Source organism: Halichoerus grypus, chromosome 3 (assembly GCF_964656455.1).
Source record: "Halichoerus grypus chromosome 3, mHalGry1.hap1.1, whole genome shotgun sequence".
Taxonomy (NCBI): domain Eukaryota; kingdom Metazoa; phylum Chordata; class Mammalia; order Carnivora; family Phocidae; genus Halichoerus; species Halichoerus grypus.
Window position 1 is genome coordinate 54,989,463 of NC_135714.1, and position 72,089 is coordinate 55,061,551.

Here is a 72,089-nt window from a genome sequence, read left to right on the forward strand (position 1 = left end):
GTTTTGATATCTGGTGAATGGATTCCCTTGAAGTTCAGGAGGGAAGTCTTCTTGTAGTCAATGAGGTGAGTTTATGAAGGAGTCAACACTGCTACCTCATGGCTTCTCTCTGTGAGTTTGTCCAGAATGATCTTTACATTAAGCCAGTGTCTCATGTCACAAGACCACCACCAGAATCTTCCCACAGAATTCACAACCAGAGCAGAAGAACTGCAGCAGCAGAGTTGCCATGGCCCACTTCTCAGACATCATGACAGCAGCGCCCTCACACACTGCTCTGCACTGGTCACAGTGTGTTGCTGCTGAATGCAGAGATAAAATGGCAGTTCAGACACAGAACAAGTTAAAAATTAATTTTAAAGGAAAAAGTTTATTCATTGCGTGCAAGTTTTATGTTTATTGAGAGAATAAAACAGGCAAAAATACCTGGGAAAAATTATTCCAAACTTTTAGAACTTAAAATACATGAAATAGAGATACATTTATTCTCTGGATTGGCAATGAGAGAAACAACAAATAAGGACACCCTAAAATTAATATTTCACACATAGAAACACACACACACTAACACCCATTCCAGACTATGTTCAAAGGTGCCAGGTGGTTTAGGCAAATATATTCCACATTTTTCTCCCAATGTGGAATTGCAACTAGTTTGCTTAAATATGTTTGGATACCTAGGGAAATATTTTGATAAGAGTCATATAAATAGTTCAGAGTATTCAGAATTCCAGAGGAAGAACACAGTTATTCCTATTTGGAACAATTAGGAATAACTTTAGTAAGGCAGATAGCACATGGGGTGAGATGAAAGCTCTGGTAGGATGTAGGCAGAGTGCGGCAAAAAGGCAGATCTCACAATAAATAGAAAGATGGGAGCAGTTCACCGATATCGGAAAGTATTCCAGTGGATTTGGAGCTCAGACAAAGCCATGGGCAGTAGGTTATAGAAGAAAATTGGATTGAAATAGGAGACATTTAGTCTCGAATGATATACAATGACTTTAGATTTTAACTTATAGGCAAAAATTATTTACTCAGGTTTTAAAGAAAATCAGTCACAAGATCAAATTTTTCCTTTAGCAAACAGTTCTGGCAGCTAAACATAAATTGGCATACAAAGATAAGAGTTTAAAAGAAGAGAAATGATTAAAAATGTGGATTAATAACTTAAACATAGAATCATAATAGCCTGAAACATGGGCAGATAATGGTAAATGTTAGAAACACAGTTGAAATTTATATGTATTGATTAGATCTGTGGCTAGAAAAAATGTATTAGAGCAAAGATAATATGGTTTTGTAAAAATATGTGAAGAAATGTGATTTCTGCCTCAATAACCAAAAGGCTGATAATATAATTATGTAAAGTATAATACACAAAACTCACAGCAGGTCTAAGAATTATGATCTATTTGAGATTTTTTTCTTACGGTGATTGATTTAATAAGACAACTCTATGGAAATGTTCATATGCCCCTTAGATATTCAGATTTAGGTAGATGATAATTTTCCAAGATATGAAGTGAGTAATCTTTCATCTACTCATCTATCTATCCCTTTATGTTAATAACTAATGTACATTAATGTAAATTCTTTTTCCTTAACACACTCAATAGACAATTTCTACCCCTACTAAATGAAAGCTTTTCCAGAAGTTATGATGGGTACTCAAACTGCACAAGCTTTCATATTAATAGATGAATTTGGGAAAAGGGGAAGAGTATAATTTTTCCCATCTTGCATCATTGAGATGGCTTTGTGAAGAATCATGAATCATAGTGTGGTATGTGCATGTGCATGTGAATGTCTGTGTATTTATGTGTGAAAAATGGAGGTAGAAGGAAAAATATAATATTATAGAATGGGAGATTATTTAGAGAGCCATGAAAAATGTCATATCTCATTTTTTATGTCTAATAAATATTGATTCATTATTCCTACAATAGCAAATCTCAGTAGAGGTTGGACTGAAATTATAACTTGACCGGGTGGGGGAAAAGAAGATATTCAGAATCTTGAAATAAAATTTCAAATATCAATACACATTTTGCCATTAACAAAAATCAAGAGCCCTCCTTGGAACACTATTTACCTTGCAATCTTCTCAAAGAGATTTTACTCATATTCTACAACCCAAGCAAAAGATAGCCCCTCTCCATGGTCCCTATTATTAGCTGAATACAGTATTGTTACCCTATTTCATTACTATCTTTTCTTTCTCAATACTGTTTCTTTCCAAAATCCCTAACACTCCACATATCTCTTTTGAAGACTTGGAATGTGTTGTACAATTTTCTTTTTTACTTAAAAAAAAAAATCTACCATCTCACTGATAAAGAACCAACCAATGTTTAGGTCTCTCATTTCTATAAAGTCTCCTTTATGCTGTAACCCCCAACCTATTTCTTTTGCTATTTTCTGAGGTTGAGACCTTGTGTTATCCAAATGACTTCTAAGAATCTCTACCTAAATATCACTTTGGCTCTTTAAAATGAATAAATTCAAAAGAGAACACAGCATATTAATCTCAAAGAAGTTGTTCCTCCCAGTTGTTTATTATTTCTGTAAAAGCCAACTCTGTTCAAATACACTCACAAGGTAGAAATCCCAGAATCCACCTTAATTCCTTCTCTTCGCTGGACACATTCCTTTCACTGAACTTTCTCTATGAAAACAAAATCTGGTAGGAGCTCTTAAAAGGCATATATTCTAATTTCTGTTGTTGATAAATGAACAAAAATAGCCATGTTAATAGTAGACAAATACAGAAAGACATAATGGTCATAAACTTCTCAATATTATTTTCATACCCATGTTTGTAATTCCTTTGTTTGGATCATTACTCATTTTTCATAGAGAAAAGTACAGTGTTTAACTTATTAACTATCATATCCTCTGTAATAACACAATGATTCTCCAAAATTCTTCCATGTTTTCTCTAAAAATATTTGTTGAATGAGTGAAAGAAATGAGTATTGAATTAAGTTTCATATTTCTAGTCATTGTTCATTAGCACATATAATTAATACAAATGTAATTACACTTATATAAGTGTAATTATATGTATATGTAAACATTTGTTTTTCACTTATGATATTATATGTCCCCACAAAATAACCTTCAGTGCATATAGTTTTCTTACTCATTCTACTAAGATGAACATGTCTGCATCATGGAGTTGTTTTAAGTACTAGAGAAATGTATAAATCACCTAACAAAATACCTGGCAATAGTTTATATTCAGTAAGTTCAAGCACTCATAGAATTTTCAGTATCTGCTCATTTTATTTAGCTGCTATTAATTCTTATAATTATTCAATTAAATAAGTTTAGATTTTCAGGTAAACAATTGTATCTGTACAGATACAATCTCCTCAGTGATAATTCATGTGCATTTTAAAAGTTAATGTGTTGTAGAAGGTTCCTTGGTTTTACATCACTTATCAATGAGAATACTTAAATAATTTCACAATTATTCTTTCTCTCTTTCTTGAAACACCATCTTCTCCTGGTTTCCCTAACAGTATAATCCATTTTACTCCTAATACCTAGTTTCTCTTATTCTCACTTTATATCTTCTATTTCTCTGTCTCTGTTCCCAATGGTGGCCCTGGAATGCTGTGATTATTCTTCATTTATCTTCCCAGATCTATTATCCTCAACTTTCTTTTCTAGTTTTGGGTCTCAGGAGGCTCAGCTCTGTGAACTATATCATGTGAATTCCTCTGCCATGTGGCTTCTGGTTGGATTCAGATAGTGGTTGAAGAGAGCAATTATATATATATATATATATATATATATATATATATATATATATATATATATATATATATTTTTTTTTTTTTTTTTGTGGTTCCCTTCCTGGCTTGGGACCTTGTCTTAGGCAACCACTTTGTCCTTCCATTACTACATCTCTTGCCATTGATTTCTTCTTCCACAGTTCCTATTTTCACCAGTCTCTGAGAACATTACTGCTTTCCTTTACATCTTAGCCTAATGTGTTGGTAATGGCCTACACTGTTGTTGTCTGTGGGCTTCACCATTCGTTTTAGTTCCCTTCATATTGTCCAGATATTTGTTAAGTATTCTTTTCATTAAAATGTACTTGTTTGCAATGAGATACCACCTCACACCAGTCAGAATGGCTACAATTAACAAATCAAGGAACAACAGATGTTGGCGCGGATGTGGAGAAAGGATAACCCTCCTACACTGTTGGTGGGAATGCAAGCTGGTGCAGCCACTCTGGAAAACAGTATAGAGATTCCTCAAAAAGTTGAAAATAGAGCTATGCTATGACCCAGCAATTGTACTACTGGGTATTTAGCCCAAAGATACAAATGTAGTGATTCAAAGAGGCAACTGCACCCTAATGTTTATAGCAGCAATGTCCACAATAGCCAAACTATGGAAAAAGCCCAGATCTCCAAAGACAGATGAATAGATAAAGATGTGGTGTGTGTATATATATATAGTCCATTAAATATGGGCTATTATGCAGCCATCAAAAAATGAAATCTTGCCACTTGCAATGATGTGGATGGAACTAGAGGGTATTATGCTAAGCGAAATAAGTCAATCAGAGAAAGACAATTATCATACGATCTCACTGATATGTGGAATTTAAGAAACAAGGCAGAGGATCATAGGAGAAGAGAGGAAAAAAACGAAACAAGACGAAGTCAGAGGGGGAGACAAACCATAAGAGACTCTTAATCATAGGAAACAAACTGAGGGTTGCTGGAGGGGAGCGGGGTGGAGGGATGGGGTAACTGGATGATGGACATTGGGGAGGGTATGTGTTGTAATGAGCACTGGGTTATATAAGACTGATGAATCATAGACATGTACCCCTGAAACAAGTAATACATTATATGTTAATTAATTGAATTTAAATTTAAAAAAATTTAAAAAAAATGTCCCTGTTTGACACACCTTAGGTGACTTTTGTTATCTGTATGGAAACTGAGTGATTGAATCTGATTAAAAAATGGGCAGAAGATCTGAATAAACATTTCTCCAAAGAAGACATTCAGATGGCCAACATGTATACGAAAAGATTCTCAGCATAACTAATCATCAGGGAAATTCAAATCAAAACCACAATGAGACATCACCTCACACTTGTTAGAGTGGCCATTATAAAAAAAAAAAAAAAGACGAAGAAGCATTGGCAAGGATGTGGAGACATTGGAATCCTTGTGCACTGTTGTAAAGTAAATGTATGTAATGTAATACATAGGAAAAGGAAAATGGTGCATCCACTATTGAATATAGTATAGAGATTCCTCAAAAAATTAAAAATTGATTTTTTGATATAATATAGCAATTCCTTTTCTGGATGTTTATCCAAAAGAATTGAAATCACTATCTCAAAGAGATATCTGTATTCCCATGTTCATCGTAGCATTGCTCACAATAGCCCAGATATGGAAGCAACCTAAATGTCTATCCATAGATGAATGGATAAAGAAAATGTGCTATATGCATAAAATGGAATATTATTCAGCATTAAAAAAGACAGAAATCCTGTCATATGCTACAACATGGAAGAAACTTAAGGACATTATGCTAAGTGAAATAAGTCATACATAGAAGGAAAAATACTGCATGATTCCACTTATAATGAGATGTCTAGAGTAATCAAACTCATTGAAGGAGAAGGCAGATGGTAGATGCCAGAGTCAATGGGAGTTTTTGTTCAAGAAGTATAACATTTCAGTTATGCAAGATGAACAAGTTCTAGAGATCTGTTGTACAACACTGTGCTTATAGTTAGTAACACTGTACTGTATATTTAAAATTTTGTTAAGAGGGTCGATCTCATGTGTTGTTTTTGTTTATCACAAAAAAAAAAAAAAAGAAAATCCAAGGGTATCTGCCATGCCTGTAGCCGATAGCAATGTTAAATAAACTTTTGACAAACTCCAAAAAGAGAATCCTAGGATTTTGAAGCAAAACTATGACCTATTTTCTTGGTATCTCTCCTTCCTAGAAAAAACAGCCCCTGGCTTGTTACTGAGTTCTGGCTAAGACTGAATACCTAACCATAGGCACCAAGTGACTATGCTACTTGTGATGGTCTATGCTGTGGTAACAACAAAAATATGACTGAACATTAGCAGCAACATTCTACAGTTAAATAGATATAGTATATATGAGAACAGGTCAGAGCAATTCCAGAAATACAGATAAATTGTCTCTGCAGATGGCTTAGACTCCTATGGAACCTACCAATGTTTTTAAATAAATCTGTCAATCCCCTTCAGACTCACAAGGGGATTCCCAAATGAAAATAGGGAAAACATTCTCATACATCCCAATTTATGTATGAGTACACAGGATATTCTCATAGCATCAGGGAGTAGCCACTGTCACAGCTCCACTCAAGGGTGTCTCTGAATGGTAGTGGTGGAGTAAAATCTTTCCAATGGGTAAAATATCAAGCAATACATCTAGGTGACTCCATTTTTACGGAGAAAAAAAGTGGTCTCCTTTCAGATCTATAGATTCATAGGCCAAGGCTAATGGATTGACTGGTTTGTCAAAGATTTGGGAATAATTAGAGGGAAGTTTAAAGGTAGGAACGTTTGAGGTAGAAGTATGTGAATAAACCTCTTGGAGCTTGCATGGATTATGAAGATACTCATATTCTGTGGAAATTCCCTCTATAGTGCTACAGACAACTGTCTCAATAATAAGGTGGTTTGGGGGCGCTTGGGTGGCTCAGTCAGTTAAGCACCTGCTTTCTGCTTGGGTCATGGTGTCAGGGTCCTGGGATGTAGTCCCCTGTCAGGCTTCCTGCTCAGTGGGGGGTCTGCTCCTCCCTCTCCCTCTACCCCTCCCACTGCTTGTGCTCTCTCTCTCTCTCAAATAAATAAATACAATCTTAAAAAAAAAATAATAAGGTGGTTTGGATGAGCAGTCCTGCAAATGTTGATGTCTTTTTCCAGACCCTCCAGAATTTGATCTTAAAGCTCATGCACAGGGGCGCCTGGGTGGCTCAGTTGTTAAGCATCTGCCTTCGGCTGGGGTCATGATCCCAGGATCCTGGGATGGAGCCCTACATCGGGCTCCCTGCTCAGCGGGAAGCCTGCTTCTCCCTCTCCCACTCCCCCTGCTTGTGTTCCCTCTCTTGCTGTGTCTCTGTCAAATAAATAAATAAAATCTTTAAAAAAAAAAAAAGCTCATTCACAAAGGAGCAATGGAGACTCGGGGGGAAACTATATATGAATGCACAGCACGGACTTCACCTCACCAAGCCTCATTTGGCTACTCCAGCTGTTACGTGCTCAACTTGTTAACAGCAGGGATCCCCCCCACCTCCTTCCCAATATGGTAAACTCCCAAGGGTTCTAGCTAGCCAAAAAGTAGAAAAATTGCATTGGTCACCTTCATCCTAGAGGATACACCATTTTTTCTTCAGAGAAGTAGTTATAATTTCCAAATAACAGGTTTTCCCCTCACTTTTCTGTAGTATTTCTGCCAGATCACAAACTGTGCACATGAAACCTTAGTAAAAATGTTGGTGTTGATATCAACATTGTGCATGGCCAGGAAACATATTTACCATGAAGGAAATGCAACAGTCTAATATTCATGGAATTTGCTGATTTTTACCAAATTCCCCCTTAGCTAATGAGAACTTCTCAGGGTTTTAGCTGGGTGACAATATCCTATATATTTTAGGTGCTGTTTTAAAGGATGCAGTGTATGCTTCAAATCATAACCTCATATATATGCTTTTGTATTTTAGTTTGAATACATGGGTTCAGATCTCAAGGGGCTGAAAGTGGGAATGAGTCCCCTAACAAGTATGCCTCACTATTTCCCTTAGACAAGTTTGTTTTTCATTATTACAACTTGGAGTCTGGTAAGGTTTGGAGGTTGCATTTCTCAAGGGAGGAATGATTCCACCCGGGGATATAGCCATGATTTACTTAGATTATTAACTGTGAATTATTTTGAGCTTGGTTATTTTGAGCTCCTCTGCTTCAGAATTCAGTCAGAGAAGGCATTACTCTCTTGGCTGTGGTCATGGATTCAAAATACCAAATATAAACTTGGCTGGTGACATTTATTTGGAGTGCATGAAGTTTTGGATCATTCTATCAGGTAAAGAATCCTAACCAGGGGAGTTGCTGCCAGAAGATGAGGGGAACATGGAATGTTTATGAACAAAATAAATAAAAGTATTAAGTGCAGCCTCCCGAATAGCTCCAGGGTCTGAGAATGTAAGAGCTATGTAACAGTGCTTTGGTTAATGGGACTTGGTTTCTGCTTACTAAGGATGAGAGTTTCTTCATCTGAACAGTTTTGCAAAAGACAGCTAAGGAAAGTCCATTCTCTCCGTGTATATATGTATGTGTGTGTTATTTTTATTTGTTTATTTGTTTGTTTATTACCCAAATATATGCTGCAGTTAGACTGACTAATGCAGTTGGTATCACCGAGGAATTTTTGCCAGCTGCCTTCTGGTGTTATTCAGGCAAAGGAAGAAACCTGCAGATAATCAGCAGGAGGGGAGAAAACCGGTGAGCAGGGACTATCTCTGTGCAGAAACAAATCTCTGTGTTGTGGGCAGCCAGTCTCAGAAACCAAATGGGTGCCTGAACTTGGTGGTGCTCAACACCATGAATCGCTAGCCCACCTCTCATTGGATCTTAAGCCATTTGCTGTATTCCAATAGCAGAAAATAAAGTAGGCACAGAGCAAACATAAACAGCTTTTCTCAGGCCATGATCAAATTGTAAAAGTCAAAATATATCAACATGAATCACCTTTTAAAAATGTTAACATTTAACAAATAAATTTTTAGCCTTCACAAAAAAATTTAAGAATTTATTTGCATTTTTGGTAATGTACACATTAAAAAAAGAAATACATATTCTTATATATCATGCAGTTATTTTTAAATTGGAGGTAGTTTTCAATATGCCATGTTAAAATGAATATGAATTTCAAAATTTTCAGTAAGCCAAAGGATGTCATTCATCAACTCAATTATATATGAAATACTGAAATTAAAACTTTAATTAGAATATATCATTAAGTTTATAAGGGGTAAAGAAAGTGCAGTCTTTACTTGTTAAATTAATGCAGAGCTGATTCATTATGAATTTTAATTAGTGCTTTCCATGATAAATATTTACTAAAACATACCCTTAGTCAAGCAGATCTACTAATATCTTACTTATATCCTTGGCATAATACTTAATTGATAAATTTAAATTTGTAAAAGATACAGACCGAAAAATAATACAATGATCTTACATTCCAAGTAAATATCTGTTTTTGCTAGAAAACTAAACCTTTGATTATAAAGAAAGATTACAGATTATGGGCATTACTGATTTTTCAATATAATAAATTGACATTTAACTTTAATGTTACCAATATACTGTTAATTAAAAATGTCATAAAATTTTTTCTATATTTCTTAATTATTTTCTCTATAAATGATCTGGCCACCTTTAACATATTGCTGACATTCTCTGTCCCTGAGAAAAAATAATGACTCAATTAATATCTTTTGTTTGAAGGCAGTCCCCAGACCCTTGCATTAAAAGGCACACAAGAGGGCTAGTTGATTGCAGGCAGGAACACAGGCCATAATTACCTATAGATTGAATGGGAATTTGTAGACCTTCCCTAGTATGATACACTATAACCATTGTTATCAATTTAGGCTCTGACCCCAATAACTTTGGACAAGCAGAAGGGCTTATTTTTCATGAAAAAAGAAATCATTATGCTTCTTACAGCATACTAATCTTCTATGGTGATTCCTTGATTTGTATATTCTAGGGGAACTTGTGAATTTTATTCTTCTATATTCCCTACATCCATCACATTCAACTCACATGTTGTGTGCTCCTCAGGATTCAGCATATTGTTAGTCAGCATATTCTTAAGGTTAAGCATAATGAAAAATAATGATATTTTGAATAGAAGATACATAAAATCATTAGTGTCCCTGTCACAGGAAAATGAGAAGAAGAGGGTAAAGGCACCTGGGAAAAGACAAAGGAAGACTGGGACATGTTCACTAATTAATGATCATGTTGAATTCTAGGCTTTATCTCTAGGCTAAGGTAGAGGAATGGGAATTTTGAAAACAGGATGGAGATAATCTGTTTTCATTAAGGTCACTGTGGCTAGAATGAACAGGATTGCCCATTAAGGCCTTTGCCAAACTTAGATCTATTCCCTCTTTTTCTTCTTTCCTGTTTTACCAAATTTTCGACAAGAGAACAAACAACATTTTGTGACCAAGAATATAGCAGTTGCCACACAGGCCAGCAGGAACCCAATCACATCCAAAGAGTGGTACTGGAACCAGGTGAGGTTGTGGGCAGCTGGCCTCAGGTGCTTGGCTCCTTTGTGGCGCATGACAAACTCGATCCAGAAGACTGCTCGATCCAGGGGCTTCACAGGTTGATCATGGTGAATCTTTGATAACCTCATAGCATTCTCTTTATAACTGGTAGGCAAAAATTTAGAAATTAGAGAATTTTTGTTTTCATTACTGGTAAGATGTGATACATGCTATATGTTATGTAAGCCAAAGGCCATAGGTACATTGAGTCTTGCTGAGACGTGAACTTTGTTGGTTGCATAGCATCTTAAGAATTGTGAAGGGAGGATGTAGAAGAAATATGTTCTTAACAGAATGTGGTGAAATGCAGACATAAAAAAAATGGAATGTTTGTTGCAGATGTATGACCTAATTTTTCCAAGGAGGAATTATGATATTGTGTATAGTTTCCACAATTGTTCAAAAACCAAGACAGCAAATAACCCAAGCATGGTCTTTAATCTCTGGCTACTTCATGATTACAGACAAGAAGCTGATAATTGACATTAGTAAACCATTTCTGCAGTGTCTAAGATCTTGGCACTGTGATAACTTCTCCATTGCACACACTGTGTCTTTGTGATGCAAGGGACAGTGTCTATATTGGCAATATCAAGATTGGTAAAGATACTAGGGTAATTTTGGAAATGGCAAGGATATAGACTTTGAATTTTTAAGATAAATGGAAATATCTTGCTAGAACTAGAGCTCCCAATCAATAAGCATCAAAGTAGCAATGGTTATATGGAGTTAACTCTAATGTCTCAAACAGTAATGGGTATAGGTATGTATTTGAAAGGCAGGTTTTATCTTCACTTGACATTTCTTAGTTGACGAGCCAGAATTAGTATATTTCCTTTTGGTTTTGTGTTATAAATAATAGTTGCAACTTGGAAACATGAAGATATTGGAAGGTAAGTGATTTGTGAAGAGATGCCCTGGTGTGAGTTAGACATTTCTGGGATTGGAGAAGAAGAAATGTGATCATCATTCACCAGTGAACATGGTATGCTAGATCCAGTAGGAGGGGATAATTTACTTGTGTTCTTTTTTGTGTGCAATGAGAAAGAATAGTCCTACTCTTTCAATTGGATTGAAATATAGGTAGGGTTAAAGCAGTAATTTCATGTAGTTTGTCCTAAAATATTTCAGGCAAACTACAGTGACAATAAAAGCTTATCTTTCCAAATCATATTTTTGCCCAAGGTTTTCTCCATTTATAGATAGAGATTTAAAATCTGAAATACATATATACTAGATAAACTTGTACTTGTGAATCCAAATAAAAATAAAGTACACTTTCCTATAAATGAGACAAGAAAGATCTATGCTCATATTTAAAATGATTATTTAACATCTTATTGTACACTAATGTTATATGACGGTTATCTTAAAATATTATAAGTAATTAAAATTACTATGGTTTATGTATTTAAGTGTAATCTTTTGTGTTCCTTAATTCCTTTAAGAAGTAATAAATGGAACACAAATACATCCATATATGCACTCTATACTAAACTCTATTGTTCCCAGATGATTTCTGAGTTAGAATTAGGTTTACAGTTAATATTAAGAAATTTTAAAATAAATAATTTTAGGTATTTTCTTGGAAAATCCTAAGAGTACTTATGTTTCTGTCTTTTGCATCAGTAGTTTTCAAATCAATAATAAAATTTAATGGTATTCCATGAAATAAGGTAGAGTTCTAAAAAATTACAGAACTTACTCTTATTTAGTAAAATGAACCAAATTATCAGCAATAACAACTCAGTAATAGTTTAATGCATTAGACATCGAGATCATCATTTATGAGAAACAGAAGATCATAGTCAGCCTTCCTGAAGCTCTTAACACCAGCTCCAGCTCCTGAATTGATGATATCTATAATATTTTGAAAATTATGACTTAAACATGCATCATAATAAGAGTCATTTGATGGGAATGTGTGTGAGAGGGGGAAATGGACCACTAGCACTGGCTTTTTAGGTTGGATTCAAGGCAAACATTCCCTTTTGGGGAGCAATACATTGACCCCTTTGTGTAAAAAAACCTGCAACTAGGGCTTAGAATAGATGGTTTTACATAGACTAGATCCACCAAAAAAAGCTGCACAAAATTGCATTTGAGTTGACCTTCTCATCTACCTCCTGAATTTCAGGTTTCAGTAATACAAATGGAATGTTTTAACCATCCTTTGAGTTTTGCCTCTGAATAAAAATAATTGAGTCTGAGATAACCTGGAAACGAATTTAAATATAAGGCACTTATACAAATTCCGAGTAAATACTGAGAAAGCTAGATGAAAAATATGCCTTGATAACAACTTATACAATATGGGGGGGAACCATAAAAATGATGGACTTAGAATGTAAGTAAGCATAATACATAGTTCAAAAAAGAGGAGAGTTGAAGTAAAATAAGAATGCAAGGGTTATGAATAAAAGACAAAAAATTAAGTTATAAAACAAAAAGTGGTGATAAAGGGTATAGGTGAGCTGTTGAAATAAATTGGCAAAAATACCTCTTAAAGGATTAATAATGAAATTAGAAACTGTAATTTTCTTTTTTTTCTTTTTGCTTTGATAAGACATTTATTAGATTACATTTCACAGAGTTGCATGCTTAGTAATTCTGTACATTTTTATGACTTCTCTATAAAATATTCAGATCTGTGTCATATGTCAGCTGAGAACTAGAATTTTTACCTTCTTTTTTTTTCTCCCCCATTTAAACTAATGATGTAATGTGTGGTGATTAACATATCATAATAAAAAGAAAAGAAAAGAAAAGAGAGGAAAGTAACAGCTGTCAGAAATGTGAACAGAGAAAGGAGGGTATAACTTAGAAACTGTAATTTTCTAATGGCAAAAAAGTAAACTTACTAATTTATGGATTGAGGGAATCCCAGTGAATTAAGAAAAGTAGAAGATGATTAGGACACTTAGAAAATGATAGAGAAGGAAAACAAAAATATTTTAACATAGAGAATGCTGAAGTTTGATGTCCCTGAAATACAGATAAAAAGTGGAACTAACATTCTAATAAATAACAAAAAGATAATTTCTGAGAAGAAAAATAATTTTTAATCTAGATTAACAGTATTGAAAGGACATATTATAACCCAGGGAAAATGTAGAAAATAATTTATCAAGATACATCGTTAATTAGGTTTCTGAATTTTTTTAAAAAATGATTTTTTTCCAAACTGAAAAAGAAACAAACAAAAATGATCAGACAGGCCTCAAATTCCTATAGAAGGATTTAAAGCCAGGAGACCATGAGTCATATTTACACAATTCTGAAGAAAAGAGAGAGCTAAACATCTTATATTCAGAGAGGTGAGATATCATTCTTCTATCAAGGTAATCAGCAAATATTGCTAAACGATCTCAGGAAATTTAATATCCATGAATCTTTATTGAAAGAAAATTTCATATAGTATATTCAGTTAAGAATGAATCCAAAATATTTTGGAATAAAGAATCTCAGAATTAATGGCAAATATTGATTCCTTTAAGATGCAGCAAAAAGACTAAATTTGAGGAAAATTAGTGGCATAAATATTGACAAATTAAAATCTTAAGTAATACATATTAGAGATGAGATTACTTCTATTTTTTTTGAGATGAGATTATTTCTATAGCAGGAGTTCAACTGTTGCCAAAATCAAAAATACATAAAAATGAAAACTTAAAACTGTATTCATATATTAATTCTTAACCTTGATGAGATTTTTCAGAGAAAAAATAAGATATAATGATATATACTTAAAGTTAAATATAGCTTATAGATTCATTTCAATTAATCTTTAGCTAAATCAGATAAAATTCAAAATTTTGTTCACACATAGTAATAACCAGTATTTGTAAAATTATTACCTACTTAGTATCTCTCCTCTCTGTGTATATGCATATACTGATGAATGATATATAGTCAGTGTTAATGATGGCTCTTTTTGAATGATAAAGTGAATTATCACTTCCAATTTTGTACTTACTTATAATACTTAAATAGGCATATATATGTGTGTCTATACGAACAAGCAGATTGTTCAAAAAATGTCAGAGAACTTATGTGATCATTAAAATGATTGATTTTGAAAAAAGCATTGATAAAATATTTGAAGTAATAGTATTTTTTCCCAATTTCAGCAAATTACTTCAATGTTAGGGAAATGAAATAATAAAGGCATTTTCATATTGGTCATGTTATAGTTGTTATTTGAAAATAAACCCGTTAACAAAGTCAGGAGACATTGAACATTTCCAAGTATGATGGGTAGCATAATCAATGGTAAGCCTTTTAAAACAGTAGTACTTACGAAGGTTCATTAATGACTGTTCTCAAGGCATTGAGCAGATCTTCACTGGTCATTGTGTTTATGTTCACCTCCACAGCTGCTCCTTTGGCCTTCATGTGAGCGATGTTATCAGGTTGATCAGCAAACATAGGAAGTCCCACCATAGGAACCCCATGATAAATAGCTTCATAGATCCCATTGGTTCCACCATGAGTGATAAAAGCTTTTGTTTTGGGATGACCTAGTTTGGGAATTGGGTGAGGATTTCATTATAATAAGGTAACAGAATTTTAGAGGGAGATAGGGAGAAACCTACAGAGTGGCTCAATGAAGAAAGCATTTTCTACAAAAGCTGAGAGCACATGGGCTATTGCTGTTTCAGAAAACTATGATCCCAGGAAAGGAGGAATTAGCTCCCTCTGCATTGTCTGGAAGGACTTTATTGAGGAGGAAATATCCGAACTGAGACTGAAACTTGAAGAGTGATGAGAGTCTTAACTGAAATGCTATTTTGTGAATCAAAGAAAGCATTGAATGTATAAAATTAACTGCCAATTCTCAAATTATTTTTGCTTTAAAGCTGCAAGTAAAATGTGGCATTTTATTTTTTCTAGCTTTATTTATTTATTTTTTAAATTTTATTTTTAATTCCAGTATAGTTAACATACAGTGTTGTATTAGTTTCAGGTGTACACTATAGTGATTCAACACTTCCATACATCACCCAGTGCTCATCACAAGTGCTCTCCTTAATCTCCATTGCCTATTTTATCCATCCCCCCATGCACATTCCCTCTGGTGACCATCAGTTTGTTCTCTATAGTTAAGGGTCTGTTTCTTGATTTGTCTCTCTCTCTCTCTTATTTTTCCTTTGCTCTTTTCTTTTGTTGTTGTTTTTCCTTAAATTCCTCATATTAGTGAAATTATATGGTATTTATCTTTCTCTGACTTATTTCTCTTAGCATTATCCTCTCTAGCTCCATCCATGTTCTTGCATATGGCACAATTTTATTCTTTTTGATGGCTGAATAATATTCCATTATATATATATATATATACCATTTCTTCTTTATCCATTCATCAATTGATGGACATTTGAGCTGCTTCCATATCTTGGCTATTGTAAATAATGCTGCTATAAATATAGGGGTACATGTATACCTTTGAATTAGTGTTTTTGTATTCTTTGGGTAAATACCCAGTGGTGTGATTACTGGATCGTGGGGTAGTTCTATTTTTTGCTTTTTGAGGAACCTCCATACTGTTTTCCACAGTGGCTGCACCAGTTTTCATTCCTACCAACAGTGTAAGAGAGTTCCTTTTTCTCCACATCCTCTCCAACATTTGTTGTTTTTTGGGTTTTTGATTTTAGCCTAAAATGTGACATTTTTAGCTATTAAATACTTACTGAATTATTTGCTGTTAAACAGTTACTTTACTTGCCCATTATCCAACTGTACAGCTTTTCTTTCCCCCAGTCTTACCAAGAAGATCATTCTGGGGTATCCAATCATAGAGTCGAGTATTGGCTCCTAATGTGGCTGGTTTCTTTCCTTTGTATCTCCATAAAACCTGTCGAAGACAGTGCTTTAATGTTGCAAGTAAAAACACACAGTGAAGGCATCTTAATGCTGTAGAATTATTTATAAATCATGTGGCCCACCACTACTTTATGTGATAGTGAGAGGAGTGGACATAAGGGGTAGTTTGCAAACATGGTGATATAGTAGGACTGTTTACATCAACCCTGTCAAAAAGGGCTTGAACTAATACTCTATTAAGTATAGTTTTATCATTTTTATATTTATCATTTAAAAGTTTTGAGGTATGAGATTATAAGTAAAGATATATAAAATGAAAAGACTAGTTTAATCAATCAGAGCATGGGGGTTTAAAAAGCATTAAAATAAACATGAATACTGTGTAAATTTACTAATGTCATAAGGCCATCCTCTCATGTTTCAAATGTAATGTTTTCCAAAAATATAATTAGCTTTAAATTTTTGTTGTCTGGTTGCTGAATGATTGTCTTTCCTTCTTTCCTTCCTCCCTCTCTCCTTCCCTCCACCCCTCTCTCTTTTCTTCCTTCCTTCCTTCCTCTTTCTTTCTTTCTTTCTTTCTTTCTTTCTTTCTTTCTTTCTTTCTTTCTTTCTTTCTTTCTTCCTTCCTTCCTTCCTTCCTTTTTCTTTCTTCCTTCCTTCCTTTCTTTCTTTCTTTCTTTCTTTCTTTCTTTCTTTTTCTTTCTCTCTCTCTCTCTCTCTTTCTTTCTTTCTCTTTCTTTTTCTCTCTTTCTATAGTTTTGAGGGAGGAAGAGCTGGAGGTTTGTTTTATTTCATTTTTTAATGAAGTATCTTGTTAGGATGTTAACCTTTTGTTACATAATTTTTGCAGGTGGAGGGAGCTCTGTAAGACGAAGTTCAGATTAAATATTAATAGGTGGCAAACTTATTTTTTAAAGTGTTTATTTTATTCAACAATTCCATACCTCACTCACTGATCATCATGACAAGTGCACTCCTTAATCCCCATCACCTATTTAACCCATGCCCCCACCCACCTCCCCTCTGATAACCATCAGTTTGTTCTCTATAATTAAGAGTCTGTTTCTTGGTTTCTCTCTCTCTCTTTTTCCCCATGCTCATTTGTTTTGTTTCTTAAATTCCACATATGAGTGAAATCATATAATATTTGTCTTTCTTTGATTTATTTTGCTTAGCATTATACTCTCTAGCTCCACTCATGTCTTTGCAAATGGCAAGATTTCATTATTTTTTATGGCTGAAAAAATATTCTATTGTGTATGTATACCACATCTTTTTTTTTCAAATTTTTATTTACATTTTAGTTAACATATAGTGTAATATTGGTTTCAGGAGTAGAATTTAGTGATTCATCACTTACATAATAGCGTATCTTCTTTACCCATTCATCTGTCCATGGACACTTGGCCTGCTTTCATAATTTGGCTATTGTAAAGCTGCTATAAACATCGGGGTTCATGTATCCCTTTGCACTAGTGTTTTTGTATTCTTTGGGTAAATGCCCAGTAACACGATTACCGGATCATAGGGTAGCTCTATTTTTAACTCTTTGAGGAACCTCTATACTGTTTTCCACAGTGGCTGCACATCAGTTTGCATTCCCAACAGTGCAAGAGAGTTCCTTTTTCTCCACATCCATGGGTGGCAAACTTTTTAACGAAAAAGTTAAGAAATAAAAATTCAAAGATTTAACAAGCCTAATTAGTATGCTCACCTTTATGAAGTTTTCTATATTTTAACTAATATACCAATATGAAGAGTTCTAGGGTATTTCATAAATAGGAGTATATAAAGAGTAGAAATCTAGAACTATAATGACAACAAAATTAAAGTTAATTGAATATCATAAATCAGAAAATATATATTGTTTGATAATAATATTGGGATTTTTAACTGTTTTTAACTGTAGAAATTTCAGTTTAGAAAGATTAGGCTTCTACTTCTAAACCAACTAGATCCTGATACAGCATCAATTAAACCTAAAAATATAAAGTATATCCTTGAACATAATTCCTATCTACTCTATGTATAACATCTCTCTTTTCCTGGACCTTGGAGCTAACACACTGGAGAATTTGGGGAGTAGTCAATGCAGGTCATATGATTTCAAATAGTAAAAAGTTATTAGGATCTTAACATTTTCATCTCTACTTCACTGAAAATAAATGATTGTATAAAAAGATGTATTTCCATAGTAATACAAAGGCTTACTAAGCAAATGATTAAATATGCCTCAATACATCATTTTAATGTTTCAAGAAATTTTTACTTGAAGGTGGTACCAGTTACGCTCAGTGTCTTAGCTTTGATCTAGAAAAAGTACTGTTAGTCACACTTTCTCTCCAATTGGCAAAGTAACTCTTCACCAGGACCCAATGTTGTACTGACCTTCTGTGGAATCTGGGCAAAGGCTGAGGCAATGAGATTGGCTCTTTCATCTTTGAGGTTTTTGACCATTGATCCCAGAGAAAACACCACAATACCATCTTCACCTGAACTTTGGACAAATTCTTCCATTTCCTACAGTGATAAAATTCTCTTTATTACAAACATGCAGGATCACGGGGTGGGGGGAATTTCATCTATTCTTCTAAATAGGCAGAGTCAAGAGATGTGTCAGAGACGTTAGACTCGTTCTCTCTTCTGCCAAAGAGAACCATCTAGTATCTTTAAGAGGAAGTATGTTTCTGAAAACTATGGCTTAAATATATAATGAGTGATTACAAATAAAGGCATAGAACCAAACCATTATACAAAGAGAATGGGCAATAAGAGACAGCTCTTCCCATGGTTCATGGAACTCTTACCCTCAAGGCTTAATTTTATGAACCAGCAGAGATGTTTGCAAACAGAAATATTCCTTGTAAGGAAACCCAAAAAAGGGTCCTAACTAGACTTTTAAAATGTGTACCATGTCAGTTTACATCTAAAAATTATTAATAAATCAATCCAACTCCCTGTTAGGCATTTGGGGTATTTTTCTCATGTTTATTCTTTTCCTGATTAATAGGGCTAAAAATGATTTTTTTTTTTTGGGGGAATTGAGATATATAGTAATACATTTTAAAAGGTAAACTTCTGCTATTTTTTTTTATCATGATAACATTTATGAGACAGTGTTTCTCTACCTTCCCACAAGTAGCTGACATGCCTTAATTTGAACCTTAGCACAGTGGTAAATATAAACTTCTCTACAAATAAAATCCTCTGGGTCACCACTTAACAATTGTGCAAGTTAGGCACTGCAAAATCTGGGACTGCGGTCTTTTGCATTATAATCTATGTGAATGTCAACTTCTAGAGATGTGTCATGCATTCCCTGTGCATTTATTTGTGGCTTCCCTGCAATATTTCTCAATATATTTATTATATTTCTCAGTTATATTTATTTATTTATTTCTCAATGTATTTCCCAATTTAAGGCTAGTAAAATTACTAGGGAAAGGATGATGTCATAAATGAAAGCTATCTTTTAGCTTAGAAAATGTTAGGAGAATATCTCTGAAGTCCCAGGAATTGGTATTTTGCCATTTTGATTCATCCCTTACGAGACAGTGATGGAATAAACACACACATGCACAAACACACATATATGAAAATTTACAAATCTAGCAGTTGGGTTTAGATTCCTGATTTGGCTGTCTTTCATTGCTTTTTTTCTGTGTATGCAGTGACTGGCATAACTTTTTCATCAGAGATATAAGCTTTGATTGGTGTTCATATTGCCCAAATGTTTGTATTAGTAATTGGGTTTGGAATGGAATAATTTCTCCCTCTTGTAAAACATGTCTGAGTTATTTTGTGAAATTGTGTATATGAAAAATGAGGATGGGAGGATGAATATAATAGTGTGGCACAGGATATTATCTACTGAGCCAAGGATATGTCCTGTCTCTTTCTGTACCTTTGTTTAGATATTGGTTTATTATTTGCTATAATAACATTCAATAGAGCTGCAGCTATAACTAGACTGGTAAGAAAAGCATATTCAGAATCCTAAAATAAAATTTAAACTTAAATGTGCATCTTACCCTAAATAGAAATCAAGAACTCTCCTGAGAACACTATTTAACCTGCAATCTTCTACAGAGATTATGCTATTTTACCTACAACCCAAGCAAATGAGTGTCTGCCTCCTCAATCCCTTGATGATAGTTGTTGATAAAGATAGTTAAATACAATATTTTTATCATGTTTATCTATTATTCTCTTTTATGTTTCAATATTGTCTTCTTCCAACACTTTTGGCTGTCCACATTTATTTGTTGGTGACTGGAATGTGGTATCCTTTTCATTTCAGAAAAAACAGGCATCATGATCTTAAAGAAGGAATTCAGGGTTTGGGTCTCTTAGTTCTATGACGTCTTTATTTTGATGACTCCTAATCTGTTTCTAATGCTCTTTGCTAAAACCTAGACCTTGTATTACCCAAATGATTACTAGAAATATTCACCTGAAACTTTATTTGGCTCCTTAAAGTGAATAGGTCCAAAAGTGAATTCATCATTGTCATCTCAAAAGAGTTCTTCCATGAATTATTTTTTATCTCAGGAAGATCACTATTATCCAAGAAGTGCTACCTGATTCCATGTCTTCTGTCAATACTTACTTCTTCTTACTGACAAAACTCTGGAATCTACCTGAGAGTTCTCATGAAAGTATCTTTATCACTCAAACAATCAGAGTTAACTGTCCTAATTCATAACTCCATCATGCTTGTTAGGAAGACTATAGTAATCTCCTGAGTAATTTCCAAGGCCCTACCTTCCTGTTGCTTCAATCCAGTACCCAAACTGTAGACACACTGAAATTTTAACATGCCACTTGATTCACTTCTTTCTTTAGCCATAATGTCAAAGTGAAGTCCAAAAAAGGTAATACCAGTAATAAGAGACCCCTATGATTTGTAAAATAGATTTGGAGTAGCAAACAGCATGTCTCTGTTATTGAGACAGTACACCTTAAAGAAATATCAGCATTATCTCATAAGGTACAAAAGAAATCCTCCAGTGTAATAGACCTACCTTAGGTAATGGTTTGGCAGGTTTACAATGCAACCCTCCTACAAACTCAAAATTAGGTAAGTATGGACGAGGAAATTCAAAATCCCAATACGTCCGAATTAACCAAATTTCTGCTTTTCCCATAATCTCACATAATGTAGTGGGTCTTCCTGGAGAAAATGAAAAAAGCTGTGTGAAGGTTATTTATATATATTTTTGTTGGGATACAATTTACACTAATTTACTAACAAGCTATTAAGGAAAAAATAAATCTATGTCTCCTAGATTATTTATCACATCTAGATGTTAAAAGGAAGGGGAAATTACAAATTTTAGGATTAGTCATTCCATTTCTTTGAAAAAAGTTGATGCTATTTTGATAAGGATTGCATTAAATGTGTAGATTGCTCTAAGTAGCATTGACATTTTCACAATATTTGTTCTTCCAATCCAAGAGCATGGAATGTTTTTCCATTTCTCCGTGTCTTCCTCAATTTCTTTCATGAGTATTCTACAGTTTTCTGAGTACAGATTCTTTGCCTCTTTGGTTAGATTTATTCCTAGGTATCTTATGGTTTTGGGTGCAATTGTAAATGGGATCGACTCCTTAATTTCTCTTTCTTCTGTCTTGTTGTTGGTGTATAGAAATGCAACTGATTTCTGTGCATTGATTTTATATCCTGACACTTTACTGAATTCCTGTATGAGTTCTAGCAATTTTGGGGTGGAGTCTTTGGGTTTTCCACATAAAGCATCATATCATCTGCAAAGAGTGAGAGTTTGACTTCTTCTTTACTGATCAGATGCCTTTTATTTCTTTCTGTTGTCTGATTGCTGTGGCTAGGACTTCTAGTACTGTGTTGAATAGCAGTGGTGATAGTGGACATCCCTGCCGTGTTCCTGACCTTAGGGGAAAAGCTCTCAGTTTTTCCCCCATTGAGAATGATATTTGCTGTGGGTTTTTCATAGATGGCTTTTATATTGAAGTATGTACCGTCTATACCTACACTGTAAAGAGTTTTAATCAAGAAAGGATGCTGTACTTTGTCAAATGCTTTTTCTGCATCTATTGAGAGGATCATATGGTTCTTGTTCTTTCCTTTATTAATGTATTGTATCACATTGATTGATTTGCTGGTGTTGAATCAACCTTGCAGCCCAGGAATAAATCCCATAGGTTGTGGTGAATAATCCTTTTAATATACTGTTGGATCCGACTGGCTAGTATTTGGTGAGAATTTCTGCATCCATGTTCATCAGGGATATTGGGCTGTAGTTCTCTTTTATGATGGGGTCTTTGTCTGGTTTTGGGATCAAGGTAATGTTGGCCTCATAAAATGAGTTTGGAAGTTGTCCTTCCATTTCTATTCTTTGAAACAGCCTCAGAAAAATTAGTATTATTTCTTCTTTAAATGTTTAGTAGAATTCCCCTGGGAAGCCATCTAGCCCAGGGCTCTTGTTTGTTGGGAGATTTTTGATTACTGCTTCAATTTCCTTAGTGGTTATGGGTCTGTTCAGGTTTTCTATTTCTTCCTGGTTCAGTTTTGGTAGTTTATACGTCTCTAGGAATGCATCCATGTCTTCCAGATTATCAAATTTGCTGGCATATAGTTGCTCATAATATGTTCTTATAATTGTATTTCTGTGGTATTGGTTGTGATCACTCTTCTTTCAGAAAAGACCCTGAATAATCAGAGGAATGTTGAAAAGGAAAAGCAAAGCTGGTGGCATCACAATTCTGGACTTCAAGCTCTATTACAAAGCTGTAATAATAAAGATAGTATGGTACTGGCACAAAAACACACATAGATCAATGGAACAGAGTAGAGAGCCCAGATATGGACCCTCAACTCTATGGCCAACTAATCTTCGACAAAGCAGGAAAGAATGTCCATTGGAAAAAAGTCTCTTCAACAAATAGTGTTGGGAAAATTGGACAGCCACATGCAGAAGAATGGAACTGGGCCATTTCCTTACACCACACACAAAAATAGACTCAAAATGGATAAAAGACCTAAATGTGAGACAGGAATTTATCAAAATCCTAGAGGAGAACACAGGCAGCAACCTCTTCAACCTCAGCCACAGCAACTTCTTCCTAGAAACATCACCAAAGGCAAGGGAAGTATTGTAGTGTAGTGATCCAAAGTGGTAGGTGCACCCCAATGTTTATAGCAGCAATGTCCACAATAGTCAACCTATGGAAAGAGCCTGGATGTCTATCAACAGAGGAATGGATCAAGAAGATGTGGTATATATATATATACAGTGGAATATTATGCAGCCATCAGAAAAGAATGAAATCTTGCCATTTGCAACAATGTGGTTGGAACTAGAGGGTATTATGCTAAGTGTTGCTGGAATGGTAGGGGGAGGGAGGGATGGGGTGGCTGGGTGATAGACATTGGGGAGGGTAGGTGTTATGGTGAGCACTGTGAATTGTGTAAGACTGATGAATCACAGACCTGTACCTCTGAAACAAATAATACATTATATGTTTAAAAAAAAAAGAAGGGGCGCCTGGGTGGCTCAGTCGTTAGGCGTCTGCCTTCGGCTCAGGTCATGATCCCAGGGTCCTGGGATCGAGCCCCGCATCGGGCTCTCTGTTCAGCAGGAAGCCTGCTTCTCCCTCTCCCACTCTGCCTGCTTGTGTTCCCTCTCTCACTGTCTCTCTCTGTCAAATAAATAAATAAAATCTTTAAAAAAAAAAAAGAAGATAGTAGGAAGGGAAAAATGAAAGGGGGGAATCAGAGGGGGAGACGAATCATGAGAGACTATGGCCTCTGAGAAACAAACTGAGGGTTTTAGAGGGGAGGGAGGTGGGGGGAAGGGTTAGCCTGGGGATGGGTATTAAAGAGGGCACATATTGAATGGAGCACTGGTATTATACACAAACAATGAATCATGGAACACTACATCAAAAACTAATGACATAATGAATGGTGACTAACATAACATAATAAAATAAAATTTAAAAAAAAAAACAGTTGAAGTGTAAATTTATATAATCATTGTTGAGGTATAAATTTTTGAGCAAAGTCTGAGATTACGTGGTAGGGGAAAATATATAGTTTATACTTTATTTATACTATTGCTCTTATATAACAGGAGACATATACAAATGTTCATAACAGTAGCATTACATAAAAGCTGTATACAGCCAGAAGTCCATCCACAGAATAGCATGGTGTAGTTACACAGTAAAACACTATCTATAGATAAAACTCTATCTATACAGCTTAAAAAAAAAGAAAATACATGATTTCATCACCAAAAGAATATTGAGCATTAAGTAGTGAATTTGTTTGTATTTGTATATTATTCAAAAAACTAAACAATAGTTTTGAGAGAATTGCATATAGATGGCAGATGTAAAATTTTCAAAATGTTCACCAAAGTCAGGCTTATAGTTTCCACTGGAAGAAGTGTGTTTCTAAGGTACTGGCAACAATCTATTTCTGAACTTGGTTATAGAGTATACAGAAGTTAATTTTATTATTTCTTTCAACTGTACACTTACATTTTATATACCTTTTTTGTTGGTATGATATTTTCTAAAATCTGAAAGTAGATGCATAATATTTTAAAATGGATATAAAATATTTTTATGTCTGTGTAAATTAGTTGAAAGTTCCTAAGTCAATTGATGGGTTTAAAATATATTTGTATTACATATTATAGAAAAAAGGCTTAAATTCCCTAATATGTTAGTTACAGGTCAGTAAGATAAATAGATCAGAAGAAAATGAATTGTTATGCACCTCAGAAAAGGTCTGAGGATAAAGGCTAAATGATCCAGCAATTTTAGAGAACATTGTGGCAAGGATGTAAGTGCAATAAATTTAGGACAATATTTTTTGTAATACCAGGTTTGGAACAAACCAAGTAGCTCTCACAACTAGACTAGTTCAATGATTTGTTACATCCATTAAAATGAATACTATTATGTGAATGTAAAGAATAATGTAAATTTCAAAATATTTTGTAGAAAGATGTCAAATCTAGATTTGGTGAGAAGAAAGGCAAAAATGAATATTTAGTAATTCCTCCTATTGAAAAAGAAAAAAAATGTATATAAATACTTATGTTTAGTAATGTATAGATAATGTCTTGATGTAAAGACAAGAATAGTTAATAGTACATATTTAAGAGAAATATGAAGCCAATTATCATTCATTATATATATTTTTGTTCTGTTTAAGTTTTTAAGCCTTTTGTATTAGTTATTTTTATTATGAGATTGAGAATGAAGTTATACTCATGGTGCATTCAGAATTCCCTGATAAAGAACATGAGGGAATGAAGGAATGAAAATCAACAAAAATACATATAGCAAACAAACAAACAAACAAACAAACCCGTTAAAGATGATAGAGTTAAAAATTTGCCATAGATCCTAAGGACTACATATATTCCATAGTATTTATACACGCAGAATCGTATAACTTTCCCCTATTTATCATAGTATGACAAATGGCCTAAAAATTATTGATTAGAACTGGGAAAGCATCTCTAATTATCAGAATATATTTATTTTTCTATGTCTTGCATTTATTTCTGAGAATAGGGTTGAGGCCAAAATCCTGTCTTCTTTACTTTAAATCCATAGAGCCCTACACACTGCCTACACTCAGGTAGTGCTTCCTGGTTCTAAAATTATTTATGGTGAAATCAGAATAGTATAAATTTAAATCATGTATAAAGCTAAGGTTTTTAAAGTGGATTCCTTTGAATATTAGTTTGTGAAACAAAGGATCTATTGGAAAGTCAGTGTTATGGACTGACTTGTGTTCCTCTAACATTCATGTTGAAACCTGGTTATATTTTGAGATAAGTTCTTTAAAGTCAGAATAAATTCTTAAATTGAAATGAGGTCCTAAGAGTGGGTCCTAATCCAATATGACTGGTCTCCTTATAAGAAGAGGAAGAGACACTGGGTTTATGCACGCACAGAGAGAAGACCATGAGAGGATATAGCGGGAAAAAAAAAAAGAAAAGCCACATACAAGCTAGGAGGACTGGCCTCTAGAGAAATCAGCTCTGGCAACACCTTCCTTTGTCTTGGACTTCTAGCATCCAGAACTGTGAGAAAACAAATTTCTGTTGTTCATACCACTTAGTTCATGGTATTTAGTTGTGGCAGACCTAGCAAACTAATATAATCAGGGAGTTAAATTAGTCAATATTTCTAATACTCCAAATGATCTTTTGCTTGTCAGTTCATGTTTCTTCATGATTCTCAAAAACAGTTGGAGTAGAAGCCAGCTTCAGTTGATGAAATCAAATAAGAGCTATATATATAAAACTTGCAAAGCAAAACCATTCCTTATTAGAAAAAGCAAGCAATTAAAAAATAGAATATGTGTAATTAGTGACATAAAAAAATGCTATCTTTCAACAACTCAAGCTCTAAACTTTTTTAGTTTTCTATTTAATTTTTCAGTTTTCTGTGTAGTACTCCCTTAAGAGGTATAAAACATCTAGAAAACTTTTCAGTATGACCACCTATGATGAAACAGTTCACATAAGACTTAATAAAGTTTCATCCCACATTTATGAAAGAGATAAGAATGGCAGAGAATGGTCCAACAGGGGAATAATATACATTTTGAATACAATAATCGATGAGTCTCAAAATTTGTGGGTCAAAATTCAGACAAAGTAAATCATATGCCAAAGTTAATCCCATCATTAATATAGTTCAGATTTCAGTTTATTACTGGAATCAGGCAAGGAGATTATCTTACTCTTACAACAAACATTACACTTTTTTGATCAATAAAAAGTCAAATCTCCTCCACTATGAGAACTCAGCATACAAGACTTACTTGTGATATCCTATATCTGATAAAAAATACATCTTCCATTAGAGTGACATTTATTAGTGTGTTTTATATTTTTTTTGTTTTGATAACAGTCTATTACGTATCAAGGTATCTTACAAAAATGGTCAGATGACTGTAAAAAAAGGGTAACCATGACAATATATTTCTTGCCTCTCCCTCCCAATTAGTTATTGATAACAGTTCATTGCTATCACCTATAAAGTTTTATGTGGAAGGGAAATTTTTAAAACTTTTCATTTTCTAGACTTTTCTTAAACCTCCTAAGTTTCTTTACATAACTACTTTAGAATGAAAAGCAGTCTCTTACCTAATGCTTCACTGTAAAACTGGTCCCAAAACTGAGTGTCTGGTTGGTGGATCCAGAAGTTAAAGAGAATGGAAAACATTACATTTTTTACCCTTTGCAGAAAGGTCATTCTGTCTGTTAGTCCCGCCATGGTAACGGGCACATAGGAAAGTGGAGCTGGCAGTTTCCCACAGTATTTCTCCACATTGTCACCTATAGAAAACCTTATCGTGTACACAAAAGGGACTGTCAGTAACTCAGCAATCAGCTCTCCACAGGGTACCGCAGGGTCTATGACCATTACATTGTAGTTGGTTGCCTGGAGTTTCTTCATGAAAGACTGGTTGTGGATTACACTCTCACATAGGAGTTTTAAATTTCCACTTATATTAAAAAGGAATTCTTGCAGTTTTATGGCTGACTGCCATCGTGGCAATGTTGGCATAACATTAGTAGCCACGTCTAAAAAATCACTGAATCTTTTTTCAGCAGTCTCTCTGTTATATGGTGTAGGGATCACCTCATATTTCAGTGTGGAAGACTCGTTGTAGTCCACGATGAAACTCTCTGGAGAAACCAACACAGTCACCTCATGGCCCCTTTCCGTGAGTTTCCCCAGAATAATCCTTATATTGAGCCAATGGCTCATGTCACAGGGCCATACCAGCACCTTCCCACAGAATCCACAGCCAGTGTAGCAGAGCTGTAGCAGCACAATTGCTGAAATCCATTTCTTAGATACCATGGCAGCAATTCCCTCACACACTGCTCTACAGAGGTTAAATGTTTGCTGGGCACAGAAGTGAAGAGGCAATTTAGATACAGATCAAGTTAAAAATTAATTTCTAGAGTTAGGAAATGTCTATGTGTAGAGAACTTTGTCATTGTTGATGGGACACAGTACTATAGAATATTTGTTCAGGAGGAGATATGAAATATTTAAATATTTTGGAGGAAATGGCTGCAGCATTTTAGGAGTTAGTTTTAAATATATTAAAATAAAAATGATATATTTTAATTGACAATTTTTAAATATAATAAAAGAACCCATTTAATTAAGTCTAGTAGATAATATGGTTTATCTCATAGAACATGATGATTGATAATTTGGGAAAACAAAAATGTAGATCTTGACATAAAGTTGGTTACATGCTAATATATGGATAAGATGCATACATCACATAATAACAGGAGGAATATGCTAAGTATTATATTAAGATACAGCATTTCAGTGCCCCAGAAGATGCTGTCACCCCAATGTGAAAAAAATCACAAAAAGCTTCAGGATGTAGGGTGCATTTCACCTGAGCCCAGACGCAAAGGTGATGGAAGGAGGGTTCTGAAAGAGAATGAAAGAACAGGAGAAAAAGAATGCTGATATAGAAATCATGGCCATTTATATATACAGTTATCATTTCAGTATGTTCAGAGTGAAGGCTAACACAGAACAGCGCAGACAAGTTAAAACAGGACACTTTGGAGAGTCTTGAATGCTATACTCTGGGTTCAATTTTAATCTCCACAAAGAGGTCTACTGAGATTTTCATATCAGGTTCGGAAAATGATTATATGTGTCCTATAATGAAACTATTCTAGCTTCTAAATAGGATTTGAGTGGTAGAGGAAAAACAATGTGTAAGGGGCTAAAAGTAAATATTAGGAAAGCAAGATCTGATGAGAGTATCAGGGAGAATATAATATTGGTTTGTGAATGGAAAGCATAGAATGATGGCCATATGATTGATGAGAAGTGAGAGATGACTGGTAATTAAAAAACAATGAAGTTCTCAGTTTATAGTTTGAGCAACCAGAGTATGATAATGACTAAGCAAAACCATGATATACAAAAAGAGTAGTAGTTGTGGAATGGTTTTTTGACCTGCAGTGTGTGAGTTAATAATTGAACATGTCTGTGGAGATATTGATTTGGCTGTGAACACTAAAATCTCAAGGGAGGGGTAAATTTAGAAATTTAGATTTTGTGTCCAATCGTCCATCTATATTTCAACCCAATTTCAATTCCTCTACAGATCCTTTAATATTTCATACTTTCAAAAAGCAATTTTTATAAAATGATCTCACTGATATGTGGGATTTAAGAAACAAGGCAGAGGATCATAGGGGAAGAGAGGAAAAAATGAAACAAGACAAAACCAGAGAGGGAGACAAACCACAAGAGACTCTTAATCTTAGGAAACAAACTGAGGGTTGCTGGAGGGGTGCGGGGGGTGTAGGGATGGGGTGGCTGGGTGATGCACATTGGGGAGGGTATGTGTTGTGGTGGGTGTTGTGTAAGACTGATGAATCACAGACCTGTACCCCTGAAACAAATAATACATTGAATGTTAATTTAAAAAACAAACAAACAAAAACCAAAACCAAACAAACAAAAAAAGCAATTTTTACCACACAGTGTATGCCAGATTCTGTACTATGCACAGGGCATAAACAAGAAAGATCACTTCCAGTTCAAAATGACTTCACAGATTACTGTAAAAAATGTCAGTTAAACCAATACTTATTTTACAGACATGAGGGGGATGGATCTTAGATGGTCAGGATGAATTGAGGAGGGCAAGCCCATAAAGGAAGTTGCTTAGTGGAGGAAGAGAATGATGAAATAATGCTTTAGCTAAGTCTTTAAGAGTGATATTTAGCAAGTTGAAAAGTATCACTTGGAAGTAAAAGAGAATACTAATATATCTGTGTTCTAAGAAGTATGACATAGTTATATCAATGTTATATTCAGTTACAAAATTCTATCAAAATATTTGACAAGGACATATTGAAATTTCAAATCCCTTGAGAGTTTTTCTGTTGTCCTAAAGAGATGATCAAAAGTAGAACTGTTTAGAAGATGCAAAAATAAATCTAGGGTCAAATCTCCAATCAACCCTGCTCAATTAGAATTTGTTTATAAGGAAACAAGGCTTCATGACTGCGAACCAGCAAAACCAACAGAAAACACAAATATTAACACAGTGATTTGAAATATTATTATTATTTGAAATGAGATATAAAATTATTTTGTTTAATATGTTTGAGCAAAACCTGAAAACATAAGCAAGGAACAAGAGATTAAAAAGAATAATTGTGAAAATTTGCTAAAGAGCCAAAGAGAATTTCTAGAAATTACAAATTCAACAAATGAAATTTAAAGAGTAAATTAGACACAGCTGTAGAAATAAACAGTGACCCAGAAGAAGAATCTAAAGATATTACTTAGAATTAAGTTCTGAATAAAAAACATGGAATAGAAAATATGATAGAACAGTTAAGAGACATGGAGAATAGACAAAGATATCCAAATCTAGTTGTTGGTTTGACCTACTTGGTGTCTCCTCTCTCAACTCCCTTTCTACTCTATGGAGTAGTAAAGCTGGTCCTTTTCATGCAACCAGCCTGCACAACTAAGCCCCATGTTTAAGTTCTTTCAACCAAATCTCCCAGTTTCTTTTAATTTTTTATAATCATTTTAGGCATAAGGAAGTTACAGATGAAGTATAGAGACTTCCATATACCCTGCAGTAATTATTACTATGGTATTTGCCTAATGGTGATTTACTGTTTTCATTATTTCTTCTGTAGTTGTTAATTGGAATTTTACTGTAAAGGATTGTGAAAGTATGTGTAAATATATGGTTAGTATGATTTGCATAGTCTCACGGAAACTCCTTACAAGATATTTATTAATTACATAGGGAGGATCCTGAAAGACACCATTTTAACTAAGTGATCACAATTATTGTCACTAGGACTAATCTGTCTATATTATGTACCTCCTGATACGCCACACTGTAAAGGACACAAGACTGCTTCTGTAACATTCTTACCAAAAATGCATAATCTCTCTCTAATCATGAAAAAATATCAGAAAAACCCAAATTAAAGGATATTCTAAAAAAAATAACTAGCCAGTACTCTCCATAAACAAGAGGCAAAGAATACTGTGGCAACTGTCATAAGTTGGAAAAAATAAGGACACTGGACAAATAAATTCAAGAGGGGAGTCTGGATTATATATCAGAAAGAAATAAGAACATTAGGATAATTGACAATGTTTTAATAAGGATTCCTAGTTTTGATCATTTTATTATGGTAATATAAAAGGTTAATATTAAAAACTTAGTCAATTAAAAATCTTTCATTCTATTTTTATTAATTGGAATTTAAGAAATTGGCTGTTTATTACAATTATTTATTTACTTGTATCAGTATAACTCATAAATTTATTTTAGTTTATATATTTTATTCAGTTATTATCATTATTATTTTATTGCTCAAAGTGTCCCAGATTTTGGAAACTGTTTTATGTATTGATTTCTATGTCCTTTTGATATGACCCCATTCTTTTATTTTTAGTTTTTTAGAGATTTTATTTATTTATTTGAGAGAGAGAGAGAGAACACGAGTAGGGGGAGGGGCAGAGGGACAAGCATACTACCTGCTGAGAGGCAGGGCCTGACATGGGCCTCCATCCCAGGACCCTGAGATCATGACTTAAGCAGAAATCAGATGCTTAACTGACTGAGCCACTTAGGCACCCCGGACCACATTCTTTTAAAGCATTTTTTTTACTTTCTGTTACCACAAGATACTTCTGGTTCTACTATTTTCACTGCCTCAACCTTAAAACCAACCATGTCTCCAAAGAGCACTATTTCATTTTATTAGATAATGGCATTTATGATTTCACTCATATGTGGAATTTAAGAACAAAACAGATGAACATACAGGAAGGAAAATAAAAGACGGAAGGAAAATAAAAGAGAAAAGGAAGCAAATCCCTGCTCGTTGTGTTTTTTTCTTTTTTTAAGATTTATTTATTTATTTATTTTAGAGAGAGAGCACGTGCGAGCAGCGGGAGGGGCAGAGAGAGAGGGAAAAAATCCTCAAGCAGACTTCCTGTTGAACATGGAGCCTGACTCAGGGCTCCATCTCACAACCCTGGGATCCAAGAGTTGAATGCTTAACTGACTTTGCTACTCAGGCACCCAAAGAGATTCTTAACTATAGAGAACAAACTGAGGGTTTATGGCGGGACGTGAGTGGGGGATGGGCTAAATGGGTGATGGGTTTAAGGAGGGCACTTGTGAAGAACACTGGGTGTTATAGGTAAGTGATGACCCACTAAATTCTACACCCAAAACCAATTTTATCATATATGTTAACTAACTAGAATTTAAATAAAATCTTAAAAAAAATAAAGTTAAGAAAAATTTTTCAAAAAATCAGGATGAGTATGCTAAGTGTGTTCATTGCTACTGAAATGTTAGTTTTATTCAGCAGATGAAACTAGTAAATATAATTGCACATCCTAATACTGTCATATATGCCTATCTATAGTTACTTCTATATATAGCCTTTTCTGTTTATTCCCAAGTCCTTTCAACAGTGAGAAACCTGTCTCCCAGCACCACTCTGCACTTACTTATCTGGTCAGTTTTAGTAAACACATAAAATAGTTTTAGGATTGTTAGCCCATAGACCTGTAAAAAATTTTTTTGCAACCAGACAATATTTGCCTTATAAATTTATCTTTTTTTTAGATTTTATTTATTTATTTATTTGAGAGCAGGATAGAGAGTACAGGGAGGAGCAGAGGAAGAAGGACAAGTGGACTCCACATTGAGCATGGAACCTGATGCAGGGCTTGATCCCATGACCCCAAGATCATAACCTGAGCCGAAATGAAGAGTGGGCTGCTTAGAGCCACCCAGGTGCCCCTATATTTATCTCTTAATAGAATTGAGACAGCAGTCAAATTCCCTTGCACAAAGTAAATAGTACACCCATATGATTTTACAGGTATACTCTAGCACATCCTTGTCAACACTCTTTTCTTGTAGTTTTGATTTTAGCCATTCTGACAGGTGTGAAATGATACCTAACCTCACCTGCTTTTGATTTGTATTTCTTTGATGATGAATGATGTTGAGCATCTTTTTATATGTCAGTTGACCATCTGTATGTCTTCTTTGGAGAAATGTCTATTAATGTCTTCTGCCCATTTTTGAATTGGATTATTTGTTTTTGGGGTGTTGAGTTGTGTAAGTTCTTCCTATATTTGGGATACTAACCCTTTGGATATATCATTTACAAATACCTTCTCCCATTCAGTAGGTTGTCTCTTAGTTTTATTGATTGCTTCCTTCACTGTGCACTGTGATATAGTCCCAATAGTTTAGCTTTGCTTTTGTGTCCCTTGCCTTAGGAGACATATCTAGAAAAATGTTTCTATGACCAATGTCAGAGAAATTACTACCTGTGCTCTCTTCTAGGATTTTTATGGTTTCAGGTCTCACATTTGGACCTGTAATTGTACATGGAAAACTTTAAAACACTGATGAAAGAAATCGAAGTAGACACAAATAAAGGGAAAGACATCTTGTGTTCAGGATCATACAAATTAATATTTTTAAAATGTCCATACTACCCAAAGCAATCTATAGCTTCAGTGTAATCCCTATTAAGATTCCAATGGCATTTTTTACAGAAATAGAAAAATGACCCTAAAATTTGTATGGAACCACAGAAGATCCTGAATAGCCAAAATAATCCCAAGAAAAAAGATCAAAGCTGGATGCCTCACACTTCCTGATTTTAAACTATATTTACAAGGTACAGTAATTAAAATAATATGATACTGACATAAAAACAGACACATAGATCAATAGATCAGAATTGAGAACTCAGAAATAAACCCATGCATATATGGTTAACTAATATTTGGCAAGTAATCCAAGAATACTCAATAAAGAAAAGATAGTCTCTTCAATAAATGAAGCTAGGAAAACTGGATATTCTTACGCCAAAGAATGAAATTGGATCTCTATCTTACACCACTCACAAAAATGAACTCAAAATGGTAAAGACAAATATAAGACCTGAAACCATAGAACTCCTAGAAGAAAACATAGAATCAAAGCAGCTTGATATTGGTCTTGGCAATGATTTTATGGATATGACACCTCAACCACAAAACACAAGGGCAAAAATAAACAAGTGGTACCACATCAAACTCAAAAGCTTCTGCACAGCAAAAGAAACAAAGTGAAAAGTTAACCTACAGAATGGGAGAAAATATTTGCAAGGCACATATCTGATAAAAGGTTAATATTCAAAATATGTAGGGGACTCACAGCAGAAGACCTCAAATAATCCAATTAAAAATGGGAAGAGGATCCAAAGAGATATTTTTTCCAAAGAAAACATAAAAATGGCCAATAGGTACATGAAAAGGAGCTCAACATCAATAATCACCAGGAAATGCAAATCAAAATCACAATGAGTTATCATCTCACACTTGTTAAAATGGTTATTATCAAAAAGACAAGTGATAAGTGTTGGCAAAACTGTGGAGGAAAGGAACCCTTGTGCACTGCTGGCGGGAATGTAAACTGGTGCAACCACTGTGGAAAACAGTATGGAGGTTCCTCATAAAATTAAACGTAGAGGTACATATGATCCCGCAATTTCACTTCTGGGTATATATCCAAAGGTAATGAAATTACTGTCTTGGAAAGATATTTGCACTCCCATGTTTATTTCAGCATTCTCACAACAGACAAAATATGGAAACAACCGAAGTGTCCGTTGACAGATGAATGAAGAAGTTGTGATGTATATATCACACAATGGGATAGAAATTAGCCATGAGAAATAAGGGAAACCTGCCATTTTCAACAATACGGATGAACCTTGAGAGTGTTATGCTAAGTGAAGCAAGTCAAGCAGAGAAAGACAAATTCTGTCTGATCTCACCTGTATATGGAAACTAAAAAAAGCCAAACTCATCAGAGAATAGAATGGTGGTTTCCAGGGTTAGAGGTTGAGAGGTGGAGGAAATGGGTGAAGGTGGTCAAAGGGTACAAACTTCCAGTTACAAGATAAATAAGTTCCGGAGATATAATTTACAACATGATGACTATAGTTAACAATACTCTATAATATATTTGAAAGTTGCTAAAAGAGTAAGTTCTACCACACACACACACACACACACACACACACACACAACTGTAACTATATGAGGTGATAGAAGTGTTAACTAACTTTATTGTTGTAGTCATTTTACAATATATGCATCTATCAAATCATTACTTTGTACACTTTAAATTTGCACAATATTATATGTCAATTATATCTCAATAAATCTGGAGGAAAAAGAATAGAAAATACTAAACCTTAAAATATCAAAAATAAAAAAAACTTTTAAAGTGTGACAAGCATAGAAAAAGAAGGAAAACAAAAGTTATTTTCATGAAATGTCTGTGATATGGTTCCAAAATCTTAAAGAGATTGCACAAAAGTGGAATATTTTTTATTCTATTTCTATCCAGCCCTTTGTTTATCAATAAGAATATATCCAGCAAAATATTAATGATTTTTTACAAAAATGATTTAAAATCATTCCAGAAATAATTCAATAATAGGAAATCTATTCCTATAATTCATCTATTAACTTGCCTAGAAAATCAAATAATTCTTGCCATAGGTGGAAAAAAAAGTTGACAAAACTTGACACAGTTCTGATTTACAAAAGAAAATACTAAGTGTAATAGTAGTTAAGTAATTGATATTTTCTTCACATGGCTCATAAACAAGCAAGTTAATTAATGAATAAAATTTAGTTATTTCAACCAAATTTAAAAATAAAAGATGAAGACAACTATCTTCACTATTATTAAATAAGTCTGAATTTATCAGAAGTAAAATTAGACAAGAGAAGGTGACCAGTGACATAAGAATTAGAAAGGGAGATGTAATTTATTTCTAGTATCAGTTTAATGAACACGTGTCTGGATGACTACTGTAAAGCATAGGATAATATGGACAAATATCAGGATATGAAATTGAAATTGAATGATAATTAGGATTTATGTATACAAACAATGACCAATAGAAGAGAAAAGGAAGAGGGAACCCATTTATAAGGCCAACAAAAAAGCAAATCAGTTGGCTGAAATTTAACAACAAATATGTAAAACCCATATAAGAAACATTTGGTAAGCATTCCAAAAGACACATAGATGATTTTTTTTTTCTTCAAAGATTTTATTTATTTATTTGAGAGAGAGAATGAGACAGAGAGAACATGAGAGGAGGGAGGGTCAGAGGGAGAAGCAGACTCCCCGCCGAGCAGGGAGCCCGAACGGGACTCGATCCTGGGACCCCAGGATCATGACCCGAGCCGAAGGCAGTCACTTAACCAACTGAGCCACCCAGGCGCCCCCACATAGATGATTTTTAAAAGTAAAATAATAATATATTCTTGGAATGGTGACAGTTAAAATGAGAGTTTAAACCAAACATTTGCACTTAACTGTATGCCAATGCAAATAACACTAGTTCTTTTCCTTCTCAAAAGCTAGTTAAGATTATTTCAAAATTCCTATAACACCATAAGCAAGCAGGAGAGGCCAAAGGTACCCAGGACTTGCATGCCATTCCCTGAAGACAAAGCAAAGTTCAGCAAACTCAGGACCACACACTTCTCTGTGACAACAGAGACAGTTTGCACCAAAATATTCAAAGATTTTTAACTTGCAAAACAAACAAAATCTATCAAGTTGAAATAATGTCACAGCAGTGCCCTCAAGAAAGTTGAGTGAGAGAATGCTCACAGGAAACACCAGGTCACCAAGCAAATAGCGGGAGTTGGGCAGACTTGTTTCTTTCTTTTCCCTACCTACGACTTTTCATATTAAAATCCTGGAAATTATGGGGTGGTCATTATTCCTAGGAATGTGAATTTCTTTATATAGTGGATTTAATATACATAGGGTCTTCTCTGGTTCGGTTACATATTTGGTGATTTCAGCAAAATCCTTAATCTTTCTGAATTTTGATGGCTCCAATGTAAAAGATAATGATCATTCTTGGCTTGTGTATTGGATTACTAATAATGTCTGCATCGTACCTACCAAAGCTCTTGGTAGTTGTTTAGTAAGAGTAACTATTTAATAAGTTAATAGCAAAGATGGTACAATTAGCAAGGGTGTTAGCTGCAGAATCACTGAAGAGAGCTAGACCAGAGCTGCTTGATGGAGCACAAACTGAATATGAGTGACAATGTAATCATGTTACTTTTAGAGTTAAAATTATTAGATAATGCATTTTAAAAGCCCACAAAAGGAAAATGGAAGAGTTAAAATTATTAGATAATGCATTTTAAAAGCCCACAAAAGGAAAATGGAAATCAGAATGAAGAATAAAAACTAAGTGGTAAGAGTTACTCACTCTGAAAGGGTGTGGAGAACAGCATTTTTAGAAAAGGAATCCCAGAAATTGATTGATGTGCTGGTTACAGAGATATATACATTTGACAAAACAAATCACACTGTATACTTTATGCACTTCCTTTTACCATGTATAAATTAGTTTCTAATCTTTTTTAAAAATGAGATAACCCTATACATCAACAGCATGGTTACAATTTTTTCAAAAGGCAAAAAGAAAATACTAATTGTTGGTAAGAATGAAGAACAATTGGAATCCTAGTAAATGGCTGATGGGATTATTGATTGGCACAAGCACTTGAGAAACTAGATTTTAGTGGTATGTACTAAAGCTAAACAATGCATATCCTATGACCTAGCATTTCCACTCAGGTATGACACACGCATATTTACCAAAAGACATGTAAAAGAATGTTCATAGCAATGTTTATCATAAATAGCCAAAACCAGGATAGTCTACATGTTTATCAACAGCAAAATGGATAAATAAAATGTGATATGTTAATTCAATAGAATCTACATAACTCTGAGAATGAACAAATTATACCTCTATGCAAAAACTTGGGTGAATATAAAAAACATTAGCAAAAGAACCAAAATACAAAAGAGTACACAATGTGTGGTTCATTTATACAAAGTTTAAAATCAGGCAAAGTTAATCTGTAGTGTTAGAAGTCAAGTGGTTACCCTTAGGAGTTGTAGAGACTGGTATGAGGAGAAAGAGGAGTTATGGGTATGTTTTGTTTCTTGATTTGGGTGCTGGTTGCATGGGTAAGTTCATACTGTGAAACTTCAGTAAACTGTAAAATTAGGATTTGTGTATTACTTTGAAAGACAGGTTACACAGAATTTTAAAAACCTTACAGCACTGACCCTAGGGAAATTGCGTGTGAGAAGGAATTAGAAGCCTTATGTGAGGGAAGATTAACAGAGAGATAGATCCAAGTTTTCCAGAAAAAGGATGGGAGGTTGACAATGGGGATTAGAATGTATAACAAATAAAACACTGGGTCCAGAACGGGAACCAGAAATCAAATATATATTAAAAAAATGTGATTAATCTAGCCCCGTTCCAGGCAAGTAAGGTAGAGAAGAAATGTTAAGAAGCTTTAAGAAGCTTTTTGTTGTTTTGTTTTGTTTTGTTTTGTTTCATTTTGTTTCGTCTTGTTTCTTCATGGGCTGGGAAAGGTAGCACTAGTTCTAGGGAATCCATTTAAAATTTTGTGATAGGGAGAGAAAGGGACCAACATGGAACCAGTGTGGTGCTGATGTGTAAAAGGGGGCTCCACTGGCTAAATGGTGCTTAGATTAGTACTGGGCTTTCTGCTCTCTTGATCTGCAGTGTGCTTGGAAAGATGGAAAAAGACTGGTAAAATAAAAAGACACAGACAAATGGGGACATGCCGTTGCTATACCTGTTTAGTTCTACTACAGCATTCAGGCCCTCATCCTTCCTATAGCTGTAGCAAAGGCGAGTCCCAAATTCTGTCCACATTAGAGCTATCTACTTGCCAGTCAGCAGATCTCTCGGAGGCTGGGGAGAGATCAAGCTCAGTGCAATTTGAAGGTGCCCTGCAGAACACTGGGCTTGAGCAAGATTAATTAGAGATTCACTCCTGTATATGAATAGCAATGATTGTCATATTTCCAGACAGGCCTGTTCCATTAGGTGTTAAAAGCATATTTAAAATTGAATTGATGAATTTTATTTGCTTCATCCATAAAATTTAAGATCTCACTGATAAATAAAACAGGATTTTTAACCAGTACAGTTAGATATTTCCTTCTAACTTATTTGTTTCCTTCAATATAGAAATTTGGAATTTTTCGTTATCACACTTAAACATGCTATTTTTCTAGTTGATTTTTCCCAGAAAACAAAAGATTAAACATGGAGATGGAAACTCTCCTGCAATTTGATGTTATTAAATATCCTGTGTTCTCCTATGTTTGATAATAATATCAAATGTAAGGTACCTGACCTACTTCACTATCAGTTTATAGCTACCAGGTGTCCCTAATACTTTAAGAATGTAATTTCAGTCAAAAGACAAATTAGATTATACTACTCCCAATACTTCAATTTGAAATAAAATATCCAAGGCAATTATTTGTTGTTCAAGTATGATTAGTAACATGAGGAGTATAAAGGATTAAAGTAAATATGATATCTAATTTCTCAGGATGTGGGATTTCTGAAACTAGATTATGATCCTGTGAAAATGAGAAGACAAGAACATTCTGTTTTACAAAGGCTTTTGCATACATTATATAATCTGTCATGATTCCCTCTGAGAAGGAAGAGTTAGTATACCCCAGAGGCCATTTATTCTTTGCTTATCTATATTGACTACTTAGTAAGCACAGAACCCCGGGCTTTTGTCATTGCGGAGTTCTTACATAGTTTGCTGTAAACAACATCTAACATAAGTACAATTCTTTATAATTGACATAGCATATCCATATATCATATGATCATCCTAAAGAGTACAGTGAAATAATTACCCCCTTTTAAAAAGGTAGAAATGTTGTGACTCAGAGTTTAAATCACTTGCCTGAAATTACACAGCAAATGGAACTTGAACCCAGAACCTCATGTGCTTTCCAAGAACCTTCACCATCTTACTTTTTGTATCCCCTTATTTAAGGAACAGAGACTGTTATCTCACTCAATACCTGCAAAGTTGGTATGTGATGCATCTATGGGCAGAAGTAATTATTAAAGGACACATTGCAAATGTCTTGTAAAATAACATCTAAATTTAAATCAAAATATGTCATTGGGGCACCTGGGTGGCTCAGTCGTTAAGCGGCTGCCTTCGGCTCAGGTCATGATCCCAGAGTCCTGGGATCGAGCCCCGCATCGGGCTCCCTGCTTGGAGGGAGGCCTCCTTCTCCCTCTCCCATTCCCCCTGCTTGTGTTCCCTCTCTCGCTGTGTCTCTATCAAATAAATAAATAAAATCTTTAAAAAAAATAAAAAATAAATAAAAATATGTCGTTGAAGCATATGAAATTTGGAACCCAGAGAAAAAGAAAATATAGTTAAGTGACATTATAATGAATATAAAAACACAACATTTTACTTTTAAAATTCTAATTACCGTATTTTTAAAGGCATATACAAATTTGAATTATCTTGCGTATCTTTTATTTACATATGCATGGTAAGTTCAATATCTTCCCTCTAGACAACTCTATGAAGAAATTTAAAAGTTTAAGTGATGGAAAATTGGATGAAGAATATTCCAAAAACCAGAAAAGAAAAAAAATATATACAAATTCTGCTTGTGAAAGGGAAGATTAAGGTCACATTACAGTGAGGATATTCCTGCTTCTATGGCTTGCCACAGATCTTTCTACTTGTTCTTATGGATGTCTAAACTGTTTTTCCCCCAGAGATCCCAATGGCTCTCACACTCACTGCCCTCAGGTCTTCATTTGAATGTCACCCTTTGAGACCTTCCCTGACCACTGGAGTTAAAAGTATAACCCTCCTCCCAAAACTACCTATTCTTATTTTACTACATAGCATATATCACAGTTTAACATCTTATATTTTATTTATTTACTGTCTGTATCCTCTTACTAAAATGTAAGCTCCAAGAGGAGTAGAGATTTTGATCTGTTTTGCAAAATGTACCTAGAAAAGTGGCAGGTACCGGGTTGGTGTTCAATAAATACTTTTTTTTTTTTTACACAAAGAAAGCATAGTAGAAGAAAGGAAGGAAGGGAGAGGAAGGGAGGGAGGGAGAGAAGAGGGGAAGGAGAAAGAAAGGAAAATAAAGAGTGCGAGGGAGGAAGGCTGAAAGGTATGTAAAAGGACAATATTTTGCATATTATCTTTGTGAGAAAGTACCATTGGTAATATCAACGGTTAATTTTTGCTGTTAATTAATATCCCTGGTACTTACTACTGATAAATCTAGAGGAAAAAAACCTTCAGGAGAGAAGAAAATAGAAAAATGAAGGAAGGTTCATGAGGATCATAAAGATAAACAACCATGCAGAGCTGTTTGTATTATTTTATTTGATCCTCGTAGGAATATGTGAGGCAAGGAAACTTGAGGATTGCCGAAGGATACAGAGAAATTAAGCTGGAGATGAGATGTGCTAGTCTAAGCACCCAGAGGAGCCTAAGATGGAGAGATAGTGAGAGATGGGGGAGGGTGTAAACTCAGGTTTCCAGTGCCCAATCCTAGGCTTTTTAAAGTTTTCTGCCGACAAAGAAAAGAATGAGGAATGATGGAGGGAAAAGAAATCATGTATCACTTCAAAATGTTTGCCAGGTATTTTTTGGCAGCGCCACAATTCATCCTAGTAAAGGCACTTTCATTTATATTTGAAGGTTGATTTACTCATTGAAAACCCATTGCCTAAATAGGCACAAGATTATTTGCCTTGAAGCACTAGCATGCATAATAATACCACCATTACATTTTTAAGGACTTTATCCAAAAAGAATGATCTTGTATGAGGGTATTATATATAATGAGTATATTTACTTCAGCCTGGCATGTGCAGTGGGACGGAAACCATTTGCTGTTTTGCCAACAAGAATAAATGGGATCTCTGGAGACATTAATAAGATAATATTTTAGAGACTTACCTAGAACTTTGCTGTAGTAAGAATTCCATTCTCCCCAGTAGGACTGAAATATGTAGTCTTGCAGAGGATAAGAGATAGCATTTTTAACCCTCTCACCAAAGGTCATCTTGTCAGTGAGCTCTGACAAAGCTGCAGGTACATAAGAGGCAGGTGCTGGGATTTTCCCACAGTGTCTCTCAACCGTGGAGGCTGGAGAGAACCTCAATGTGTACACAAATGGAATTCCTAATTTCAGAGCAACGAGGTCCCCACAGATAGTTACTGGGTCTGCTACTAACACATCAAAACCACCTTTCTGAAGTCTTGCCATTAACTTGGGGTTGTTTAATACTCCATCACAGATTTGTATATTGATTCGAAAAAAAGTATCTAGAAGTTTTCCTAGTTCTTTATAGAAAGTCCAGAGTGTGAGAAGAGTTGGTCTGTGGTCTAGCCACAGCTTTATCATGTGTTCAATTAAGGATTCTATATTGCTGTTCAAATAGGAGACAGGTATCACCTCAAAATTCACAGAAGAATCAGGATTAGAGTTGATGAATAGAGCTGTTGATGAAGCCAGGACAGTCACATTGTGATTTCTTTGAATCAGCTCCTCTAGAATGATCTTAATATTTAACCAATGGCTACCATCCGTTGGCCAAACGAGCACATTTCCACTTAGAACAATTTCAGTCAAAGTCAAATTAAAAACCAGCAGCTGGACAAACTTCTTAGGCATGGTGATATCCATTCTGAAAACCATCCTACTGTAGATCTTTTAAGATAAAAAGAAATTTTCAAAGTATATTTAGGTAGATTATTTTTTCAAATAATGTTTAATGTGATAGGTATACTCATTCATAGGTCAATTGATCTATAGATTAAAAGGAAAATGATATAATTCAAACCGTTATATGTAATAATATTATTATTCTAGCAACAGAAATAAATCAAGTCCTATTTGAAAGTAAAAGAAGAAGTCAAGTTATAAGCCTGGGGTCTGCGTACTCTGTGATAATAATTATAAAATGTGTCTTTAATTTATCTTTCCTAAAGTTAGGTTAAACAAAAAATAATAATTCTTACTGCTAAAGCCACTTTCTCAAAACTTACAGTAACTTCAAGTTAGATATCTATTACGAGGCATTTTTACATACATTGTCTAATTCAGTCCCTTCCAGAGTCGTGTGGCATAAATTACTTGCTACATTTCATAGATAATGAAATTAATGTTGAGTTGCATACCTAAAAACATATGACAAAGTAGGGCAACTGGGACTATTATCATAACATCATTTGAGAAATTGCTGGATTTCCACGGTATTATGCCTCATCTTTGTAAGTTTTAGAGACTTTGGCAATGCACAATGACCAGCATTATTATTACTTCTCTATGGCTCATATTTAGGAAGAAAAACTAAAAACAACCTTCACTTAGAAAAGGTTTTCTCAAAGATTTCAAGATGTTTTAGATTAATTGGGTTATAGAGTAAATTATTACACATTTGTCAGAGGAGAGTTTTCTTCTCTGATAAAGCATACTGATAATCATCTTGTTGCACAGAATTTTTCACTTTCTTTCATACGACATCTTCATATACAAATCAAGAAGATAGGGCCTAGCACCTCAAGAAGTCACACGCTTTTTCACTCAGAATTGTGTAGTAGCTTAAATTGGGTGGACACTAGAGTTCAATAGCCCCAGATTCAAAAACTGTTCTTTTACAAGCTTTGTAACCCTGGAAAACTACCTAGACCCTTTCAGCCTTGGTTTTCTCATGCATAAATGAGAGATAGTGATGTTAATTTGTTATATTACTTTGTGGATTAGCAATAATATCTGCAAAGTTGCTTTGTAAACTGCTTGGTTCAAAGCAAAAGTTTGGTAATGTTTGTAGATTAATAAATTTGCCTGAAGATTGATTGGTAAACCAATGGGCTAGCTACAGAATGACCAGCTAGACGTAGATATACTGATATCTGTCCGTTGAGATTCTTAGTAAATGCCAAACTATACAAGGGTAACCATATATTGATGCTATTTTAAAAGCTAAAATCATTAGAAGTTGCCATTAAAAAGAGAAAATAAAAACAAATAATGTGATTAAAAGGATAGAAACCAGGAATTGAGAATGGAAATTAAGTGGTTTGTTTTCTTTTCATGCTCTGTTGCCTTTAAACTGACTAATTACAGGCTTTGGGGTAACAGAAAGACCAGAAAGACAGAGAAAGGGGAAGAAGAGAGGGAGAAGTGATGCTTTTAGAATTATTGTATTTGTGTTCTTTCAAGAGTCAGCCTCAATTTGAATATAATGTCTGTACTTTTAAAATTAATTAGATTTTGAAGCACAACAGCAAGAGAAGAGTATCAGTAACCCCAATGACCATTAAAATAGGCCTAGTGAAAAGAATTTGATGTATCTTCATAATTCTGTTGCTGTCATGACCTTCCAATAGAGAGGGGACAAAACACAACAACATATAAAGCATAACCAAAAGTTTATCTATAAAATACTTAGATTTGTCCAATTATTGAGGTCCATGTAAGTAGAATATAATAATTAATTAGGGATCGTTCATTAGCAACAGTTATATTAGCACTTAAAAGCTTATCAAAATATATCCCCAAATCAAATACACCACTTACCCTGAATAAAAGAAAAAAGAAGAGTTCAAGGAGTCCATTTGCCACTGTTAAGTGGCCTTTTCAGGACAGTAACATAATTATCTAATTTACTGAAGAGCAATTGCAGATAATAGAATTTATTAATAACTAACATATCTGTTTTTTGTTTTCAAAGTATACTTCAATGTTACAGTGTTTAATTTCACCAGTGTCAATGTAGATGTCTGTTATAGTTATTCCCCAGTTCCCTGTATGCCTGCAATATATCATTGCAAATTCAAACATTTTAAGAAGATAAAAAATAAATTATGTTTGGGGATATATGTAGGTATAATCATAGATTTAAATTTCCACCAATGGGAAAAAATAATAACTCCTGACAAATATTCCGGATTTCGTGACAAAAATGAAGTTCAGTGATTTAAAATGATCACATGTTTGTTTGCTTCATGAGTTCACTAATAGCTTTTCTGAATAAGAACTGAGTAAGAGCATAGTGGGGTTGGCATTCTGGAGAAAGCATGAGTTCAGTTTGGCCAACTCCATCATTTTATATGTAAGAACACAGATCGAGAAAGTTTTAAATAATCTCAAAGTTGTATTGCTAGTAAGTGGCAGATGAGATGAATGCCAAAGTATTCCAGTTCCCAGCCCAATGTTCTTTCTTCTTTCTTCTATTTTTTAAAATGTGAGATACAGTTTATAACAGCAAAAATTAGAAAACCACTACATTTTATAATTATGACTATTTGATAATATGACATCTTAAACATAATTAAAGAGCCCAGAAAATAATATTTTTAAATATGTCTATGAAACATCAATATATGAGTAGCATGGGTGAAAAATAAGTCAGCCAGAGAAAGTTTGCACCAATTAGAATATTGTCCTTATACTTTGAATCAAGTTCTCATTCTTACTCTGCTTGCTTTGAAAGGAAGTACTCCAAATGGTAATAAAATAAAGTTCTCAGAATCATATTTAATAAGATTTGTGTTGTTAAAAAGAGAGGCACAGGCCCAAATGAAGTCTTGTTAATGTCCCACGTCAGTAAACCAAGACTTAATCTAACTGCACCCCACTCTCCCCCAGGCATGTAACCTTTAACCTGCCAACTGGAATTTCCTGGTCAACACTAGGAGGTAATCTGCTGACTTTTCTCTTCCCCTTAGGAAGGAAACTTTGCCTAAAACATTGCATTCTTTGCTAGTAATTCCCTTCAATCCACCCTGTTTAAACCTTTCTTTTCTACAGCTCTCCAGAGTTCCCCTCTACTTGCTAGATGAGATGTGTCCTATCTCTGAACCATTTAATAAAACCAATTAGATATTCAAATTCACTCAGTTGAATTTGTGTTGTTTAACAGTGTATATAACACTTGCTCGAGAATGTGTAGTTCATCTGTATAAAATTAAATTAAGATTAAAGTTCTTTAAAATATGCATAATGCTATTAGTTTGAATTGAGAATGCTTGAAACAATATTTTTGTATGCAAGTTCTTTCTTACAATTTTTCCCCCAACTATATACCCTGAATTAAAGGTCTCCTCTTCCTGTGAGCATTTCAATGAATGGCTAGAATTTAATTGTGCTAATTCATTTCTCATTGTCTCTTGGATTGGAGGTGGTCCCAAAGGCCATAAAGATGTCCCAAAGATGGCTTGGAAACCATCTTTCATACTATTTTTAAAAACTGAGTAATCAACTCCTTAGTAACCTTAGAGTTTTAACTTCACATTAGAGCTTCAACTTTTTTTTTTAGTTCCTTGAATTCATTTAGTTAATGCATTCTTGAAAGCTTAAAATTCGATGTACTTTTTCTTCCCCTTTGTTTTATTGTATATAAACTGAGTCTCTTTCTAGAACTTTTCTTTTAGCTCAGGGTCTTGCATCAAATGCGTCACCACTTTCTTCGTTGTAACCTCAGGTGAGTTACTCACCCTCCTCATTACAAAATGGTGGAGAATCCTGGTGCTTATTTCTTATAGTTGTGAGGACTGAATGAAAAAAAATGCGTGTACATTATTCGGAACAGCATCCACGCTCAATAAATGTTAGCTATATATGATAATGTAGGGAGAGAATCTGACTTTAAAAACTACCAGTTTAACCAGATCTCATCACCTAGACCCACCTCTTCCACTTCCCAGATAATGGTCCTCTGGGGTGTCTGAGCTTTGGGGCAGGTCTTCCCAAACACCACAAGTTCCTTTACAGGTATCAGTCAGGCTCAGTCTTGAGGCACATCACGAATGATATGTTACTAACAATATATTCAGTACCAGAGTTCCCAAGTGACTTATTTTAAGGAATATACACATAGAAAACTCAAGATTATATCCATAAAAATGATCATCTCCATTCCCTTTCATTGAGTGGGAGCAAAGAGTGACAGTGCCCTTGAAATTGTGCATGTCCCATAGCAAATTCCATCTTGGATGTCTGGCTTATGGCTGTCATTCCATTCATGGGTCATTATGAAAAAGGGGATGCTAATAGAAGTCATTTGAAAGATTCTAACCAAACAAAATTAATTTACATTAAAAAATAGAGGAAGAAAGGAGGAAGAAAGGAGAGAGGGAAGCAAGAAAAAGACTGGGAAGAAAGAGAGAAAAAAAAAAAGTTCCAAACCAACATGTAGTACTCTTCAGGGAAAGAACCCTGATACATTTTTCTCTCCTTTAAGATGACTATTGGAATTCAAGCATTTTGGAGATATACACGTTCACATTTGTTACATTTCTAACACTTCATTTTACATTAATTACCTGTGCTCGGTGTTTAGTTCATGTAAAGATCTGAATATTATAGTCATAATTTTTTTTGAAGATCTGTTGTTTGTTCTATTATACTTACAGGAAAGTCTGCTGTTATAGATGGCATTAGTTCTTAGAGATTAATCACCTAATTATTCATGTATAATAATACATTATGTATTCATATAAATCTAACATATAAAGATTATTCACACAAAAAAGCTATTTGTTTCTATACAGGCCGAAAGGTATAACTGTTGGTAGCAATAGGTAATGTTTATGGATTATAAATATTTTTACTGGCATTAAAATGCTACATTATTTTTTTCTTAAACATTCCCCCAATTTTGGTGGGGTTTTTTGTTGTTAATACGTACATAAAAACAAAATTTACCTGGCTCAACTTTAAATAAATACATTTGAAATCTGTAGAAGCCTTTTCTTTCAGTTAAACATGGCATTTTAAGTTCTCTTAGGACCAGATACCTATCCTCAGGCAACTCGCGCAGGCAACAGTCATATGGAAACCTTTGCCTAAAGAAACAGCAAGTTACCTAGTGATAACACAAGCCAATTAAACTCCAGTTAGCAAATTTAATATAAATAAGAAATAGAACAGCAGACTTCATAAGCTAAATCCACTGAAAGGAAGAGGAAAAGTACTGGAGAAAGTTTAAACTTAAAATATTCTGAATCATTGATAGATTTGCACCTGAAGTTTTAAAAAGAGAGAAAATTTTTTCTAGCAGTTTTGGTGTCAGACTTTCATTTGAAAACTATTTTCTCCTACTAGTCACTATATAATTTTATTTTAACAACTGATATTTCCCAGCCGCAATAATCTCATCTGTGATAGTAGTTTTTTCTTCACAAATTCATTGCAAAGATTAAGAGATATAACATGTGAAGGACTTATTATAGTGTCTAGTACACAGGAAGAAATCAACAAATATTAACTATTATTGCTATCATGATTTTGAACCATGAGTTTGAACCAAATACTCATATGCTGAAATAAAAGAAGTTATTTAAACATTATAATATCTGACCTAGCAATTAGCAGAGATTAAGGACTCACTCTGAGGTTATTGCATTCCACTGCAGAGCAGAAAAGTAATCTTACAGAAAGTTGTCCCATTTATTTACTCAGGTGTGATAATTTGAGACTTGTGGATATGGGCTCATTGCAATGACTTTGTTTAGAGCATTTAAATTAAAGTAAAAAAAAATCAAATTACACATTGGAAAGAAGTGATTTTTATGAGTCAGTTCCATTTATCATTCCCATTTGTCATTTTACATGTACAAAGGCTTGCACAAAAATGAATTACTCTGTCATTTAAGTACTTTTATTTCTTACCCGGTCTTTTGAATATGGGTGTTCATATGAAGTCCCTGGACATCAATAAGAATATCGTTCATAAAGACAAACTTAAATAGTCATTTTAAGTCAAAAGAGTGTAATTTGATTAGAAACATGATATTATCAAAATCAGAGGATAAGAACATTTTTATAAATCTGCATTACATTCCCACGAACAAATTGTTAAGAAAGATTAGTTTCATGCCTTATGACTGGGAAAATTGTGTGGTTTTATTACCAGTATTCACTTACAAGCACAATACAATGGAATACGTGATTCTGAGACTGCCAGCATGAGGAAGGTTTATCTGGCTAATAATCTCACCAATATGAATAAGAAGCATTGTGATCATAATTGTTATTCCAAGACTGAGAACAAGTCGTTGATAAAAACATAAGTAATGAGATAAAAACGTAAACCTATACCGTGACTAAGGCACTATGTACACACTCCTCAATTTCATTAACTGAGATTCTGCACATATTCAGATGTGTTTGTTTACTACATGCATGAGCAGATTAAAGAGATTTTGCAGATCCTGACAGCTTGATTGCCTCATAAAATTGCCATTTCTTCATCCTTTTTCTTCATTTTTAAAGATCCAGTTTTAGCCCTACAATATTGACCATTCACTTCTATCTTCATAGGGTAGTTTATAATCAACATAGTAGATATGCTTATTTTCTCTGAATAACAGAATAGCTCAGTTTTCATTTATATCCCAGGAGACAAACATCTATTTTTGAATTTGGGGACAACTATTTAGCATACCCAGAGGAGATGATAAACCAATTGTAATTAACGCTTCTCTTAACAATCCTTGCCAAAGAACCCACACTTATATGGTCAATTAATTCATTACAAAGAAGCCGAGAACACACAATGGGGAAAGGACAGCCTCTTTAATAAGTGGAAAACTGGGCAACTACATGCAGAAGAATGAAACTGGATCACTTTCTTACACCATACACAAAAACTAACTGAAAATGATTTAAAGACTTGATCAATAAGACCTGAAACCATAAGACTCCTAGAATAAAATATAGGTGGTCAGCTCCTTGACATCAGTCTTGGCCATGATTTTTTTGATTTGACACCAAAGGTAACAAAAGAAAAATAAACAAGTGCAACTACATGAAACTAAAAAGCTTCTACACCGCAAAGGAAACCATCAACAAATGAAAAAGCAACTTACCTAATGGGAGAAAATATTTGCAAATCAGACATCTTATAAGAGATTAATATCCAAAATATATAAAAACTCATATAGCTCAATAGCAAAAAAAAAAATGGCTAGAGGATATGAATAGATATTTTTCCAAAGAAAACATACAAATGGCCAACAGGTACATGAATAGGGGCTCAACATCACTCATCATCAGGGAAATGCAAATCAAAACCACAATGAGATATCATCTCACACCTGTTATTTATTGATTGATTTTTTTAAGTTTTTATTTAAATTCTAGTTAGTTAACATATAATGTAATATTGGTTTCAGGAGTAGAGTTTAGTGATTCATCACTTACATATAACACAGTGCTCATCACAAGTGCCCTCCTTAATACCCATCACCCATTTAGCCCATCTTCTGCCTGCCTCCTCTCCAACAACCCTTAGTTTGTACTCTGTAGTTAAGAGTCTCTTATGGGTTGCTTCCTTCTCTTTTTTTCCCTTCGCCTATGTTCATCTGTTTTGTTTCTTAAATTCCACATATGAGTGAAATCATATGGTATTTGTCTTTCTCTGACTGACTTATTTCGCTTACCGTAATACACTCCAGCTCCATCCACGTTGCTGCAAATGGCAAGATTCCATTCTTTTTGATGGCTGAGTAATATATATATATATATATATATATATATATATATATATATATATATGGTGTCAGTGGACATTTGGGCTCTTTCCATAATTTAGCTATTGTTGGTAATGCTGCTAAAAACATCAGAGTACATGTGACCCTTTGAATCAGTATTTTTGAATCCTTTGGGTAAATACCCAGTAGTGCATTTGCTGGGTCATAGGGTAATTCTATTTTTAACATTTTGAGGAAATCCATACTGTTTTCCAGAGTGGCTGTAGGTTTGCATTCCCACCAACAGTGTAAGAAAGTTCCCCTTTCTCTGCATCCTCGCCAACATCTATTGTTTCCTGTGTTGTTAATCACCTCACACCTATTAAAATGGTTATTATCAAAAATACAAGGTATAGCAAGTGTTGGCAAGGATGTAGAAAAAAGGGAACGCTGGTGCACTATTGATGGGAGTATAAATCGGTACAGTCACTATGGAAAACAGTATAGAGATTCCTAAAAAAATTAAAAATAGAACTACCATATGATCCAGTAATTCTACTTCTAGGAAACAAAATCACTATTTCTAAGAGATAGCTACATCCCCATGTTCATTACAGCATTATTTACAATAGCCGAGACATGGAAACCATGTAGGTATCCACTGGTGGATGAATAAATAAAGAAGCTCTGGCATATATATCTACAGTGGAATATTATTTAGCCATAAAAAAGAAGAGAATCCTGCTATTTCTGCTAATGTGGATGGACCCTGAGGGCATTATGCTAAGGGAAATAAGTCAGAGAAAGACAAACACTGTATAATCTCATTTATATGTGGGATATATATTTAAAAAAAGCCCACCCCAACTCATAGATACAGAGAACAGATTGGTGGTTGCTAGAGGTGGGGGATAGGGATGGAGGAAATGGGTGAAGAGGGTCAAAGGCACAAACTTCCAGTTACAAAATAAATAAATCCTGGGGATATAATATATAGCTTGGTGACTATAGTTAATACTGTATTGTATATTCGAAAGTTGCTAAAAGGGTAGCTCATAAAGGTTCTCACCACAGAAAAAATAATTTAACTATGTATGGTCACAAGTGTTAACGAGACTCACTGTGGTGATCATTTTTTGAATATATACATACATAGAATCATTATGTTTTACACCTGAAGCTAATATGTTATATATCAATTATACCCCCCCCAAAAAGAAGCCATCTTAATCTCTTCCTCATGCCTCTTAACATGACTTAACCAATTAGCCATTAGCTTTTATTAGTTTCACATGATGAACAGCTAACACAAATTGAATGGTTTCTAGCTCCTAGACACTATTGTAAAATCTTTTATATGTTAATTAATTTAGTCCTTACAGTAGCTCTGTTAGAGATGGTGTGAATAAGTGCAGGTGTAAAGAGAATTAATTACTTCACCATGGTCACACACTTGTAAGTGGAAATTGTTTATCGAGAGCCTACACTCCTAATTGCCTTACTACGTAGTCTCATCTGCATTATTTTTTTCCATTTATAAGCTACTTCACTAGTACATGCTCTTACCACATCTTTCCTGGAGTTATGCAGAAGCTTATAGTCTAACATCTTTTCACTCTAGGTCCACATCTGTCCAGATATTTTATGTAAGATGCAATCTAGTCATAACACAGCCCTTTAAACTGTTCTCATTTAGTAGACAAAACCCAAAATGCTTAGCATGACATACAAGAGACTTTGAAAATATTTATTTAAATTAATTCATTTTTGCAATCCTGACATCTCCATGTTTCTTTCTCATGCCTCCCCACCTTACCCTTTGACCTTCATAAATAATCATCAGTAATACCCAGCACACATATGCTACTTTCAGATTCCATAACATTGGACACAGTTTCTTTCCCCACACTTGTTTTGCAGGAAAATTCATATTAACTGTTTAAATTTTTTTCTGTGTATCACCTCAACTCTAGTCTCTCAGAATGTCACTCTCTCCTGTTACATACTGCCCATCTCCTTTATACTATCTTTGTTCTTTATACATATTTTCATTACCCACGTTGTTCATACTGCAAGTATTCACTTTCTTGTATGACTTCTCTGCTTGACTGAAATTCTTGAAGCCAGGAACTTGATCTTAGTCTTTGTTGTAACCTCCCTACCTGGGGGGGGGGGGGGTGGCTAGTAAACAGTAGGAAATATATGAACAACGATCAGAGATTGTCCATACGCATGTATGTTTTTAAACACACACACACACACACACACACACACACACACACACATGCCTATATTAGTAATGGACTTATAGGAAACTTAATCTCTTCCAGTTTTCTCTACTCACCACTGAAATTTCTAGGCAATTTCTATTGTCAATGCAATATCTAAATGGGAATTCAGTCCTGATTTTAAACTCTTGCTATACGTTATCCATAAAAGAACTTAGCTGGTATCTTTGAGTCCATAAAATTAGAAAACAACACACTATAGTTACAAAGCATATTTTTTTTATCTTCCTTCCTGCTCTCAAATGATACTAATAGATAGTTATCAATATGTAGGATTGAAAAATAACAGCTACAGGGAAATAAAGAAGTGATACAAAACTCTGTTCAAATTCAGATATTAAAAAAAAAAAATTACATACCCAAAGCTTCACTATAGTAGGAATCCCATGATTTCCAAAGAGTGTCAAACATGTAGTCCTGCAGATGGTAGGAGATGAAATTTCTTACTCTGTCAGTGAAAGACATCTGGTCGGTGAGTTCTGATAACACAGCAGGAACATAGGAAGGAGGGAATGGTACCTTCCCACAATGCTTTTCCACGGTTGAAGCTGGAGAAAACCTCAAGGAGTACATAAATGGAATTCCCAATTTTAAAGCTACTATATCACCACAAGGAAATACTGGATCTGATATCAGGATGTCAAATTTGTTTTTCTTCAGCTTGTCCATCAGCTTTTGGTTTTTGAGAACACCATCACAGATTTCTCTAGACAGTATGTGAAAGTTCTTGATGACTCTGGCTATCTCCTGATAGAATCTCCAAATGGTTGAAGGAGATGGCCTATTTTCCATCCATGTCAAAACAAAGTCCTTGATGACTCCTTCTATTCTTTCTTTGCCAAAGGGCACCTTATATATTTCAAATATTAGAGATGGGTTAGAGGTCGGCGAGATGAAAAGTGCACCAGAGGCAACTAAGACAGTCACGTTATGCTCCTTTTTAATCAACTCATCTATAAGTATCTTAATGTTCAGCCAATGACTCCCTTCCATTGGCCAAATCAGAACATTCCCACCAAGAGTGATTCCTAAAAGACTAATCGTAAGAGATAACAGCAGAATGTTCTTGTTTAACATGATGTAGCTTGATGTAGAAGACTTGATGAGATGTGACATAAATGAATTTCTCTGCTTTTCGAGCAAAAAGGAAAGGCAAATTATTTTTCAGTTTTGATTCAAAACAATTGATACCCTTAAGAGTCTTCCCTCGACCAAATGATACTACTCATGGTGGCACAATATTTTATGATAATTACAGGCTTGGGGTAACATGTGTCTTACTTCTCAACCTGTTCCTTTAGCTGGGTTATGATTCTTACTCTCTGATCATTTTCTTAAACTTGATCCTTCAAACCTTTCATTACATCTCATAATTGTGAAATTCTTACTATTAAATTCCATGAAGCCACTATATATCTCAACTCTACACTCAGGCCTGGGTACTGAAATATCAGATTGGGTCAGAACTTACTCAGAAATGTAGACATGCCAAGGCTATAGATTTTCCAATATTTAATAAATTTAATAAAATATCATTAGCAACAATTAAATATTATTATAGTAGTAACTGGTTCTTTTTTTAAAGATTTTATTTATTTATTTGAGAGAGAGACACACAGAGATAGAGACTGAGGTAGAGAGAGTAGGTGCAGGGAGGAGAGGGAGAGGGGAGGAGAGGGAGAAGCAGGCTCCCCACTGATCAGGGACCCCAATACAGGGCTCAATCCCAGGACCCTGGGATCATGACCTGAGCCAAGACAGATGCTTAATGAACTGAGTCACCCAAGCACCCCTAGTTACTGGTTCTTAATAGATAAGATTATTACAAAGAGAATACTTACAAGAATGTGATGTACAAGCAAATAGAGTAAGTGTAGTGTTTATTACTACTTTAATAATATGTTTAGAAAAATATTTTTTAAATTTTTTAAAATTTTATTTATTTGAGGGGTGGGGAGAGAAAGAGGACGAGCATGGGGGAGGGGTAGAAGGAGAGGGAGAAGCAGACTCCCTGCTGAGCAGGGTACCCTACTTAAGGCTCCATCCCAGGACCCCGAGATCATGACCTGAGCAGAAGGCAGATGCCTAACCTACTGAGCCACCCAGATGCCCCATGTTTAGGAAAATGTTTTGTGTTAGTAATCACTGAGAAAAAATTATAAGTAAATGACTAAACTGTGTATAAGTATACATGCAAGAGATGATGGGTAATGTTACTAGTCAATAGGAGTTCTTTGAAGAGAATTGCTAATTCAACTTTGCTTCTGTGGAAAGTGCTGCTCAAAAGCTAGCTGGCCTGGGTGAGGAATAACTACTATACATTTAAACCAAACCTTTCATAATTGCTAGTATTAATTAAGCACTTGCTGTGTGTCCGACACTGTGCAAAGTGTTTTACATATGTTAATCTCATTTATTTCTCACTAAAAAAAGATTCAATGAAGTAGATCCTACATTCTCACATCAAAGAAGGAACAGAGAAGTTTAGTAATTTGCCAAGTTCATATAGTAGAATAAGAAAAAACTGGTGGTAGTAGCCTTCAGGCTCTTTGGCTCCCAGATCCTACTGTATTAACCACTAGAATACATTGTCCTATCAGAGTGTATCATGTCCCCTTATCAGCTGTAAGAAACCTATCCATATAAACCATAAAGTGCCCCAAACATGATGACACAATATAAAATGCACAATATAAATTTGTGTAACCCAAACTGGATAAAGTAGGACAAATAATCTGGTAAAATAATCTCTATGAAAATTGTGCATGTGTATGCATATGTCCATGAATAAGCAGAAATGACTTTTTTGTTTTAATAAACCTGTTGAAATTAAAAATCTTATATTTTTTAGTTATGTCTTTTCTGAGCTCCCCTATCACCAAAGGTAATCTATAGGGAAACATTGACTGCTTCTTTAAAACAGTTACTAACTTTTACAAAGTACTATTCAGAGTTTGGCAGACAAATCATATAGTTTGTGGTGTGTATTTCAATTCAAGTCTCCATATACTAAGATTTTATGGTATGTACAAAATTTCTGCCTGCTGGTGTCAACCTGATCCATAGTTATTTGCCAGGATACTTTAAAATAGTTGTCATGATTCACTAGAATGAACAATTTGTAACAATTCTCTGTAATATATTCATTTTATTCACTATCATGGAATCAGATTCAGTTTTAAACAATTAAAATATAGTCAGTATATAAAATATAGTCAACAAATAAAATATTCAGTTTATTTGTGTTTATTGGGTGCCTACTAAACAGAGAACTCCCTGCTAAGTGAAAGATGAATCAAAGAGATAATTCGCATATCCATTTTATGCTCTCAGTGGAGACAATTGCATATATAACTATAATAAAAATCAGTATAGTATATTAGAGTCAGCATGATAGCATAAGAATTTAGATTTTAGAATCAAAAACAAAGAATTCTAGTTTAACATTATGCTGCTTCATATTGATGAGACCCACTTTTCTCATCTATAAAATAGAAATTAAAAACAATTTAAGAGGCTTTTATGAGTATTAAATAATACAAGATAAATAATAAAATGTTTATTAATATATAATAAATGTATAACTATTCAATAACTACTATAAATTATGTAATATTATGAACAATATATAAGATAAAAGTTATATTTAAATAAATAAAATAATATTGATTAAGCTACAATCACAGTGCCTGGAGTAAAAGACATATATAAAATCTCTTATCTTTCTCATTTAATTGTTTCTCCTAACTAGAGAAAGAGACAAGTGCCTTCAGATAAAATGACACAGATAAAATGCATCAGAGCTCTATATAGAGATTGCTTTCTGTTGTTTGGGAGTTGGAGGTGGGGGCTAAAGATAGGGAAGTTTTATTAAAGATGTGGTATTTGATGCTCATCTTGGAGTTTGAAGTATCTGGACACGAGTGATGAGCAATGTGCATAAAGGAAACCAGTGTTATGTCACAAATAAACTTCAATTTTTGAAAAAGCATCTCAATAATGGAACAGTATTAAGAAGCTTCTCAAACTTTTGAATTTTAATTTTAGATTTGTGTTCTTAAATTTGATAGAAAGCTAAATGAAGAAATTATATTGGCCATAAAGACTTAAGAGGTGGTAAATTCAGGTTTTTTTGAAAATGAAAAATGTGATTGTAATTATTCTGACCTTAAGATCACTGAAAAGCTAATCTACTCTCTCCAGAAAAATTTTTGGAGACTACAGCTAAAAATATGACTAATATATTCACGAAATCAGATGAGTTCAAAGGAAAAGCTAATGTAATTAAAAAGAAGTTACTATATACAAATTTTTAAATCATAGATCATGATAATAAAAGATGTGCTTCAATTAATTGCATAAAAAGGGAGCACATATAGTATTTACATTACCAAAATTTGTTCTAGCTTTTACAACAGAATTTTCTTTACAGAAACTTTAAATATCCCTTTTTTAATAAATAAATTTGACTTTTCATAAAACTTATTTGATATATATAAATTTAAAATATATAAATATAAAAAAATATATATACATATAAAAAATCCATTGCACAACATTAAGAAAATAAAATACCCACCAAAGGATGACATCTTGATTCTTATACACATGCTATCTTAAAGACTGTAGTAGTCACTTGTGAGAATCATTTTTGCCTTTATGTATTCACTTTATGTGTTACTTACTGAAGGACCAAGTGAACTGTCCACTGTAGGAACTAGAGCTAATAGATAAACCTTGAAAGAGGCCAATGAGCTCACACTGGGATAAAACTTTCACTTTACTGCTCTATAAAACAGTTCCCTCAATATCTATCAAATTATTTTGAAGTATAATACCTGGGGGGAAAAAATCCAAATCTTTAAAAATAGAAATGGAAACTTTTTTAAAGTAATGAACCATGCTAGAAGTTAACCCACAACCTTGTGATGATTGATATTTCTTTTAGAAGAAAATATAAATCCAAATATACATCATACATTACTTATATATTGCTTGTCATAAGATTTTTAAATTTCTTACCTGAAGTTTTCAGCCAGAACTTCAATAGTACTCATTTGCTATTTGAAAGTTGAATTTAAATAGATGCTAGTTCGGTAAACATAATATGGGGAGAAATATGATCTTAAATAAAGAAGAGATTGTACAGATTTGTTTACTCCTAAGGTATTCCACTTCCATTCCATTATTAAGCAGATTAACCTCGTGTTAAAGGTGTTCCCTTCTATTTGTTTTCTGGCAACTATTTGCATTAAATATTGCCTTTGCTATTATGGTCTCTGCAGCCCTTCACCTTCCCTCCCCGCAACCCCCAACCAAGTATGTCTGGATATATCTGAAATAATGACTGGTTATAATTAATAATCATTGATTATTATTAAGAAGTATGGCAAATATCTCCCACACCCATGCAACATAAATTATTATTATCACTATTAATTATGAAAAGAATTTTTTAATTGATTTCTTTTTTTCCTGATTTGTGTAATGATCAGAGGGGATTATGTTGGTTTACACAATAGGAGCTACAGCAGAACTGAATTGCTCTGTATATGGAAGAAACATCTCAGAAAAATTCCGGTGTTTCTACTATCTTTGTATTTATTTTTTTTTCAAAGGTACTGCTTTATGTTGGTTCATAACCCTCCCAGGAGCTTCCCTGGCATAATCTGAAATTGGCCCCTGTATTCAGAGGGCAGGGAGAGACCAAAGAAAGAGGCAGTTCACTCCAGATTAGCAGGTGGCAGTTTTAATAAGCAAAAGGAATTTACACATGAAGCTTCTCTTGGGTGGCAGCAAGATGAATGGATCCTTGCACCCACCTGCAAAATCTTAAAAGTTTATAAAGAGGTCTTAACTGAGTTCAATCACATATACCCTGTAGGTTTTCCCAACACCAGATAATTATCTCAAGGCAACGTCCTTGGAACAGCAAGTGGAACCCACAGTCCAAAGACAGGAGAGAGGTAAGGATCCTCTGAGTGTCGGGATCCAGCTCACAGGTCAACTGAGAATAGGCCGAGAAGATACCCCAGGGGCAGGGGGGCTGGTTTCCTCAGCCAGACAGAGGGTGGCCAGTCCTGAGCTCTTCCCTGTAGGAGGGCAGGCTGCGGCAGCACTGCTGTGGGGAGCACTCTTGCTGCCCCCCCTCACTTACCGAGGGTAGGTGATGTCCCAGCAGAGGGAGCCCCTCTGCCCAGGGTGGCCCCCCTCTGGCCAGCCAAAAGCACTCAGAAACCGAGCCCTTCCCATTTCCTCTTCTCCACATGGTGCTGAGGCTCCCTGCTGAAAGAAAAAAAAAAAATGACCTTCCCTAAACATTCCACCCCTCATGACCGGATCTTACAATCTCACATGCCCTCCTCTTGTGCAATGGGCCCTGAACAGGCAGCCAAGGATTTCACTAGCATGGGGTGGCTTGTTTGGCAGCTATTTGGCTGCAATGGAAGCAAAGGCCACAGCAACAATATAGGCACATGTAAGAGAAAACACAGATTAGGACAGTAATTTCCATAATCAGTGACAACTTTTTCTACAAGAGCCCATGATCTGAACCATTGATTTATCAGTTCCCCTAAGCTGTGGGTCAGATCACTTAGGGCATTCACTTGTGTCCTCATGTGATTTAATAAATATGATACATTAGTAGGCTCATTCATCAGGTAGGAGCAAACAACATTCTGTTTGGATAGTGGCACAGGTGCTTCCTTGTGAGACAGTGATAATGTCTAAGTTCATTTTATTTTGGAGAACAGCTTTTCTCATCAGAGATATTTCGGTGTTCGGTAAGGATAGTCTTTGTTGGTTATCATTTAAGGCTTATTGCATGAATTTAGTAAGGGCTTCTATGTGTGTTAAAATGTCCTATGATGTGTTAAAATGCCGGGACGCTGGGTGGCTCAGTCGGTTAAGCGTCTGCCTTTGGCTTAGGTCATGATCCCATCGGACTCCTTGCTCATCGGGGAGCCTGCTTCTCCCTCTGCTTTCCGCCCCCCTGCTTGTGTGCTCTCTCTCTCTCTCTGACAAATAAATAGATAAAATCTTTAAAAAAAATGTCTTCCAGGCCAATGGAGGGAAGAAAACAGCCAAATTATCATAGCAGTAGAAACAGAATGTTTCCTACTGGTCCTGAAGACAGAGAAGTTGGCAGCTTTAGAAACTTGAACTGGTTGTACATACAATACATGTTGGGCAGGGGATACAGCACTGTCAGGCATGAGAAAATGGACTGGGGGGTCGATAATCCAGATCAAGCCCCACATCTTCTCCTCTCTTTTGATGGTGCATGTTTCATTCCAGGCATTGTGCATTTTAGCAGGTGCAGTTTGCAGCAGGACGATAGGATCTCAGTGGAGATTATTTCCCCCTCTCCTAGGAGTGGGAAGTAACACATCCATCTTGGTGGGATATTCCATTGTAAATTCCAGTAGACAACACCTTTTCCAAGTACCATACCATATTGATCCACAGTGAGAGTTGGGGCAGTGTCTGCTTCCCATGATTTCCATAACTTTACAGTATCGGGCACTTTGGCAGGGGTCCCTGCTCTGGCATATAGAGCAATAGGCTCTAGTGGTTGATCATTCAAAGGTATTAAAGCTTGGAACGGTATTTTAGTCCACCCAGCTGGTAAAACCAGCTGAGGTGGTTTTACCAGTTATCAATTTAATTTGCTGCTTTAATATTTCATTTTCCTTTCCCATCAACCCTGCTGAGTGTGGGTTATAGGGGAGATGGACCCTCCATTTAATGTCATGTGCTATTGCCCATTCTTGCAAATCATGACCTTTGAAATGTAACCACCGATCACTATCCATACATGGTAGTCAGTTTCTCCTATAACTAGTGGTGGCAGCCTGGTTTGCATGGTGGCAGGGGAAATTTTGGGTTAGGCCAGATGCAAACCAAGGCAAATTTAGAACATGCACTCCAAGGGAGAGGGCAAATATGATGAATTTGCCAATCCCTTACCAGATGGGAACTAAAATGGATGGTCTAGATTCGTTTGGTAGTCGCCTTTGCTGTTGTTCAGAACACACAGGACATACTCTACTGCATTAACTAAGTCATTGTACCTCAAGAACAGTCTGACTTCCCTGGCAATATGCCATCCTACTCAGGCACTCTGATGAGCCCAATTTGCTCTATCTACTAGAGGGCCAGTAGCTAAGACTTGTACCTGAGCTAAGGCATCAGCTTCTTGATTGTCAGTGCCTTATGAGCTGGGATGGGGAAAAACTGCGAGGGCTGCCTCAGGCTCTTGCAGACAGACCAAAATGTCTTTTCACACATTTTTCCCCCACAAAGGTCTGTTTATGATCATCCACACTTTGATTTTCCATTATCCAAGCCATCGAGCTCTCTTTTTTTAATTCTTCTTTAATTTCCTGTTTGATCCATTCATTCTTTAGTAGGATGCTCTTTAGCCTCCATGTATTTGAGTTCTTTCTGACTTTCCTCTTGTGATTGAGTTCTAGTTTCAAAGCACTGTGGTCTGAAAATATGCAGGGAATGATCCCAATCTTTTGGTACCAGTTGAGACCTGATTTGTGACCTAGGATGTGATCTATTCTGGAGAATGCTCCATGGGCACTAGAGAAAAATGTGTATTTTGTTGCTCTGGGATGGAATGTTCTGAATATATCTGTGAAGTCCATCTGGTCCAGTGTGTCATTTAAAGTCTTTATTTCCTTGCTGATCTTTTGCTTAGATGATCTGTCCATTTCAGTGAGGGGGCTGTTAAAGGCCCCTACTATTGTACTGTTGTCGATGTGTTTCTTTGCTTTTGTTATTAATTGGCTTATATAATTTGCTGCTCCCATATTAGGGGCATAGATATTTACAATTGTTAGATCTTCTTGTTGGATAAACCCTTTAAGTATGATATAGTGTCCTTCCTCATCTCTTATTAAAGTCTTTGGTTTAAAATCTAATTTGTCTGATATGAGGATTGCCACACCAGCTTTCTTTTGGTGTCCATTAGCATGGTAAATGGTTTTTCACCCTCTCACTTTCAATCTGGAGGTGTCTTTGGGTCTAAAATGAGTCTCTTGCAGACAGCATATCGATGGGTTTTGTTTTTTTATCCAATCTGATAGCCTGTGTCTTTTGATTGGGGCATTTAGCCCATTTACATTTGGGTAACTATTGAAAGATATGAATTTAGTGCCATTGTATTGCCTATAAGATGACTGTTACTGTATATTGTTGGTGTTCCTTCTGGTCTGTGTTACTTTTAGGCTCTCTCTTTGCTTAGAGGACCCCTTTCAATATTTCTTGTAGGGCTGGTTTCATGTTTGCAAATTCCTTTAGTTTTTGTTTGTCCTGGAAGTTTTTTATCTCTCCTTCTATTTTCAGTGACAGCCTAGCTGGATATAGTATTCTTGGCTGCATATTTTTCTCATTTAGTGCTCTGAATATATGATACCAGTCCTTTCTGGCCTGCAAGGTCTCCATGGATAGGTCTGTTGCCAATCTAATGTTTCTACCATTGTAGGTTACAGATATCTTGTCCCGAGCTGCTTTCAGGATTTTCTCTTTGTCTCTGAGACTCATAGGTTTTACTATTAGATGTCAGGGTGTTGACCAATTTTTATTAATATTGAAGGGGGTTCACTATGCCTCCTGGATTTTGATGCCCATTTCCTTCCCCAAATTAGGGAAGTTCTCTGCTATAATTTGCTCCAATATACCTTTTGCCCCTCTCTCTCTTTCTTCTTCTTCTGGGATCCCAATTATTCTAATGTTGTTTCTTCTTATGGTATCACTTATCTCTCGAATTCTGCCCTCGTGATCCAGTAGTTGTTTATCTCTCTTTTTCTCAGCTTCTTTATTTTCCATCATTTGGTCTTCTATCTCACTGATTCTTTCTTCTGCCTCATTTATCCTAGCAGTTAGAGCCTCCATTTTTGATAGCACCTTATTAATAGCCTTTTTGATTTTGACTTAGTTAGATTTTAGTTCTTTTATTTCTCCAGAAAGGGTTTCTCTAATATCTTCCATGCTTTTTTCAAGCCCAGCTAGTATCTTTAAAATCATCATTCTGAACTCTAGTTCCAACATCTTACTAATGTCTGTATTGATTAGGTCCCTGGCAGTCAATACTGCCTCTTGTTCTTTTTTTGAGGTGATTTTTTCCATCTTGTCATTTTGTCCAGAGGACAATAGATGAATGAGAGAACAAAATGCTAACAGGGTAACAATGACCCCAGAAAAATATACACTAAGCAAATCAGAAGAGATCTGAAACCAGGGGAAAAGAAAGGGAAAGAAAGAAAAAAGAAAAAAAAAGACTACGATCAAATATGATCAGGCTGGTGCATAGATCAATGCCACACACTAGATTTTGGGCATATTTTGGTCTGTTAGAAGACACTGCCTCCCAAAGTTTTAAAGAAAGAAAAACTTATATATGTACAAAAATAACGGTAAATACGATGAAGGCATGGAATATGACTGTAAAGATGAAAATTATAAAAGATTTTATAAAAGGAATTAATAAGATAAGAAGTTGGTTGAAAAAAGAAAGAAGAGGAATTTAAAAAAAAGTGGTAGAGAATGTGATCAGGCAGGAGACTAGAACAAAGCCATACACTAGAGATTTAGGGTATGTTTTGGTCTGTTAGAAGAAACTGTATCCCAAAATTTTAAAGAGAGAACAATTTATATATATACCAAAAATAAGGTTAACTACTATGAATGGATAGAATATGACTCTAAAAATGAAAAATAAAAAATATTTTTAAAAAAGGGATTCATAAGATGTTGGTTGAAAATGAGAAAAAGAAAAAGAAAAAAAGAAAAAGAAAAAAGAGAAAATTTAAAAAATTAACTTTGAAAGACTAAAGAATCATGAGAAAAAAGCCATGAATTCTATGTGCATTATTCCCCTAGCGCTGGAGTTCTGCCGTTCTCATTGATTGGTAAACTTGGTCTTGGCTGGTTGTTCTTGCTGATCTTCTGGGGGAGGGGCCTCTTGCCGTGGTTCCCAAATGTCTTTGCCAGAGGCAGAATTGCCCCGCCTTTGCCAGGTGGGGCTACCTAACCTGCTCGGGTTTGCTCTCGGGAGCTTTTGTTCCCTGCAAGCTTTCCCTACAGCTTTGCAGGACGAGAGTGAAAATGGCGGCCTCCCAATCTCTGCCCGGAGGAGCTGAGAACTCAGGGCCCCACTCCTCAGTGCGCCCCCAGGGAAAAGCAGTCAGTCACTCCTGTCTCCCCGGTCTCCGGCCACACTCCATGTTCACCCGGCCTGTGACCGAGCATTTCTATCTCTGGCACACAACCCCGTGTGGAGTCTCCAAACCCAACAGATCCCTGCGGTGCACTCCCGCACTACTCCTCTCATGGGAGGAAGGGGAGTATCCCGGATCTGCCGCTTGTTGGGTCCCTGCTGGAGGAGCAGTGGCCCGACTGTGCCGCGGATCACGGTTTATGGCAACCCCGAGCTCAGAGCCCACTCCTTGGCTCCGTCTCTGTAGCCGGCTTCCCGGCTCCAATACCTGGGAGGTCTGCCGCACTCAGACACCCCCGGTCTTTCTGTGACCCCGAGGGTCCTGAGACCACACTGTCCCAGAGAGGGTTCCACCCCCTGCTTAGCCACTGGAGTGACGTCCCTCAGCGGAGCCGACTTCTAAAAGTTCTGATTTTGTGCTCCATGGCTCTATCACTTGCCAGAAGCGGCTGACGGAGGTTCCCTCCCCCCACCATCTTTCTTCCCGAATATCACCTCGGATTTACTTCTCCGCACTTCCTACCTTCCAGAAAGTGGTCGCTTTTCTGTTCGGAGAGTTGTTGCTGTTCTTTTCTTCGATCTCCTGTTGAGTTAGTAGGTGTTCAGAATGGTTTGATCCTTATCTAGCTGAATTCCTGGGACCAGACGAAATTTAGGTCTCCTACTCCTCTGCCATCTTGCTCCTCCAGTTCTTTGCATTCCTTTGAATTTCTTTGTACTATTATTATTTTTATTATTATTATTAAATAAGAGTATTCTTTTATATTTTTAAAATCTTTATAAAAATATTGTTTCTTTTGTTATATGTGTGCATATATGCATACATATGTTTTATATGTAGAGCAAACAAAATGTTAATATATGGCTAGATCTAATCATTAATTGAATAAAACATTAGAAAAACCCTCATGAAATTGAAAAACATAAAAGAGAAAAAATAAAATATTTAATGACTAATAGCATGTGAGCCATGAGGGGTAAATGGAGTTAAAGTGCCATAAGATAATACATTGTTCAAGAGAAAAATGAAAATGCTGATTAATGTTATGCATTGATAAATTTAAAAAGAAAGTTAAATAAAAAAATGAAGAAATAAGTTAACCAAAACTGATGTAATAAGGAAGAATAAATCAATTTGTTCCAAGAACCATATAAGAAATTCAATCAGTAATTAAATAAATTCCCACAAAAACATTCCAGGTCCAGACCGGATTTCTGAGCAAGTTTTACCAAATACTCAAAGAACAGGTCATTTTAAATTTCCCCCCCTGAGGGTAGGTAACCATGATACCAAAAGAGAAATGACAGGAAAATCACACTGATAAGGCAATTAACACAAATATTAGCAAAATTTTTTCAATTATGTGTAATAATCTTCAAGTACAAGTCAGGATTATTCCAGGAACTCAAATTTAACATTCAAAAATCAATTAATAAAATTGATTTAATTTAATTGTTAATTAAATGTTAATCCACAACATTAACAGATTAAAGGAGGAAAAGTAATAGGGTAATTTTTATAGATGTAGAAAAAGCCATTAGTAAAATTCAACATCTATTCATGATTTGAAAAAAAAAAAAATAGACTACTAAGATTCAAGGGAACTTATTTAACCTGATAAAGGGTATCTACAAAAGCAGACTCTTCTAAATAGCTCCTAAAAGATGTAAAAACAAGTAAAATTGAGCTACATTGGTCTAGTGATGAATTTGTATCTGGTAAAATTATGAAAGAAAACAAAAAGATTTATTATCAAAAAATGAGGATAATGGTAACCTCTGAAAGAAAAGGAGGAGGAAGTGATTGGTGATGAAGGGTTTTTCTAAATTATCAGAAGTGTTCTGGTTCTAAAATGAAGGGTGGTTACATTGGTATACACTTTAGAGTTATCATTTAGAACATTGGAGAAATTTTCGATCTTTATCATTCTGTTCTCATGTGCCCTTTGCTTCCTTTTACAGTGGGATCTCCCACCAGATCGATTAATCTGACTTCCTGAATTTCTGCTGTCCTTATTTTCCTGCTCCAAAATATTTTCAAGAGAACTATAATCACTCCAGTCAAATTCAATGCATATTCCCTTTCCCTCAAACACACAAACACCCTACCTTGCAGACCCATTTTTCTATCTATGTAGTTGTCCAGTATGAAGAGAAAATCTTGCATTTAATTCTGGCCATACCACAATGTAATAGAAAGAACAATATATGTAGTTGGTTCACAAATATTCAAATTTTAGCGTTACTGCTACTACTACTATTCCTACACACACACACACACACACACACACATGCACACACACACATGCACACACACACACACATTCTTGGACAAGGTTTTAACATGAGAGCTTTAGTTCGCTTACTTGTGAAATAATATTTTTGTCATAGAATTTTGTGAAGATTATGTAAGATATATATTAAACCTATTTATGAAAATATCCAAACCAGTTTTTCTGCAATTTGAATCTATTTAGACTTCTAATTGAACAGTTTTGAAATAACTAATATCTAAGGCCTGGAAAATTTGTTCTTTTATTAAATTGCAAATGTGAATGATTTCCAAAAACCATATTAAAACAGAATAATATTAGGACAATGACACCTTGCTTATCATTGCTTTGCTGTCATTACTCTTGTTGGATTTTTAAATATCTCACGGAACTAGGGAGTGAAATTCTATTGGTGAAACAAAACTATTTTCCAGCTATATTTTGAAACCCAATCATATTTTATTTCAATAGTCTCAAAAATTACATTAGAAAATCTTAGATATTTATTAAATTGTAATGAAGGTATTTTTAGAAATGTTAATAGCTAATAATAAGTAATAATTTATATCATTTTACTGTTTTAAATTCTTTTATTAAACATGTCAGTTAGTCCTATATGTTGCTAATGAAATCTGCTTAAACCTTTAATATACTTATTATTTTAACTTATAAATTGCAGTGGCCCTAATCTAAAAAGACCTTTCTTGCTAGATAGTAAGGAAGCTAGTGATTAGAGAACAGCCATGACATTTTCTATTAAATATGTTGTGTATGTTAATATTGGGTTTATGTATCTACGTACTTACACAGCATACACACATAATTTGATATCATATATTTGTGTTATATACAAACATATTTGTGTTACATATTTATATAAACACAACAAATCTATGATATACACAAGTACCTCTCGATGAACTTTATTTTTATTCCATTAACAAACAGGAAAATCCTAATAATTTAGACTCGTAACACCTGGTCAGCATTATCAACCACCATCCACGTGGTGGCAGCAGATCCTAAAGCTAAATGAACTAGTCGCAGGAAAAGAAGTCCCGAGTGGGATCCAGGTTTAACCTAAGGCCTAATAGTCACAGCTGCCGAGCCATACACATTTGTAGATTATAGTTTCGAAGGCGCTTTACAGTTTTTTGTTGAATCGTCACAAATTTCTGTGACCTTTATTTTATAGATGAAGGAATCAAGGTCAGAGAAATTAAGAACTTCCTGGCAACTGAAAGCTTTGGAATTATAGCTCATTTCCACCAATTACATAATTCTCATTCTCTAGCCTCTAAGTTATTCTTTTCCTTTCTCTTCAAATTTTATTAGCTTTCCCGTTCAGATTTACAACTATCACACACACATGATCATGGCAATCAATGAAGGATTTCAAAGCTATTTAATGAAAAATTTGACAATTTTTTCTTCTTCTCAAGCTTTTCATACTTTCCCATCCCCATGGCTAATGTTAGTCATTTGTCATGTATTTTTCCTGACTATTTACACACTCCTACACATATGAACCCACATACACTCTAATACGTATGTGTGTGGGGCATTTATATGTGATTTGTTGATGTTGTTGCTGTCTATGACATGTTTTTATTAAAATGATATCACATTATGCACATTAATCTTGAGAAAGAAAAAAGTAGTTTTGACAACTATCAGCTGGTCTGTCCTACCATTATCACGTTGGCCATGTTTCCTACTGAACACAAAAGATTTCACAGAATACCAAAATCAGATGAGGTCTGTCTGTGACTGGATAAGTGAGACAGAAACACTATCACTCTGTAATCGTGTCTAAGTCCAGCCAAAAACAAGAATACTGTGGGAAAAAAATATTAAATATCCTTCTCTCTCAGCTAACATGGGTGACTGATAGTTCTCAATGACAGCTTTAGCCTCGTTCCATCCTTCCCACCACCTAAATAAAATATTAAGGTACTCATCACAGAATCGCTCCCGTTTTCTAACCAGCCCAGTGCAGGATAAACCCCAGCTTCCTGACCCCTTTCCCAAATCCCTTAAACCCAACCAGTTTCTCGATGCAGTAAATAACAAATCTCACTTTTTGAAAAAGTAATGCCTACACCCAACGTGGGGCTCAAACTCACAACCCCAAGATCAAGAGTTGCATGCTCTACCGGCTGAGCCAGCCAGGCACCCCAATAGATCTCACTTTTTTGACAGGTGGCCCTTAGCACTATACAATTTGCTTTTTTAATTTGCTATACATCATGGGCTTCCTCAAGGCAATATAATTGACCTATTCTATAGATTTACCACAGTTTTTTTAACCAAATCCATACCAGTGGACAAAAATGCAATTTTTGTTACCACTGCAAACAATGCTACAATAAATACATACTGTTACTTCTATTTCTTTAAAAGAGATTTCCCAATAATGACATTGGTGGGTTAAAAAATATGGTATATTTTTAATTATAATAAACTTTTTTGAAAAAAGCCCCTTATAGTTATATTCTTATCTTCAGCAGTAGATGCCACAATAAATTTCTTTGTCATTAAGAGACATTAGGTGAAACGATCTCGTACTGTCTTACTAAGCAGTCTTCTATTAGTGTGCTTGAGCATCTTTTTCTGTGTCCATTTGTTTATTTAGTTAATATTATTTAGCACCTGCTACTTATTATTCTACATGTTGAGCATATAGTAGTATACAAGCAGATCAAGTTTCTGCCCTCTTGGAGTTTATATTGTTTGGGAAAAGACAGACTCTGGACAAATAATGAAATTAACATACGTTAGATGATGATGATGTGGAGAAAAATTAAATTTGGTCAAAGGAAAAGGGATTGAAAAGTGAGTCTATTAGGTTTATAGGGTGTTCAGAGAAGTCCTCTAATAAAATGACTTTTTTTATTAGTCACTCTAATGTGACTCATGGTCACATGAGTCATCATGTGAGGGAGTGAGTCATCTGGATGTCTGAGGCAAGCAGGTTACAACGGCAGAGAAGAGCTCTAACCTGAGGCAGGATAATGCTTAAAATGCTCCAAGAATCGTAAGAGGTCAGACAAGACTGGAGAAGAGAATCAAGGAGGTCAGAGAGATAAAAGGAAAGATACATGGACCCCTGAAGTCCATTACAACAACATTAGTTTCTACTCTGAGTGAGGCATGCAGTGTTACAGGAGGGTTTTAAGCTGGGGAGTGGCAGTATCAGATTCATGCCTTTATGGGAGCTTTCTGGCTGCTTGGAGGAGGGCTGAGGGTTGAGTGTAGAGGGCAGGGCTGAAGCATAGAGACCACTTAGGAATTGCTATCATCAAAGCCATTAGTACCAGAAGTTTGGGGAAAAGTATTAGTGAGAGATGTGGGGAGAAGAGATCAGATTTGGGATATATTTTGAAGGTAGTGCTGCAAATCTTGGGAAAGAGTGGGGAATGATTCTAAGGTTATTTTACTTGAACAACTGTCATGACAGAGTTGACATTTACTGAAATGAGGCAGGATGTGGTGGAAGCAGGTTTGGAGGTTGGACTCAAAAATTCAGTTTAGGACACATTATATCTGACATGCTTATTAAAAACTCAGGTAGACATACTGGGTATACTTCTGCAGACAGAAGTTTTAAGTTCGAAGGAAAAGTCCAGAATGAAATGTAAACTTGGAAGTCATCAGCTTGCAGATGATTTTTAAAGCAATGAAACCAGATGAGTTCATCCATGGAGTAAGTGTAGAGAGAGAAGCGATCCAAGAACTGAGTTCTGGAAGACTCCAGTATTTAGAGGTTGTCGAGATGAGGGGAAATCAGCAACGGAGATGGAGAGGGAGCAGCCAGTGAGGTAAAAGAACCAATTGGGAAAACAGGCATACCTCTTTGTATTGCACTTTGCTGTATTGTGCTTTGCAGATAGAGCTTTTTTTTTTCTTTTTACAAATTAAAGGACTGTGGCCACCCTGTGTTGGGCACCATTTTATATCTGCTTTCATCAAGTCTATTAGCACCATTTTTCCAATAGCACCTGTTCTGTGCCATATTTTGATCATTCTTGCAATATTTCAAACTTTCTCATTATTGTTATATTTGTTATTGGGATCTGTGACCAGTGATCTACGATGTTACTATTCTAATTGTGTTGGGGTGCCACAAACCATGCCCATACAAGGCCGTGAGCTTAACTGATAAATGTCATACGAGTCCTGCCTACTCCATCAACCAGCCATTCCCCCATGACTCTCCATCTCCTCAGGCCTCCCTGTTCCCTAAGACACAACAATATTGAAACTAGGCCAATTAAAAATCCTACAATGGCCTCTAAGTGTTCAAGTGAAAGCAAAAGTCAATCAATGAGGGAAACTTGACTGTCATCTTATTTTAATAAATTACTACAGCCACCTCAGTCTTCAGCAGCCACCACCCTGATCAGTCAGCAATCAACATTGAGACAAGACCCTCCAGCAGCAAAAAGATGACCACTCACTGAAAGGTCAGATGATAGTTAGCATTTTCTTGGCAATAAGGTATTTTTAAATTAAGATATGTACGTTGTTTTTTAGACATAATTCTATTGCACACTTAATAGACAACAATATAATGTATATATAGTGTACATGTAACATGCACCAGGAAACCAAAAAATTCATTTGAGTAGTTTTATTGGGATATTTGCTTTATTGCAGTGGTCTGGAATCGAACCTGCAACATCTCTGAGGTTAACTGTAGTGTTCCAAAAGCCAAATGGCAGCTTTCAAGAAGAAAATAACAATTAACTGTGTCCAATGCTGATAATAAGCCAATTAAGATTTGCCATATAATTTAGCAATATGAAGGCTTTTGGTGAACTTGGCAGGGCAGTCTGATAAAATGGTGGAGGTGAAAGCCTCACTGAGTAGATTCAAAGAGATTGTGATAGTAGTCAACACCTTCTAAGAGTTTGCTCTAAAGGGAACAGAGAAATGAAGTGATTGCTGGAGGCTAATTAGGGGAAAGAGATTTTTGTATTTTTTTTTAACATGGAAGAAATAACATTCATGGGATGAGGGAATGATGTGCAAGAAAAAGGGAAATACTGGTAGAGTGACATTCTTGAAGAGGCAAGAGAGTAAGTGAGCATGGGAGCTAGTGCAGTTCTGGGAGGGATGGCATCATATGACCACATAGACAGTACATCCACAGGAAAAAGGAGGAAGAACATAACGAGTTGTGCCTAGGCTGGTTGACTGGAGTTTGTGGAAATTCTCTTCTGATTCCCTTTGTCATGAAATGGGAGGTGGTTTTGGAGGTTTGAGAACAGCACAGAAAGTATGAAATAGTTTTCTAGAAGAGTGGAGAAGTGATTGAAACCAGAATACAGTAGAAGTGTCAACACTATAATCATGATTACGAATATAAATGGTACTATTCAGCATAATTGTGGATTTTTCCAACTCCCTTCTGCTGCCAAGATTGGGGTTTTGCCAGAGCAATATGAGGAGAGGGTAGAGGAGCTAACAAGTATATGATCAATACAACAGAGTGATTAATATAATGGTCCATGAAATCTCTGCTGGGTAAATAAGTAAATAAGGATGTGAGATGACATGATGGACAGTGATGAGCGGCAAAATCAATG

The 72,089-nt window shown here is 35.0% G+C and overlaps 1 protein-coding gene and 1 pseudogene across 3 annotated transcripts; both read right to left on the bottom strand.

Moving 5' to 3' along the window:
• Positions 1–252, bottom strand: part of LOC118525388 (UDP-glucuronosyltransferase 2A3-like) — a 15,912-nt pseudogene extending 15,660 nt beyond the window's left edge.
• Positions 253–8,823: 8,571 nt separating this feature from the next.
• On the bottom strand, positions 8,824–54,085 carry LOC118525389 (UDP-glucuronosyltransferase 2A2-like). Of its 3 annotated transcripts, XM_036076110.2 has the most exons (7): positions 53,357–54,085; positions 42,185–42,816; positions 21,226–21,374; positions 18,590–18,721; positions 16,145–16,232; positions 14,682–14,901; positions 8,824–10,486 (listed from the first exon to the last, which is right to left on the bottom strand). In XM_036076110.2, exons 1-7 carry the CDS (start codon positions 54,070–54,072, stop codon positions 10,207–10,209), a joined length of 2,217 nt encoding a protein of 738 aa, XP_035932003.2. In that variant the 5' UTR covers positions 54,073–54,085; the 3' UTR covers positions 8,824–10,206. The 3 variants fall into 3 exon arrangements, with proteins under 3 accessions (XP_035932003.2, XP_077924868.1, XP_035932001.1); XM_078068742.1 differs by lacking the exon at positions 18,590–18,721; XM_036076108.2 differs by lacking the exons at positions 42,185–42,816; positions 53,357–54,085 and adding an exon at positions 27,358–28,098.
• Positions 54,086–72,089: the final 18,004 nt, after the last annotated feature.

What these genes read in the sequence shown, in the direction of transcription:
- LOC118525389 (XM_036076110.2), bottom strand. Translation starts at nt 54,072, where the DNA reads ATGTTAAACAAGAACATTCTGCTGTTATCTCTTACGATTAGTCTTTTA. An exon ending in TCCTACTATAGTGAAGCTTT is followed by an intron (nt 42,817 to 53,356) that starts GGGTATGTAATT and finishes CGTTTGGCCAAC; the next exon opens with GGATGGTAGCCATTGGTTAA. An exon ending in ACAGTCATTAATGAACCTTC is followed by an intron (nt 10,487 to 14,681) that starts GTAAGTACTACT and finishes TTTGCCTACCAG; the next exon opens with TTATAAAGAGAATGCTATGA.